Source organism: Lathyrus oleraceus, chromosome 2 (assembly GCF_024323335.1).
Source record: "Lathyrus oleraceus cultivar Zhongwan6 chromosome 2, CAAS_Psat_ZW6_1.0, whole genome shotgun sequence".
In the NCBI taxonomy this organism is placed as follows: domain Eukaryota; kingdom Viridiplantae; phylum Streptophyta; class Magnoliopsida; order Fabales; family Fabaceae; genus Lathyrus; species Lathyrus oleraceus.
In genome coordinates this window covers 435,893,251-435,965,339 of record NC_066580.1, presented here as the reverse complement: position 1 = coordinate 435,965,339, position 72,089 = coordinate 435,893,251, and the positions used below count along the sequence as shown (strand labels likewise).

At 37.4% G+C, this 72,089-nt stretch overlaps 4 long non-coding RNA genes and 3 other non-coding genes across 9 annotated transcripts; 2 read left to right on the top strand and 5 right to left on the bottom strand.

Moving 5' to 3' along the window:
• Positions 1 to 27,665: 27,665 nt before the first annotated feature.
• Positions 27,666 to 28,249, bottom strand: LOC127120049 (uncharacterized). The gene is made up of 3 exons (XR_007803009.1): positions 28,188 to 28,249; positions 28,003 to 28,098; positions 27,666 to 27,902 (listed from the first exon to the last, which is right to left on the bottom strand). It is a non-coding gene; the product is annotated as an uncharacterized LOC127120049 (long non-coding RNA).
• A 346-nt stretch (positions 28,250 to 28,595) lies between these two features.
• On the bottom strand, positions 28,596 to 31,660 carry LOC127120047 (uncharacterized). Its single transcript, XR_007803007.1, has 6 exons — positions 31,570 to 31,660; positions 31,249 to 31,451; positions 29,901 to 31,147; positions 29,194 to 29,786; positions 28,818 to 29,113; positions 28,596 to 28,725 (listed from the first exon to the last, which is right to left on the bottom strand). It is a non-coding gene; the product is annotated as an uncharacterized LOC127120047 (long non-coding RNA).
• A 2,627-nt stretch (positions 31,661 to 34,287) lies between these two features.
• Positions 34,288 to 35,706, bottom strand: LOC127120048 (uncharacterized). Its single transcript, XR_007803008.1, has 3 exons — positions 35,465 to 35,706; positions 34,730 to 34,781; positions 34,288 to 34,592 (listed from the first exon to the last, which is right to left on the bottom strand). It is a non-coding gene; the product is annotated as an uncharacterized LOC127120048 (long non-coding RNA).
• On the bottom strand, positions 34,296 to 34,412 carry LOC127124741 (U5 spliceosomal RNA). Its single transcript, XR_007804205.1, has one exon. It is a non-coding gene; the product is annotated as a U5 spliceosomal RNA (small nuclear RNA).
• On the top strand, positions 35,191 to 35,413 carry LOC127124777 (small nucleolar RNA U3). The gene has a single exon (XR_007804250.1). It is a non-coding gene; the product is annotated as a small nucleolar RNA U3 (small nucleolar RNA).
• A 17,418-nt stretch (positions 35,707 to 53,124) lies between the features above and the next one.
• LOC127120046 (uncharacterized) lies at positions 53,125 to 55,894 on the bottom strand. 3 transcript variants are annotated; one of them, XR_007803005.1, is made up of 5 exons: positions 55,468 to 55,894; positions 54,118 to 54,217; positions 53,600 to 53,720; positions 53,422 to 53,452; positions 53,125 to 53,291 (listed from the first exon to the last, which is right to left on the bottom strand). It is a non-coding gene; the product is annotated as an uncharacterized LOC127120046 (long non-coding RNA). The 3 variants fall into 3 exon arrangements; XR_007803006.1 differs by having other exon boundaries at positions 53,125 to 53,452; XR_007803004.1 differs by having other exon boundaries at positions 53,125 to 53,720.
• A 4,284-nt stretch (positions 55,895 to 60,178) lies between these two features.
• TRNAK-UUU (transfer RNA lysine (anticodon UUU)) lies at positions 60,179 to 60,251 on the top strand. Its single transcript has one exon. It is a non-coding gene; the product is annotated as a tRNA-Lys (tRNA).
• Positions 60,252 to 72,089: the final 11,838 nt, after the last annotated feature.

The following is a 72,089-nucleotide window of genomic DNA, read 5'->3' as shown; positions in this document are numbered from 1 at the left end:
TTCCTGAGGAAGTTCTCTGCTAAATTCTTTTTGAGTAATGGAGTATTATACAAACGTAATCATGACTCAACTTTGCTTCGCTGTGTGGATAAAAAGGAAGCAAAAGAGATTATGGAGGACATGCACGGCGGTATTTTCGGGACTCATTCTAGTGGACATACAATGGCCAAGAAGATTCTGAGATCAGGATATTATTGGTCTACCATGGAAGCTGATTGCCACCGTCACTCCAGAACCTGTCATAAGTGCCAGATCTATGCGGACAAAGTACATGTGCCTCCTGCCCCATTGAACGTGTTGACAGCACCTTGGCCCTTTGCAATGTGGGGCATTGACATGATTGGAGAGATTAAACCTACTGCTTCTAATGGACATCGTTTCATCCTCGTGGCTATTAACTACTTTACAAAGTGGGTAGAGGCAGCCTCATTTGCTTCTGTCACCAAGAATGTGGTGGCACGATTCATCAAGAGTAATCTCATTTGTCGATATGGCATCCCTGAAAGAATTATCACTGACAATGGTACTAATTTGAACAACAAGATGATTACTGAACTCTGCACGCAGTTCAACGTAAAGCACCATAACTCTTCTCCATACCGGCCAAAGATGAACGGTGCCGTGGAGGCTGCTAATAAGAATATCAAGAAGATTATACAAAAGATGACGGTGACATACAAAGACTGGCATGAGATGTTACCGTTTGCTCTTCACGGTTATCGCACTTCAGTACGCACTTCGACAGGAGCAACTCCTTTCTCTTTAGTCTACGGAATGGAAGCCGTTTTACCAGTGGAAGTCCAGATTCCCTCTCTAAGAATCATAAAAGAGGCGGGCTTAGATGAAGATGAATGGATTCAGACTCGACTCGATCAGATAAACTTGATTGATGAGAAGAGACTTGCGGCTGTTTGTCATGGACAGATATATCAGAAGCGCATGACCCAGGCATTTAACAAAAGAGTCAAGAGACAGGTGTATCAAATTGGCGACTTGGTAATAAAGCGTATCGTTCTACCACAAGGTGATCCCAGGGGCAAATGGACTCCCACATACGAAGGGCCATTTGTAGTTAAGAAGGTATTCTCCGGTGGAGCCATGATACTTGCTACGATGGATGGCGAAGACTTCCCGCATCCCGTGAACGCAGACATAGTCAAAAAATACTACGCATAAAAGAGACCTGCTAGGGCGACGTACCTAGGCAAAAGTAAGGGCATCCCGGCGAACCAAAAAGGTTCGGGCAAAAATTAGGGATAAACATAAAAAATGTGCACCCGGCAAGTCGAAAACCTGAAAAGGCGGCTTGGGCAAAAAGGGGTATCCTGGTGGATTGAAAACCTGAAAAGGCGGTCCAGGCAAAAATTAGGGATTAAAGCGTATGACTATGTCCCGTTCTCAGACAGCTTCATCCAAGTTCAAAGGACTGAACAAGCTAATCACTTCCATCCGACAGCAGGAGATGAGATGCTTGAAGACATAATGGCAGTAGTGGAATTAAAGTCAATAGGACGTTTTCGGCATAGCTTTCTCTTTGTTTTCTTGACAATTTCCTCTTACTAGGATTTTTGTCTCCTTGTACACAAATTGCCTGTTTATAGGCCTTCTTTCAAAATCAATACAATTTCATTTCCAAAAAGATGCTTTTGTTTTGCTTTCTCTGTTTTGGTTGCGTAAACGTCCATTGATTTAATTTGAATTGATATATGCATTTGAATATGATCAATGTTTACAAAAATACATGCCTAAAATAGAAATGACAATTACTAAAGGACTTCAGGATCGAGGAGAAGGTCTAACCAGACTTTCCAATGAATCTGTTGCCATTTCTACTCCCCGGCAAAGCCAGTCATTCCCAGAAGAGAGTGGCATTACTAGACAAATGGGTCATCTCTTCCACCCCCAGCCAGGCTTCTGTTGAACATTTCTACCATCAGACAGAAATCAAGCATCCCCGGCTAAGAAAGGATCATCGATACCAGTATCTCCCAACCAGAAGATTGAGATTTATTTTCCCCAGTAGAGTCCCCTGGAAGAACTCTTCCGATGCATAATGCATTCATTACATCATTTCATAACATACGCATGCATACATTGTTCGCATTTAGTTTCAGAAGCATAAAACATCTCATGCATCATGACATGGCATGAAGCTAATTTTATTTTTCAGGTTAATTATTCCCCTGATACAGGCAAAACAAAGGTCCATTCAGACGAACATCCTCATCAATTACGTTCAGGATTCAACTACATCTTTCAGATATACTCCATGTCAACATTCGTTCTGACATCCTCCTAACGATGGCATCTATAAGCCCATCCCAGACATTTATTGCAAATATAACATATACAAATACTATCAGATATAGCCTAGCGTACGGTTCATTCTGATTCATCTCAACATATAACTCCTTCCACTCAGATACGATCTAACGGACGATCCATTCTGATCTTCAACTACTCCAACACGGTCTAATGTACGACCCAGTTGGACCTTCACTTCTCAGGTACTGCCTAGCATACGGTCCATCCTGATTCATCTCAACATATGACTCCTTCAACTCAGATACGATCTAGCGTACGGTCCATTCTGACCTTCAATAGCTCAGTGACAGTCTAATGTACGACCAAGTTAGACCTTCAAGCCTCAGATTCGGCTCAAATGCAGTCTAATGTACGACCAAGTTAGACCGGATGCTGCTCAAATACAGTCTAATGTACGACCAAGTTAGACCTTCAAATGCGGCTCAAATACAGTCTAATGTACGACCAAGTTAGACCTTCATTCCGCTCAGATATAGTCTAATGTACGACCAAGTTAGACCTTCATCTGCTCAGATGCTACCTAGCGTACGGTACATTCCGAAGTATAGTCTGGCGTATGACTACCCCCCTTCATTATCAGGTACAGCCTAACGGGCGGCTCAGTCTACAACTCAGATACGATCTAGCGTACGATCCATTCTGATCCGTTACCCCCAGCAGTGTATGACTCATTCGGATTCTTATCTCATTTTGATTCGGCATAACATATTACTCCTCCAACAAATCCGATACGGTCTAGAATACGACCCATTTGGACGTTCTTTCCTCAGATAACACCTAGCATACGGTACATTCTGAGGTGTAGTCTAGCGTACGACTACTTTTCGTCAGATACAGCCTAATAGACGGCCCATTCTGCAGCTCAGATACGATCTAGCGTATGATCCATTCTGACCTGTTATCTCCAGCGGCGTATGACCCATTCTAACTCCCCAGGGAGGTCGACGGCCTAATGAATGACCCCTTATACGGTCTAGCGTATGACCCAGTGACACCCATGACTTCAGATATCTTCTAACGTACGACGTACTCTGAAGCTCTCATCATCAAACTTCCTAGATGGCATCTTTAAGCCCATCTCCGTCAAGACTAACTAATTGACAAGTGCAAATTTTTGGGGCGTTCTAAGTGTTCAATAATCTTCCACCTCCAGACCACGAATGACGTACATACCATTCTGACTCTCTCGATTCAAGAATATTGAACAGGGGCAGCTGTCATACCCCAAAATTTGCCCATTAATATTTCAAGACCTTTTTTCAGGGCACTCCGACTCATTTTATGACATTGATCTTAAAGGAACGAAGGCCCAGCTCACGAATGACCCAAACTGGCCTGTTCGCTACACGCTCGCCTAGTGATAACATGAAATTATATTATATTTTAGGATTTAATTCAATTAAATTTTATCATTATTTATTTCAGTTCGCTTTATGTTGTTAGATATTACGCGGTATTTTCTTCCTATTTGTCTCAGGTGGCTTATTGGGAAGCACAAGTAAAAATGGAGGAAAAGAGGTGCAAAAAGGAGAGAAAACGAACAAAATAGCAAAGCCCAGCCCAAAGCGCAAGACACAAATGCTGTGCCTGTGACGGACGTCACAAAGGGCGTGACAAGCGTCACGCAAAACAGCCTTGTGACGAACGTCACACATGGTGTGACGAACGTCACACCATCCCCCTACTTTTTGGGCGCAAGTAACGCCTCAGAGACTTGAAGAGACGTTAAGGAGTGTTGGGCCCTATATCCACGCCATGCAATTAGCCACGTTGAAGACCTTTTGGCAGCAGGCAGTTACTTAATGACACCAATATAAATAGCCACTTTGAAAACCTAAAAGGGGGGGAAGCTTTTCCACATTTTTTCCTTTGCCGTTTTCACTTTTGCATATTTTCTTTTCCAGCAGCTTAGGCATTGTTTTTCCTACGAGTTCTACACTATTTCCCTTGCAATTTCCTATTTCCTTTTTAGCATTTAGTTAATTCTTTTCGCACAATAGTTTATTTCCTTCGTTGAAGAATCCAAGAACAAATCCTACCGGCTTGTGGTGGAGTGTTCAGGACTACTGTTTAACTTATTCCGAGTAACCCTAAAGGAAACCCTGAAGGAAAAGCCGGCGGCACCGCTCCATTCGATCCGATTGGCCAATTCAAGGTTGCAATTCAATTGCAAACAGGTTTGCGTTACTATCGCCGCTTTATGTTCCGAATTCACATGTGATACCATAATTGAATGCATAAATATATTTGAGGTTTTGCATGTGGACTTAAGTATGCCTGGATACCTTAAATTGTTGTAATGGATGCCGTTGTTTTTTCGCTCTGTTTTGATCTTTGCCCATCTGACCTGTTTTATCATAACCATGCTCTGTTTACCTGATACTATTGCTGCTTTGGTGCAACTCTTGATTGCATCCTGATTGGTATTCTAACCCGTTTGCTGAATTTTGTAAAGGCTCACATATCCCAGGAAAAGAGTGCTGTTTAGGCCTTCCACTTTATTTGTGGGATACCCTTGTGAAGAGCTGCCCTACATTGCTTAATTAATTTAATTAATCAATTTTAATGTATTAATTTTAATGTATTATTTTAATGTATTGATTTTAATGTGGGGATTCACCCTAATTACTTAATTAACTTTAAAACATGGACTTTAAATATGTGATCTTGGACCTCTCTTTTGCCCTACGGTATTACGGTATAACGGTCATGTCCCGCGAATATGGGGATACACTTAGCAATGGCCCTTCGATTAAATCATCATAAAAAATAAATCATAGTCCCTCGGATGTTGCCTTCGAATATATGATTTCGTCCCTCTATGACCCTTCGGTGTAGCCTACGGTTAAATGATGATCGTCCCTTCGAATGCTAAGGTATCCTTACAACTGCTGCCTTCAATGACCTATCGATGACCCTACGATGACCCTTAAACATCCAAAGAGTAAAATTACTTACTTCTCAATAGTAAGGACAGTTTTACCCTCATAAGGATAGGAAACGTTCATAACGACCTTAGGAAGGTATAACTCTCAATTACTGGATCATAACCTAAAACATTTTCCACCCCTCACACTTTGCAAATCCTAGAAAATCACCACTTGGTATACATTCATACTAGAATCATTACCAAGTTACATTTTTCTAAACCGTTTTCAAAATCAAACGAGATAAATACTTTGTATACATTCATACGAGAATCATTACAAAGTTAAACTCTCTTTTCGAAACATTTTTTAAACAATTCACGAACACTTTTCAGACAAAAATATAAGTGATCCAGCAATTAAGAGCCCATGGATAACCATGGATACAAAGGGTGCTAATACCTTCCCTTTGTATAATGTACCTCCCGAACCTAAGAATCTAAATTAAGGTCTTTCCTGTTCTTTTTCACCTTTCCTTATTGGATAAAAGAAAAGTCGGTGGCGACTCTTGCTATCCGCGACATTGCGATAAAAAGCAAAACACCCAAGTCAGTTCACCGTATGACAGAACTGGCGACTCTGCTGGGGACAATAAAGAGAGGTTACCTTAAAAAACAAGATCACTTATTTGAATTGTTTGATTTACTCTTAAGGGATTGCTTGGGTATCCTATGCTTGAGTGAAAGATCCTACACCCGGATCTAGTGTACCTTAGGTAAGTAGCAATAGATCATCGCGACTATCCGGCGTATACTGGAATGGTTAAAATGATGGCTACGGTTAATGTGACACTTTGGTTGTCCTGATGTTCCTCATGTTACTTGAGGAAAAATTTGGCTTCCGCGTGGTGTCATCAAAGCATTAACCAGACTTTTAGAACCCTAATTGACTCATCCTGGCCATTAGAAAGTAGTGAGATAACTGACTTCGGTTCCGACTGGGGTTGGTTGAGACTCGATACTACACTCTTTGAGATTGGACTTTAGGGAAGCTTCGGTCAACCACTTGGTGTTGCACTGAAGTGGACTTAAGGAAAGGTCGATGATTTGAGATCCTTTTAGAACCCGGTTACTATTCTAGGACAGGTTGAACCAACCAAACTTCAGTGGGGGGGGGGGGGGTACTTACCTATGGAACTCATGCAAGCCTTAAAACCTAGGAATGATGGTTGTGTGACTTGTTTGTGCTTGTTATTTATTTAACCTCATAACATCATAACATCTTAACATCATAACATCATGACATCATAACATTGTACTAACCATGTCAAGGACTTAGGGATTTAACTTTGCTCTGTTTTGTAAGGCTATGGCTCCCAGGAAGACCATCCGGATTAATCTTGTAGCAATCTCTCCTCAACTCAAGGATTTAGTGTCAGAACTTCCCGATCATGCGCAGTTCATCAAGAGACATGGTTCTCTTCTCAATTTAGTTACCACTGGGTTCAAAGAAGATATGATGAGAGTTTTATTCCAGTTCTTCGACCCTAAACATCATTGCTTCACATTCCCAGATTATCAGTTGGTACCCACATTGGAAGAATTCTCCGGACTGCTTGGGATACCTATCCTTGATCAAATATCTTTCAGTGGTTTAGAAAAGGTTCCGAAGTCTGAAGAAGTTGCCGCAGCTTTACACATGACGAAGTCCGACATTGAAACCAATTGGGTAACAAGGAGTGGAATTAAGGGTTTACTTGCCAAATTCCTGACAAATAAGGCCCGAGAATTCTTAAAAGTTATGAATGTCCGTGCTTTCGAAGACATCCTGGCATTGCTAATCTATGGCTTGGTGTTATTCCCTAATCCAGACCAATTCATAGACATGAATGCTATTAAGATATTTCTCACTCATAACCCTGTACCTACCTTGCTGGGAGACATTTTGCATTCCCTCCACACTCGTACCATGAAGAAGCAAGGGACTCTCATGTGCTGCATACCTTTATTGTCTAGGTGGTTTATTTCGCACCTTCCCCAATCAGTCTTGAAGAACGAGCAGAATTTGAGATGGTCTCAAAGGATAATGTCGCTCTCCCACCCAGACATCTGTTGGTGTCCTCAGTTCAAGGAAAATGTTACCATCATTGACCGTTGTGGCGAGTTCCCTAATGTACCACTCCTAGGAATAAGAGGAGGTATTACTTATAATCCTGCTTTAGCTCTGCGACAGTTTGGTTGTGCTCGAAGAGATGGTCCACATGAAATGATCATCGAAGGCATTGTGTTCGACTATGACAACGACTCCCAAGGCCTCCGTCAAAGATTTGTACGAGCTTGGGGCATGGTGAAGAGAGGTACGTTAGGACAGAAAAATTCTATTCCTATGGAACCTTATCTCAGATGGGTACGCGCCAGAGCTCGTGAACTTGTCATGCCATATCTTGCAATCGGACCTCAGATTGTCGAACCTGAAGCTGAAGGAGGTGCTCCTCAGATCATTCCTTATCCAGATATGCCTACCAATATTGAGGAACTAAAGAGATTCTGGATCCAGTTGAGGGAAGAAAGGGATACTTTCGAGACTCAGTTCGTCGCAGAAAGGAAGAAAGTGTTAGAACTTACCAGTCAGCTTAATGAGGAACGAAGACTCAACGCGTATCTTCGCCCAAAAAGAAGTCGCCCCTGGGAGACTTGAGCTTTCATTGTATTTTTATTATTATTCCTTTTGTAATGAACATTGGTCAAAGAAATTAGCAATAAACATCTCTCTTTTGTTGGTGATTTACGCAAAGTTAAATTCCAAAAGTCCTTGAAAACATTTCATGCATTGCATAACATAACATAGCACTGCATAACAGGTATTCTACAAGTTCAATGTTCTCACGGTCTTCATTGCAAACAGAAAAATGGATCTCGAACAAACTGTCAAAGATCTCCAGACTCAGAATGCTCAATTCAAGGAGATGATGCTAAGCTTATCCAAGGGGCAGGAGGAACTGAAGGCTTTTTTACTCGAAAAGAAGAAAGACAAGAAAGCTGTGAGTTTCATTAACCCGGGAAGAAGGCGTAAAGGACAGGCCGCAGGAGTCAAGTTTGGAATCCCGAATGGTCCAGAAGAGGGGGCGGAGAATGATTCAGAGGAAGAGAATGCTGATTTCTCCAACCCTGAGGATGACGATGAAGATTATGAAAATGAACAGTACTCTCCAAGAGATGATAAGTACAAGTTGCTGGAAGAACGTATGCTAGCTATGGAGGGTCAGAAGGCGCCCGGTCTGGATTTCGAAAGTTTGGGTCTGGTCTCCGATGTGACCATTCCTCGCAAATTCAAAATCCCCACTTTCACTAAGTACGATGGTGCGTCTTGTCCTCAGATGCATCTGAGAGCTTATGTGAGAAAGATTCAGCCGCATACCACTGACAGGAAGCTATGGATCCATTTCTTCCAAGAGAGCTTATCTGGCACACAGTTGGAATGGTATTATCCACTGACAGGAAGCTATGGATTCAATTTGAAAGGTTGATAAAAAAGAGAAAAGAGAAGAGAAATAATCGCAAGGTTGTTATTGAAAGTGAATGAAGGTTTATTGAGTTCAACTCCCGTAGTTTCTTTCAATTTTATTTTGACCCTTTTAATTTTAGCCTAATACCCCTTAGGATCTATCTCACCATTACATCGGCCAAGTTACAACCCGAATAAAAGTCTTTTTGATCTTGTGTATGTATTTCAATTATGGATGTTAGAGTTTTTTCAAGCTTATGGTAGTGCTAATTTTCATGATGTACTTTGAGTGTAAACAGACAACCTAAACACTTGAGAGTTGAGAGAATTTTATAATGTGAGGATCTTGATGTTTATGATATGCTCTTTAGTAAACTGTCTTCTTATTTGATTTGAATGTCACGAAAAGTTACTCATTAACACCATATTCTTGAAAATTGGAATTATGATTTTGCTTATCATTTGTCATCCTGAAAACCTTTGAAATTTCATGTTCGGTTTTGTTCTTATTTTTCTGTTCTAAATTTTGGATTTGGAATTTTACTCTGAGTGCAAAAGTTTAAGTTGGGGGAATTTGATCAGTGTATTTTAATACACTATCTTTTACTTTGTGCTAAGACTTTTATATGCCTTCTCAAATTATTTTAATTTCTTTTAATAGATTTTTGGAAGTTAAGTTGAGTTATGCTTATTTTCTGAATAAACCATTATTCACGTCTCCTAGTTGTACAAGTCATAACTTAAGCTACGAAAATCAGATTGGCGCGTTCTAATATGCCTTTGAAATCTGAGAGGGTAAGCTACAAGTTTTATGTTGAAGTCAGAAGTAAATTCAGAGTTAATAAGAGTCGCATAATTAATTTCAGTTCAGACTTATAAAAATACTTAGTTTTTGGATCGATTTTATATTTTTTGGGGTCGGTTGCTATTAGGCCTGAATTCCATTGCTCTATTTGAACAAATTAATAGTTTTAGGATTCATTATTCAGCATTCGCGACATAGAGAATAAGGCATACGAATTCTATGGAGAACGAATTCCCATAAGGCTGGTCTGTTGTATTCGAATTTCAGTTTGAAGTTTTTATAAATTCCAATTTAATTTTGATTTTCTTTTCAATTCTTCCTATAAACTTGTTTCTTTAATTCGATTACTTTCATTTGATTAATTTGATTGTTGCTTATAGGATAGAGTTGATTAAATTCGATTGTTTGTATGATCCTTAATTATAATCACGTTAGCGTAGCTTTTTCGTTATCGTGTTTAATTAAGTTGTGTTTGCTTAATTCGCGACTGCTTAAATCTGTTTACTTAATTAGGAAATTAGGAACACACATCATATAAAACCAATTGTGCTTGTCAGTGGGTATTTGTCATACCCCAAAATTTGCCCGTTAATATTACAAGGCATTTTTTCAGGACACTCCAACTTATCTTTCAAGGCACTGATCCCAAAAGGACAAAGGCCCAACACACAGATGGCCAAATCCAGAAAATGGCCCAAACTGGCCTGCTCGCTAGGCGAGCAAAACCTTCGCCTAGCGAACCCTTCGCTATGCCACTCGCCTAGCGAAGCTTGCGAATACCAGAAAATTCTGGGCTTCATTCTGAGCCCATTAGGTCACGAAAAAGCATTATAAATACTAAGGACTTCATTCAGAAAGGGGGGAACGAAAACAGAAGGAAAACGGAGGCGAAAAGCAAACACACGCGGTTGGAAGCTAACCCTGAGAAATCAGAACAACCCTAAAGGAAACCCTGAAGGAAATTCGGCGGCGTCAAGGTTGCCTCCGCCCAATTCGACCCGATTCGCCAATCCAAAGCTGCAATTCCATTGCAAACAGGTTTACGTTGCTACTATTGCATTATGTTCTTAATTTGCATATGGCATTATGTTTGAATTTATGAAAATGTCTTAAGTTTTGCATATGAATTCAAGTATGGATGAATATCTGGAGTGTTTAACCATGTGATCTATGTAATGGATGCCATAAAGTGTGAAGCTTTCCGACAGTATACCGTTATCAAAATCAGAATCCGCAGCCGCTCGCTAGCACATCGCTAAGCGAGCATGCAGCGAGTATTCGCTGAGCCTTCGCTAGGCGAGGCAGCCGCGAACCTGACAGTAGCCGACTTTTCTGTTCTGATTTTTCACTCATGTTTCATAATAGCCATGCATTGTCTACCTGACCCCATTACTGTTGTGATTTCTTTTGAGGTGTAATTCTCGATTACACCCTGATTTGGTATTCTGACATGTTTGCTGAGTTTTGTAAAGGTTCACATATCCTCGGAAAAGGTAGCTTGATAGGTATTCCACTTTATTTGTGGGATACCCTTGTGGAGATTCACCCTAAATTACTTAATCGATTTTAATGTATTAATTTTAATGTGGAGATTCATCCTAATTATTTAATTAATTATAATGCGGACCTAATTACCTAATTGATTACAATTGCCTAATTGATTGTAAAATATTGCCTTTGAATATGTGATCTTGGACCTCTCTTTGTTACCCTACGATATTATGGTATTACGGTCATGTCCCGCGAATGTAGGGATACACTTAGCAAAGACCCTTCGGTTAAATCATCATGCCCCTATAAAATAAATCATAGTCCCTCGGATGTTGCCTTCGAATATATGATTTTGTCCCTCGATGACCCTTCGGTGTAGCCTACGGTTAAATGATGATAGTCCCTTCGAATGCTAAGGTATCCTTACCACCGTTGCTTTCAATGACCAATCGATGACCCTACGATGACCCTTTTACATCCAAAGGACAAAACTACTTACTTCTCAATAGTAAGGACAGTTTTACCCTCATAAGGATAGGAAACGCCCCTAAAGATCTTGGGTAGGTATAACTCTTAATTGCTTACTCACAACTTGAAATACTTCTCACACCTCACACCTTTCAAAACTAAACGAGATAACCACTTTGTATACATTCATACAAGAATCATTACAAAGTTAAATTCTCCTTTTCAAAACATTTCCTAAACACCTCTCAAACACTTTTTTTTCACACAAAAGAAAAACATAAGTGATTAAGCAATTAAGAGCCCATGGATAACCATGGATATAAAGGGTGCTAACACCTTCCCTTTGTATAATGTACCTCCCGAACCCAAAATCTAATTAAGGTCTTTCCTGTTCTTTTCCACCTTTCCTTATTGGATAAAAGAAAAGTCGGTGGCGACTCTTGCTAACCGCGACATTTGCTTTCCAAAGCAAAACACAAAAAGTCAGTTCACCGTATGACAGAACTGGCGACTCTGCTGAGGAATTAAAGAGAGGTTACCTTAAAAACAAGATCACTTATTTAAATTGTCTGATTTACTTTTAAGGGATTGCTTGGGTATTTTATGCTTGAGTGAAAGATCCTACACCCGGATCTAGTGTACCTTAGGTAAGTAGCAATAGATCATCGCGACTATCCGGCGTATACTGGAATGGTTAAAATGATGGCTACGGTTAATGTGACACTTTGGACGTCCTGATGTTCCTCATGTTTACTTGAGGAAAAATTTGGCTTCCGTGTGGTGTCATCAAAACATTAACCAGACCTTTAGAACCCTAATTGACTCATCCTAGCCATTAGAAAGTAGTGAGATAACTGACTTCGGTTCCGACTGGGGTTGGTTGATACTCGATACTACACTCTTTGACATTGGACTTTAGGGAAGCTTTGGTCAACCACTTGGTGTTGCACTGAAGTGGACTTAAGGAAAGGTCAATGATTTGAGATCCTTCTAGAACCCGGTTACTATTCTAGGACAGGTTGAACCAACCAAACTTCAGTGGGGAGGGTACTTACCTATGGAACTCATGCAAGCCTTAAAACCTAGGAATGATTGTTGTGTACTTAACATCATAACATCATAACATCATAACATCATAACATCATAACATCGTAACATCATAACATCATAACATCATGGCATTGTACTAACCATTTCAAGGACTTAGGGATTTAGCTTTGCTCTGTTAAACAGGTTATGGCTTCCAGGAAGACCATCCGGATCAATCTTGTAGTGATCTCTCCTCAACTCAAGGATTTAGTGTCAGAACTTCCCGATCACGCTCAGTTCATCAAGAGACATGGTTCCCTCCTCAATTTGGTTACTACTGGTTTCAAGGAAGATATGATGAGAGTCCTATTCTAGTTCTTCGATCCTAAACATCATTGCTTCACTTTCCCTGATTATCAGTTGGTACCCACATTAGAAGAGTTTTCCAAGCTGCTTGGGATACCTATTCTTGATCAAATACCTTTCAGTGGTTTAGAAAAGATTCCGAAGTCTGAAGAAGTTGCCGCAACTTTACACATGACAAAGTCAGACATTGAAGCCAACTGGGTAGCAAGAAGTGGAATTAAGGGTTTACTTGCCAAATTTCTGATAAATAAGGCCCGAGAATTCCTAAAAATTATGAATGTCCACGCTTTCGAAGATGTCCTAGCATTACTAATCTATGGTTTGGTGCTATTCCCTAACCCGGATCAATTCATAGACATGAATGCTATTAAGATATTTCTCACTCATAACCCTGTGCCTACCTTGCTTGGAGACATTTTGCATTCCCTTCACACCCGTACTATGAAAAGGCAAGGGACTCTCATGTGCTGCATACCTTTATTATCTAGGTGGTTTATTTCGCACCTTCCTCAATCAGTCTTGAAGAATGAGCATAATTTGAAATGGTCTCAAAGGATAATGTCACTCTCCCATTCAGACATCCGTTGGTGTCCTCATCTCGAAGAAAATGTTATCATCATTGACCATTGTGGAGAATTCTCTAACGTACCACTCCTGGGGATAAGAGGAGGTATTACTTATAACCCAGCTTTAGCCCTACGCCAGTTTGGTTATGCTCGAAGAGATGATCCACATGAGATAATTATTCAAGGCACTGTGTTTGACTATGACAACGATTCCCAAGGTCTCCGTCAAAGATTTGTACGAGCCTGGGGCATGGTGAAAAGAAGTACTTTAGGACAGAAAAACTCTATTCCTATGGAACCTTATCTCAGATGGGTACGCGCCAGAGCTCGTGAACTTGTCATGCCATATCTTGCAATCGGACCTCAGATTGTCGAACCAGAAATTGAAGGAGGTACTCCTCAGATCATTCCTTATCCAGATATGCCTGCCAATGTTGAAGAACTGAAGAGATCCTGGATCCAGTTGAGAGGGGAAAGGGATACTTTTGAGACTCAGTTCGTTGCAGAAAGGAAGAAAGTGTTAGAACTTACCAGTCAGCTTAATGAGGAACGAAGACTCAATGCATATCTTCGCCCAAAAAGAAGTCGCCCCTGGGAGACTTGAGCTTTCATTGTATTTTTATTATTATTCTTTTTTGTAATGAACATTGATTAAAGAAATTAGTAACAAAAATTTCTCTCTTTTTGGTGGTTTACGCAAAGTTAAATTCCAAAAGTCCTTGAAAACATTTCATACATTGCATAGCATAACATAACATTGCGTAACAGGTATTCTAAAAGATCAATGTTCTTACGGTCTTCCCTCTAAACAGAAAGATGGCCCTCGAACAAACCGTCAAAGATCTCCAGGCTCAGAATGCTCAATTCCAGGAGATGATGATGAGCTTATCCAAGGGGCAGGAGGAACTGAAGGCTCTCTTGCTCGAAAAGAAGAAAGACAAGAAAGCTGTGAGTTACATTAACACGGGAAGAAGGCTTAAAAGACAGGCCGCGGGAGTCAAGTTTGGAATTCCGAATGGTCCAGAAGAGGAGACGGAGAATGATTCAGAGGAGGAGAATGTTGATTTCTCCAACCCTGAGGATGACGATGAAGATTATGAAAATGAACAGTGCTCTCCAAGAGATGATAAGTACAAGTTGCTGAAAGAACGTATGCTAGCCATAGAGGGTCAGAAGGCGCCCAGTCTGGATTTTGAAAGCTTGGGTCTGGTTTCCGACGTGGTCATCCCCCGCAGATTCAAGATCCCCACTTTCACTAAGTACGATGGTGCGTCTTGTCCTCAGATGCATCTGAGAGCTTATGTGAGAAAGATTCAGCCGTATACCACTGACAGGAAGCTTTGGATCCACTTCTTCCAAGAGAGTCTGTCTGGCACACAGTTAGAGTGGTACTATCAACTCGAAAGCTCTAACATCCGCACCTGGACTGATTTGGCAACAGCTTTCTACAAGCAGTACCAGTATAATTCTGAACTAGAGCCTACTCGGATACAGTTGCAGAATATGACTATGGGATCCAAAGAAAGCTTCAAAGAATATGCCCAAAAATGGAGAGATTTGGCTGGCAGAGTCAAACCCCCTATGACTGACCGAGAATTAGTGGACATGTTCATGGGCACACTGACTGGCCCATTCTACAGCCATCTACTGGGAAGTTCTTCATCAGGTTTCACTGAACTTATATTGACAGGTGAGCGTGTTGAAAGCGGCATCCGAAGTGGAAAGATACAGGCGGCTACCTCTGCAAGCACCAAAAGGTCCTACCAGGGGAGGAACGAATCAAATGCTGTGTACAGTCAAAAGGGTCGTAACAAGAAAAATCGTGACCATACCATTGGAGCAGTTACGATTGCAGCACCGCCATCTCAAAACTTCCAGCCCAAACAAGACAAGCCAAGAAGGCAGTTTACCAGGATCAATATGACCTTGGCACAGGCACTGCAGGGAATGCTAAAGGCAAATCTGATCACCCTCAGAGATCCTCCTACGAAACCCAACACTACTTCTTCTCGTTATAATCCCAATGCCAGGTGTGCATATCACTCCGATAGCCCCGGGCATGATACAAACGATTGCTGGTCATTGAAGAATAAGGTTCAGGATATGATCGAAGCTGGAGAAATTGAATTTGAGCCTCTAAAGACTCCTAACGTCATCACTGCACCTATGCCTAATCATGACAAAACTGTTAATGCTGTGGATGACTATTCTCACATTTCTAATGTAGCTGACTTAGCATCTCCTCTCCTGATCATCAAGAAGAATTTAGTACAAGCTGGTTTATTTCCAGGCTGTGCTGAAAATTGCGATCTCTGTATATCCCGACCCAGTGATTGTTTGAAGTTGAGAAATGGTATTCAACGGCTGATGGACGATCATACAATCCTCTTCGAAAAGGTTCCTAAGGTGGAAAACCCTATTGAAGAAATATATGTGATTGCTAGGTCCAAAGTTCCAGTGAAGATTACCGCTACCAGAGTACCTGTGAAGATTACTGCTGAGCCCAAGGTAGCTCCCCTAATCATTACTGCACCTGGCCCGGTACCATATTCCTCAAGCAAAGCCATCCCGTGGAATTATGGAGGCGATGTTTACATCCATGGCGTAAAGCAAGATGATAATTCTGCTAATTCTAATGACGTCGACATTGTTGGGACTAGTAGAATTACTCGAAGCGGAAGGATCTTTTCTCCGGAGATCTCACCTCCAGTCCCCGAAAATCGAGGAAAGGAACCGGTCAACCCCTCTCGGTCAAAGACACCGGTCGAAGTTGCTACTGAAGATGTTGCCAAACAAGAAATGGAAGAAGTGTTGAAAATTATCCGCAAGAGTGATTTTGATGTGGTAGAACAGCTGGGGCATACTTCGTCTAAAATTTCGATGTTATCCTTGTTGTTATCCTCTGAATCTCATGCCAATGCATTGATCAAATTCTTGAAGACCGCTCATGTACCTCAGGAGACATCTGTCGATCAGTTCGAAAACTATGTTGCTAACCTGACTGTTGACAATGGCCTAGGCTTTTCTGATGCTGACCTGACACCAGCAGGAAAGAATCACAATAAAGCTCTGCATATCTCCATTGAGTGTAAAGGGATCACTTTGTCTCATGTGTTGATCGATAATGGCTCTTCTTTGAATGTACTACCGAAAGCCGTGCTCGATAAACTTGACTATAAAAGCATTGAACTGAAGCCTAGTGACATTGTGGTGCGTGCTTACGATGGTGCGAAGAGTGTTGTTTGTGGCGAAGTAGTGCTCCCTATCAAAATAGGACCTCAGGTCTTTAACACTACCTTTCACGTAATAAACATTCGTCCTGCCTATTCCTGCTTGCTGGGACGCCCTTGGATTCATGGGGCAAGTGCTGTAGCTTCGTCCCTCCATCAAAAGCTGAGGTATCCAATAGAAGGCAAGATTGTCACCGTGTGTGGAGAAGAAGAATACATTGTCAGTAGTGTGCATGCCTTCAGATACGTCGAGATGGATGGCGAATTCTTTGAGACTCCTTCTCAATCATTTGAAGTAGTTCCTCCGACTAGTCCTGTCCTTAAGCCAACTTCCTGTGTGCCCAAGGTTATTCGTGCTCCTCCTGCTATGATTTCTCTGAAGGACGCTCAAGCCGTGGTTGAAGATGGTGGTCGTACTGGCTGGGGTCAACTGATCAATGTACCGTATAAGTCTGATAGATTTGGTTTAGGATTTAACTCTGAAAGGATGGTCAAAGATCAGATTAATGTTGTAGAAGACGCTGACAGCGATTGCGACCTGGATAGCTGGATTTTCCCAACAATTGGTGACGGACTCAATAATTGGACGACTGAAGACACTATCCCGATTTCCTTTAGTCAGGAGTAATTGTTATTGTCTATTTTAGTGTTGCAAATTTTTTAATTTTAATGTTTACAATTGAACTTCTTAAAGCATTGTGTCTAGGCCCGGGGCACAATAGCTAATTTGTTAAGGGTTTTGTCATTTTCATAAGCATATTCATATTCAATAAATCAATGGACTTTTTGCATTCAAATATTGTGCTATTTATCTTTCCTGTCATCTTCCAAAAAAGCTATGTTTTCTTACATACACTCACGTAACGAATTGCAGATCCATACCCACTCTGGATCTTGTTGATAATAGTTCTACTACTGTTCATTATGACTTTGAAAATCCGATCTACCAAGCCGAGGATGGAAGTGAGGAAGAGTGTGAAGTCCCTGGTGAACTTGCCAGACTGTTCCTGCAAGAGGAAAAGACCATACAGCCGCATGAGGAATCGATCGAAATTGTAAATCTGGGTACTGAAGTAGACAAGAAAGAAGTCAAAATAGGAGCAGGCTTGGAAAACAGTATCAAAGAAAGATTGATTCAGATGTTACATGACTATGTAGAGATTTTTGCTTGGTCTTATGAAGATATGCCAGGATTGGATACTGATATAGTAATGCATCGTCTGCCAATGAAGGAAGACTGTCGTCCTGTTAAGCAGAAGGTTCGCCGCATGCGTCCTGAAATGTCTGAGAAAATCAAAGCCGAGGTTATGAAACAATTTAATGCAGGTTTTCTAGCTGTTACTTCTTATCCTCAATGGGTTGCTAATGTGGTACCGGTGCCAAAGAAGGATGGTAAGGTGCGAATGTGTGTAGATTACAGAGATTTGAATAAAGCGAGTCCCAAAGATGACTTTCCACTTCCGCACATTGATGTTCTGGTAGACAACACCGCTCAACACAAGGTATTCTCCTTCATGGATGGATTCTCGGGTTATAACCAGATTAAGATGGCACCTGAAGACATGGAGAAAACTACGTTTGTGACGCAATGGGGCACTTTCTGTTACAAAGTAATGTCATTCGGTTTAAAGAACGTCGGGGCAACGTACCAGCGTGCTATGGTGGTTTTGTTCCATGATATGATTCATCATGAAATAGAAGTATATGTGGATGACATGATAGCCAGATCTCATACTGAAGAAGAACACCTCGATCATTTGTATAAATTGTTTGAGAGGTTGAAGAAATACAAGCTGAGATTGAATCCGAACAAATGCACCTTTGGAGTAAGATCCGATAAACTCTTGGGATTTATTGTCAGTGGTAAAGGAATTGAGGTTGACCCGGCTAAGGTGAGAGCTATTCAAGAAATGCCAGTTCCCCGTACAGATAAAGAAGTCAGAGGTTTCTTGGGACGCTTGAATTACATTGCCCGATTTATCTCCCACTTGACTGCTACCTGCAAACCCATTTTCAAACTACTGAAGAAAAATCAAGAGATGGTATGGAATGATGAATGTCAAGAAGCTTTTGATAAAGTCAAGAAGTATCTCCAGGAACCTCCCATTCTGATACCACCAGTTGAAGGAAGACCTCTAATCATGTATTTGACCGTGTTAGAAACTTCAATGGGGTGCGTGTTGGGGCAACATGACGAGTCTGGTCGAAAAGAGCATGCCATATACTACCTTAGCAAAAAGTTTACCGACTGTGAAACAAGATACTCGCTGCCCGAGAAAACTTGCTGTGCTTTGGCCTGGGCTGCTCGCCGACTAAGACAGTATATGTTGAATCATACCACTTTGTTGATTTCTAAGATGGATCCTATCAAATACATATTTGAGAAACCTGCCCTCTCCGGAAGAATAGCAAGATGGCAGATGATTTTAACAGAGTATGATATCCAGTATACTACCCAGAAAGCAATCAAAGGAAGCGTGCTGGCCGATCATTTGGCTCAGCAAGCAGTGGATGATTACCAATCTATGATTTTTGAGTTCCCAGATGAGGATGTCATGCTTGTTACTGATTACGAAGAACCTGGACCGGATGAAGGACCCGAACCGGGATCCCGATGGACTATGGTTTTTGATGGATCTTCTAATGCATTGGGCAATGGTGTTGGTGTTGTAATCGTTTCCCCCAAGGGTTGTCATATGCCTTTCACTGCTAGACTATGTTTCGATTGTACCAATAATATGGCTGAGTATGAAGCATGTATTTTGGGACTCAGAGCTGCTATAGACCTGAGAATCAAGTTTTTGAGTGTGTACGGAGACTCAGCTTTGGTAATCAGTCAGATCAAAGGAGAATGGGACACTAAACATCCGAATCTCGTCCCTTATCGAGAGCGGGTGTTGACATTAATCCCATACTTTGAAGAGATTACATTCGAACACATTCCACGAGAAGAGAATCAGTTGGCAGACGCATTGGCTACCATGTCGTCTATGTTCAGAGTCAGATGGGATAATGAAGCTCCCAGGATCACCATTGAACGATTAGATGAACCGACATATTGTTATGAACTTAATACTGAGGGAGTAGAAGAAAAACCTTGGTTCCACGAAGTAAAAAGATATTTAGAAACTCAGGAATACCCTGAAGGGGCATCCCTCAATGACAGAAAATTCCTGAGGAAGTTCTCCGCTAAATTCTTTTTGAGTAATGGAGTCTTATACAAACGTAATCATGATTCGACCTTGCTTCGTTGTGTGGATAAAAAGGAAGCAGAAAAGATTATGGAAGACATGCATGACGGTATTTTTGGGACTCACTCTAGTGGACATACAATGGCCAAGAAGATTCTGAGATCAGGGTATTATTGGTCTACCATGGAAGCTGATTGCCACCATCACTCCAGAACTTGTCACAAGTGTCAGATCTATGCGGACAAAGTACATGTGCCTCCTGCCCCTTTAAATGTGTTGACAGCCCCTTGGCCTTTTGCAATGTGGGGCATTGATATGATTGGAGAGATTAAACCTACTGCTTCCAACAGACATCGTTTCATCCTTGTTGCTATTGATTACTTCACAAAGTGGATAGAGGCAGCCTCGTTTGTTTCTGTCACCAAGAATGTGGTGGCACGGTTCATCAAAAATAATCTCATTTGTCGATATGGCATCCCTGAAAGAGTTATCACTGATAATGGCACTAATTTGAACAACAAGATGATTACAGAACTCTGCCCGCAATTCAAGATAAAACACCATAACTCTTCTCCGTACCGGCCCAAGATGAATGGCGCTGTGGAGGCTGCTAATAAGAATATCAAGAAGATCATACAAAAGATGACAGTAACGTACAAAGACTGGCATGAGATGTTGCCATTTGCTCTTCATGGTTATCGTACTTCAGTACGCACTTCGACAGGGGCAACTCCTTTCTCTTTAGTCTACGGAATGGAAGCCGTCCTACCGGTAGAGGTTCAGATTCCCTCTCTAAGAATCATGAAAGAGACAGGTTTAGACGAGGATGAATGGATTCAGACTCGACTCGATCAGATAAATTTGATTGATGAAAAGAGACTGTCGGCTGTTTGTCATGGGCAGATATATCAAAAGCGCATGACCCAGGCATTCAACAGAAAGGTCAAGAGACGGGTGTATCAAATCGGCGACTTAGTTATAAAGCGTATCATTCTACCACAAGGTGATCCCAGGGGCAAATGGACTCCCACATACGAAGGGCCATTTGTAGTTAAGAAGGTATTCTCTGGTGGAGCCATGATACTTGCTACGATGGACGGCGAAGACTTCCCACATCCCGTGAACGCAGACATAGTCAAAAAATACTACGCATAAAAGAGACCCGCTAGGTCGACATACCTAGGCAAAAGTAAGGGCATCCCGGCGAACCAAAAGGGTTCGGGCAAAAATTAGGGATAAACATATAAAAATGTACACCCGGCAAGTCGAAAACCTGAAAAGGCGGCTTGGGCAAAAAAGGGTATCCTGGTGGACTGAAAACCTGAAAAGGCGGTCCAAGCAAAAATTAGGGATTAAAAGCGTATGACTATGTCCCGTTCTCAGTCAGCTTCACCCAAGTCAAAGGGACTGAACAAGCCAATCACTTCTATCCGACAGCAGGAGATGAGATGCTTGAAGACATAATGACAGTAGCAGAATTAAAGTCGATAGGACTTTTCCTTCATAGCTTTTTCTTTATGTTCTCGACAATTTCCTCTTACTAGGATTTCTGTCTCTTTGTACACAAATTGCCTGTTTATAGGCCCTCTTTCAAAATCAATACAATTTTATTTCCCAAAAGATGATCTTGTTTTTACTTTTTCTGTTTTGTTTGCGTAAACGTCCATTGATTTAATTTGAATTAATATATGCATTTGAATATGATTGATGTTTACCAAAAATACATGCATAAAATAGCAATAGCAATTACTAAAAGACTTCAGGATTAAGGAGAAGGTCTAATCATGCTTTCCCACAAGTCCGATTGCTAATTCTATTCCTCAACAAAACCAGTTATTTCCCCAGTAGAGTCCTCGGGAAGAACTTTTCAGATGCATAATTCATTCATTACATCATTTCACAGCATACGCATGCATACATTGTTCGCATTTATTGTCGAAAGTATAAAACATCTCATGCATCATGACATGGCATGAAGCTAACTTTATTTTTCAGGTTAATTATCCTCCTAAGGATGGTATCTTTAAGCCCATCCCGGCCATTTATTGCAAATACAACATCTACAAATACGATCAGATACAGTCTAACGTACGGTTCATTCTGATTCAGCTCAACATATGACTCCTTCCACTCAGATACGATCTAACGGACGATCCATTCTGACCTTCAACTACTCCAATACGGTCTAATTTACGACCCAGTTGGACCTTTCATTTCTCAGAGACTACCTAGCGTACGGTACATTCTGACGTGTAGCCTAGCATACGACTACCCCTCTCAGATACTGCCTGATGGACAACTCATTCCCGCAACTCCAATACGGCCTAACGTACGACCCCTTTGGGTCTTCAACTCGGATACGATCTAGCGAACGATCTATTCTAATTCTACCTTCCTCAGATACAGCCTAATGGACGACTCATTCTGCAACTCAGATACGATCTGGCGTACGATCCATTCTGATCTTTCGTCCCCAGTGGAGTCACCCGCGAAATCACCCGCCTAACGAATAACTCCTTCTACGATTCAGATACGGTCTGGAACTGGCCCATTCTGATCCCTTGTCCCCAGCAACATATAACACTCTGACTCCCCGGCGAAGTCGACTGCCTAATGGATGACTCACCGTACGGTCTAGCGTATGACCCGGTATGACACCCATGTCTTCAGATATCGTCTAATGTACGACGCACTCTGAAGTCCTCATCATCAAATTTCCTGGATGGTATCTTTAAGCCCATCTTCGTCAAGACTAACGGTTGATTAACAAGTGGAAATTTTGGGGCATTCTAAGTGTTCAATAATCTTTCACCTCCAGACCACGAATGGCGTACATACCATTCTAATTCTCTCGATTCAAGAAAATTGAACAGGGGCAGCTGTCATACCCCAAAATTTGCCCGTTAATATTACAAGGCATTTTTTCAGGACACTCCAACTTATCTTTCAAGGCACTGATCCCAAAAGGACAAAGGCCCAGCACACAGATGGCCAAATCCAGAAAATGGCCCAAACTGGCCTGCTCGCTAGGCGAGCAAAACCTTCGCCTAGCGAACCCTTCGCTATGCCACTCGCCTAGCGAAGCTTGCGAATACCAGAAAATTCTGGGCTTTATTTTGAGCCCATTAGGTCACGAAAAAGCATTATAAATACTAAGGACTTCATTCAGAAAGGGGGGAACGAAAACAGAAGGAAAACGGAGGCGAAAAGCAAACACACGCGGTTGGAAGCTAACCCTGAGAATTCAGAACAACCCTAAAGGAAACCCTGAAGGAAATTCGACGGCGTCAAGGTTGCCTCCGCCCAATTCGACCCGATTCGCCAATCCAAAGCTGCAATTCCATTGCAAACAGGTTTACGTTGCTACTATTGCATTATGTTCTTAATTTGCATATGGCATTATGTTTGAATTTATGAAAATGTCTTAAGTTTTGCATATGAATTCAAGTATGGATGAATATCTGGAGTGTTTAACCATGTGATCTATGTAATGGATGCCATAAAGTGTGAAGCTTTCCGACAGTATACCGTTATCAAAATCAGAATCCGCAGCCCCTCGCTAGCACATCGCTAAGCGAGCATGCAGCGAGTATTCGCTGAGCCTTCGCTAGGCGAGGCAGCCGCGAACCTGACAGTAGCCGACTTTTCTGTTCTGATTTTTCACTCATGTTTCATAATAGCCATGCGTTGTCTACCTGACCCCATTATTGTTGTGATTTCTTTTGAGGTGTAATTCTCGATTACACCCTGATTTGGTATTCTGACATGTTTGCTGAGTTTTGTAAAGGTTCACATATCCCCGGAAAAGGTAGCTTGATAGGTATTCCACTTTATTTGTGGGATACCCTTGTGGAGATTCACCCTAAATTACTTAATCGATTTTAATGTATTAATTTTAATGTGGAGATTCATCCTAATTATTTAATTAATTATAATGCGGACCTAATTACCTAATTGATTACAATTGCCTAATTGATTGTAAAATATTGCCTTTGAATATGTGATCTTGGACCTCTCTTTGTTACCCTACGATATTATGGTATTACGGTCATGTCCCGCGAATGTAGGGATACACTTAGCAAAGACCCTTCGGTTAAATCATCATGCCCCTATAAAATAAATCATAGTCCCTCGGATGTTGCCTTCGAATATATGATTTTGTCCCTCGATGACCCTTCGGTGTAGCCTACGGTTAAATGATGATAGTCCCTTCGAATGCTAAGGTATCCTTACCACCGTTGCTTTCAATGACCAATCGATGACCCTACGATGACCCTTTTACATCCAAAGGACAAAACTACTTACTTCTCAATAGTAAGGACAGTTTTACCCTCATAAGGATAGGAAACGCCCCTAAAGATCTTGGGTAGGTATAACTCTTAATTGCTTACTCACAACTTGAAATACTTCTCACACCTCACACCTTTCAAAACTAAACGAGATAACCACTTTGTATACATTCATACAAGAATCATTACAAAGTTAAATTCTCCTTTTCAAAACATTTCCTAAACACCTCTCAAACACTTTTTTTTCACACAAAAGAAAAACATAAGTGATTAAGCAATTAAGAGCCCATGGATAACCATGGATACAAAGGGTGCTAACACCTTCCCTTTGTATAATGTATCTCCCGAACCCAAAATCTAATTAAGGTCTTTCCTGTTCTTTTCCACCTTTCCTTATTGGATAAAAGAAAAGTCGGTGGCGACTCTTGCTAACCGCGACATTTGCTTTCCAAAGCAAAACACAAAAAGTCAGTTCACCGTATGACAGTATTGTAATCGAATAGGATTGAATCCGCTTAGGGAATTTAAATCATAAGAATCGATGATAAAGTCGGATATTGAAACAGTAGATTAGCTTATTTATCAATTTTGTTTTTACCTGAATCATCTTCTATTTAAGTTATGAACTTAAAAAATATCTCATTGTTACAATCGTTTGGTTAAAACTTTCAAGAGTCCCTGTGATACGACTCGGATGTTGCTTCCATTTTATTACATTTTTAAACTCGTTTTTGACCTGTGTGCAACAGAGGATCAACCATCAATAACACTAAAAAAGGTTCATACTAGACCAAATAGAAATAATATGATGAGAAATCGTGTTAAGGGGAATAAGGCATGGTCATCATCTCTGCTAAGTAGGAGCGTCAGCGTAAGATCTAGGCAGATAAATTTGAACCATATAATCCAAAACCTCAACTTTAAAAGCATGGTGTGCAGATGCTTGAGGTTCAAACAACTATGACATATCCTGAAGGTCCACATGACACGTCAATATTGGCACTTTATGAAGAAAATGTGGCCATACATATTCCGGATGGCCGTATTATATGTCATTCCATTTAGAAAATTTTACAATTTATTTTTCTTTTCTTGTATTATGTTTTTTCTAATTTATTCTCTTTTTCTAGTCTAGTGAAGTCCCACTTAAATTGTTGAGAAAACTTTAACAATAATAGTGAACCTGTTAATAGATTCAAATATATCAAGCTCTCGTTGAATTTAACTTTGATATTAAATTCGCTAAGATTAAATATGTATGAACAAAGAAGAATGGTAACAAAAAAAAAATGGTCTCAAGCAACCAAAATAACTTATAATTAGTGATAGAAAATTCGCAACAAGCAAGAGGAAAGAAATTTACTTATTTAGTTCGATAAAAGTGATCTTCTATAGGGGAGAGAGCGATTATCCAATTCACTATACTTCCTAGAATTATTACAAGAGATTATAAAAGAGTTATAAAGAATGATAAAGATACTTATTTATAATTTCATAAATTTGATAGATCCATAACGGGCCTAAAACACGTCTCATTAAACAAAAGAATCCATGAATTGATGACTATGAACCACCCGAACTAGACTTGCTATCCTAAAAATTCCGATCGGCGGACCAAACTACTGCCTCCTATCGCAGGTCGGCCACTGAAGCTTTGCCCCTTTATTGGTCGTCACTGTCGCACTATGAACCATTGGTTCTGCCATTGCAGCTCCATCACCGGCCATGGTTTTTTCCGCCGCCACCGTGGTATGGCGCCTCCCTTTACCACCGCGAACTCAACACGACTACCACTGTCTTGTCGAACCGCCACTCCGTGAATCCTACGTCATTCGTTGGTCTTAATGGTGCTTTTCGCCTTTCTTCAACTTTGGTTTCTACAACTTTTACAATTATTCACTTTGACTTTTAACTTTAAACTGTGGTGATGTCAATTAACTTATAAACTACCTTGTTGCTCTCTATCATATTAAAAGCATTATTCAACAACCTTGATAAAGTTCACGCCACACTTAACGTTGATCTTTCCACTTGGATCCACTTACTTTCAACTACTTTTTCCTGCTCATGTAGTATAATAAACACGCACATATGATTCTTTAACCATATTTGACTCGATTGCTTTCAAATGCATCCATGATGATCTCTATATTTGAGTGTTGCAACTTTCAACCACATTTAAAGCATATCTATCAAAGACAACATAACCGTATCTTTGAGATGGTATAATTTGTTTCTTCTATTTATCACGATCAAATGATAATATGAGACATATGTAATTGTTCTCTCACTACTATTAGTATCCATAATAGGAACCTCCACTTCAAACTAAGTTTTCCCTGCTATAGTTTCTAAAATTTTCATTTGTAGGTCTTTATTCTTCCTCTCATTCTTCGACTCGCTGAAAGTAATACATATGTGAACGGTAAACTTTGGTCCTCTAGATTCTACTTCCCACAACTCATAACCTCTTTCATCTCTTGGATATTCATTTAAGACATAATTCACAAAATAAATAAATAAAAAATGTTAAAAAGGTCGCTAATTTGATTGCTCTAGAATAAATGTGGTTCTCTGATGCTATTTGATATAGACGATTGGCTAATCTTACCACCACAAATTTCAACATAATTGAGCATGAGGAGACAAGAAGTTCTAGGTCTAGAAACCCTAGAACCCCATAATAAAAGGTCAATAAACACTACGCCAAAAAAGACCTATGAGAGCGCTTTTTTTGGCCTTTAAAAGCGCTTAAAAGCGCTGCCGTAGGTGGCGCTGCTATAGGTTTTAGCAGCGCTTTTTGTTTACTAAAAAGCGCTGCTAAAGGTTGTCAATAGAGAGCGCTTTTTAGTAAAAAGCGCTGCTAAAGGTGGTATATAGACAACCTTTAAGAGCGCTTTTTACTAAAAAGCGCTCTCTATTGACAACCTTTAGCAGCGCTTGTGAGTAAAAAGCGCTCTTAAAGGTTGTCTATATACCACCTATAGCAGCGCTTTTTACTAAAAAGCGCTCTCTATTGACAACCTATAGCAGCGCTTTTTAGTAAAAAGCGCTCTCTATTGACAACCTATAGCAGCGCTTTTTACTAAAAAGCGCTCTCTATTGACAACCTTTAGCAGCGCTTTTTAGTAAAAAGCGCTCTCTATTGACAACCTTTAGCAGCGCTTTTTACTAAAAAGCGCTGTCTTTTCCTCTAGTAAAATAACAAAACGCTGCCTTCAGTTTAAGCCTACCATTTCAACCTGTAATATTTTTTGGGAATAATCCCATAAACCTGTAAATCAAGCCTCTCTAATTCAAGCATTTGGAGTCATAATTCAAGCATTTGTAATTTTTTAAACCAACACAAGCAAACCAACACAAGAATGAACACATTTGGAGTCATAATTCAAGCAAACCAACACAAGGATAGATAGGCACTGAACACATTTGGAGTCATAATTCAAGCATTTGTAATTTTTTAAAGCAAACCAACACAAGAATGAACACATTAATCTATCCATGAAATTAAAGATATCACTAAAATTATAAAGAACTATACACAAGTCAAAACTAATATGTTATACGGCCTATTTGGAGTCATAACTAATCTGTTAAAAATATAAAGAACTATACACTTGCCAACCAGAAACCATTCTTCATCAAAGTATTCATGTTATTTTGAAACCATTATATAATTAATCTTTTCTCAATAAAATATTGACACAATTCCTCCTTGATTTGTTCCAACTGCAGTCTCGTGTAATGAGCACACTTGTATTCATCAAAGTACTACATAACAAAACATAATATGCATGATTTAGTTAAAAGTAATAAATAATATGAAATATTCGATAAATATTAAAACAAATCCTAAGTTATAAATCCATACCGTGATTGGAATCTCTATTTGATTCATATTAATGATTTCCCTCATAAACCTCATTACAAAGTATCCGCAATCGATACCGTTGCGCTGTAGAGGACACTACATAGAAAAATAAATAAGAATGTATAGTTATCTTTTCTTATCAAGTAGCATCACTATTATAAGCAAAATTGTGAAAATTAAAGTACCTGCACTTTTATCCACGTAATGTTGCTGGATTTAGTACGTGGTACTCGAGCTTGTCTTTGAGATCGGAACACTTTTATTGATCTAACAAAATAAAAACATATATTTAGAACAATCTCACATAAATATACACGAATATTTAGAACAGTCTCACTTACGTATCAACTAATTGCTTCATATCCGGATAATTTGTCCATTCACCATCTATCGAATTCAGAAAATATACCACTTCTTTTAAAGGATCAATAGCAAGCAACAACCAGTGACACCTATAAATTAAAACAAAAGTTTATATGGAAATTTTTTACGTAAAAGAAACAATTAAAGATTAGAATAAACTTAGAATTAAAATCTAACCCTGAATTATACGGCCAAAGATACAAGTTGTTTGTACTGCTGGCCATGAATCTCTTGACTAAGTACTCTCTACATGAATCCGGTTCCCTACAAATTAATGCTTTGTTGACCAGGGAGGAAGACACGAAACGGAATCTGTTTGACAATTGATCATTCCCGCGCATGAAATTGTCATACAAGAACCTTCAATAAAAACATAATAAACATTAGACTATTTTTATTGAAATGTGTAAATAAATTGTTCAAGTAATTAAATAATATATAGATCGGATTACCGGATGTATGTGTGTATAACACCGACGCCTAATTCTTGATGCCGAAAAATATGTTCCAGATCTTCTTTTCCGATTGTTTCAGTGCATGAATAACCAAAGATATCTTCCTCCATATCCAGTAAGCGAATAGCACCAGCTGTTGCCATATCTGATGAGTCAACAAGTGTTTCAAGAGATATCTGGTATCGAGGCACAAAAGCACCTTTTTTTGGCAAAGAAGTCACTGGAAGATCCCTTTTGTTTTTCTGTCGACTACCAATTTTCTGGCTCAGTTGTTGTGACCCTTGAGCAAATACCTATAAATCATATAACATAGGTAAATTATAAAATCATGCATTTTTTGATTCGGATCATATAATTAACACTTTCAATATACCTCTTTTTGTGATGCAACAGACTCGTTGTGCCGCGAAATCCCTTTATCCTTAGATGCGGGTTTTGTAGGCGTTAAGTTAATTTTTTTTACATGGTAATTTTTTTTGTAGGCGTTAAGTTAATCTTGTGAATTTTGTACAACCATTATACAACGGTTTCTCTGCATCGCTTACCAACCTCTCGAACATTTTGGGACAGTCCTTAAGATCTTCTTCAAGCGCTTCTGCAATCTCTTCGACTCGATCATAATCATATGTATCTGTGCAATCGTCGTTTGAAGCATAGGTCGTATTATACCCCGATTCAACATTCTCGTTACTTTTCTCACCATGCAAATTCCAACATGTATAACTTCTATCAATTCCATACCGTAGTAAATGCGATGCCAACTGAACCGCGTCAACCTGACTCCCATAACAGCAACTCAAGCAAGGACATGTCATTCGATTGGGGTCTTTGGCGTGCGCAATAGCAAACTTAACAAATTTCGATACCCCATTCTCGTACTCTTTCGACAATCGATTGGAATACATCCATGTCTTATCCATGGTTTTAACGCAAAGTAATTAGGGTACAAAACGGTATAACGCGTTTCTGTCAAAACCCAAAGTATACACGGAATGAATACGGAGCAAGAAAACACAACATATTCACGCAATTTCAGACAAATTCATCATAGTGTACCAGTAATTTGAGGAAGAAATTTACCTCGGATTTACCGAACAGCAACGTCGAGAAGGTCAAACTCACGGAAACACAGGGAATGAGCGTTGTACATATAAAACAACATCAAGGATAAGTCATAACGTATAAAACAATTCAAGAAACTTATATGATGCACATGAACAATTCAAGAACCAAGTAATCGATCATTCAAGAAATTCAATTCACAAGTAAGAACCAAAATATGACTGTAGCAGACAAAGTTATGCCAAAATATGAATGTACATTTTGAAGTTTAACTGTTCATTCAAACCAACATGTAATAGGATTGCCAAAATATGAGACATTGCTCTAAGTTCTTGACTTCGATAAATCCAACCCTAACTTTATGCAAATTTCATTCTCCATCTTTTCAGAAATGTCACACATTGCTTTTCAGAAAAAGTGCAGAAAAATCAACAACTAAGCCACAGTGCAAGGATATAAGCAAGATTTATAATGAGTGGTACAATCAACTTGCAAAATAAGAACAAAATATATTGCAGCTTACCATGATTCATGAGAGTTAAGCTCAGCTTGGATAAACAGTTCAATATAGCGCTTATAGCATAAGTGTTTATCATATAGTGGTTTTAGTATAAACTATTTCCATAATAAAAGATAAAATAAAGTTATACTATACTCTTATAAGCTATAAGTTGTTTTCATAACCTATCATGGAGAGCTTATAGATATAAGTTGAAAACATTTTATAGCCATGTCATAAGCTGTTTCCATAAGTTCTTTCAAACATACTCACAAGTGCTTATGTCAGGAGATAAATTTAAATAAGTCAATCCAAACATACTCCTAATCCATTCCTCACCATGCAATCATAACATATAATTGGGATTAAATTTAAACTCAGTTCCTCTCATCTCTTACAATCTAACATAATGCTCCACTAAATATAAATATAAGGAATATTCTAAAGAGTGTCATTAGGGAACTTGTTAAGGAAACTAATATAGGAGTAAGGCATTTCCACGTTGTTATATGATTCTTTTTTTTTTCTCTTTTGCTCCATTGATGAATGTTCTGTACCGAGACATAATCTCATCAAGAAAGATGCTCCTAAGTTATTCCTATCATAGATTTTGCATCAATTTCCACACACTTGAAAGAACTGAATTGAATTTGAATGTTCGAATACTCACATGTGGCTTTTTGTCTTCGGGCCACTGGAGTGATTCCAACCTTAAAGCAGTATATAAACCACCGAATCCACCACCTAAAATACACACTCTAGGCTTCTGCAAAACGTGAATCAGAGAATAAACATACAATTACAAACAAACTAGCAAACTCTATACAACTTCAGTATCCAAAATTAACAAAAATAACCATACGAAACCTTGTTATCAGGCCAAACGAAATCCGTGTGCGCCTTTACTGTTTCAGATATCTCATCCACAACACCTCCATTGACGCCATTTTTTCCAGAAGCAAAAAACCGCAACGGTAACCGTTTTCTGGTGGAATTTGGAAATGAGGATGGATTGATTCCCCTGCTTCTCCAGCTACTCGGAAACAGCGTGCTCCATTGTTTCGCTCCACCTTATAGAAAGAAGAAGAAAAAGTGAATCCGATAGTGTTGAAATTTACAGTAATTGTTAAAATAGGAAAACGAAAACAGCGATAATTTGATGATTGATAGAAGAGAAATAGAGCATACGGTGAAAAGCGACTACGGTGGGTGATGCAGTTAAAGCAATGTGTGACATTTCTGAAAAGATGGAGAATGAAATTTGCATAAAGTTAGGGCAAAACAGAAAGACACGAAAACCTAACCTTAAAACGCAATGAGATTTCCAGGTATTGAATCCTTCTCTTTCGAATGCAGTCTCTTTCAAATTTGCAGTGTTTATCGTTGAGATTTCCAGGTACTCTGTGGAATTTTTTCCAGGGCAGCGAGAGCTTCGAACGAGAGAGAGTGAAAGAGGGATTTCTGAAAGTCAGGGATTTTGTAATATTAGATTTATTATAATTTTTATAAATGACCTATGAGAGCGCTTTTACCATGAGACCTATAAGAGCGCTTTTACCTTAAAAGCGCTTTCATAAGTGTGTGAGACTGAGACCTATAAGAGCGCTTTTACCTTAAAAGCGCTTTCATAAGTGTGAAACCCATGAGACCTATAAGAGCGCTTTTACCTTAAAAGCGTTTTCATAAGTGTGAAACTCATTGATGTGAGACTGAGACCTATAAGAGCGCTTTTACCTTAAAAGCGCTTTCATAAGTGTGAAACCCATGAGACCTATAAGAGCGCTTTTACCTTAAAAGCGCTTTCATAAGTGTGAAACTCATAGATGTGAGACTGAGACCTATAAGAGCGCTTTTACCTTAAAAGCGCTTTCATAAGTGGAGACCTATAAGAGCGCTTTTACCTTAAAAGCGCTTTCTTTACATAGGCGAATTTTTTTTCAAGCTATTACAGCGCTTTTTTTAAAAAGCGCTTTCTTTTTGGTGCTGCCAAAAGCACTTTTTGGCGTAGTGAAAGGCATCACATTAAGTAAGGTACACAATTTCTAACTCAAAAATACCCACACACCTTTACCTTCGACTCTTATTAACTTGGGCATCAGAGTGTTTGCAACTATCACCCCTATACTGAGCTAGAGCAACCAGACAATATTGGCATGACGGAATTCACCATCAGATCCAAATCCACTACTCCATCTGTGAATTACGAAGGATTCGTTGAGATTCTGACATAATGTACATAAGGAATTGTTTTGTAGTTCAATTGTAAAGTATTTCGCTGGAAAAAAATACAAATTAGTTCAATGGATATATCTAGTAATGAATTGTTGTATCAAGTAGCAAATGACTTGTATGAAGCAATGCAATTTGCTATGTCATTAATAAAAGAGCACTGTGTGAAAGATGATTTGCAATCGTTCCGCTAGTTATATTTAATTGTTGCAACATTGAAGGATATTATCAATAACCTAATTCAATTCTATGAAGGCATAAGGTTATGTTGCTACTTCAAATTCAACATCCATCTTCTTCAATGGTATGATCAACTTAGTCTTCTTTGACACTAACTATATATAATAGCAAGAAATTTACCCTTCATTCAAAAATAATAATGCAGCACATACAGCTAGTCTCTCTTAATCAATGTAAGCATGTGGTAGCAACATGAATTTTCCTTAAAATTTTGTAAGCTTGTCACACTTGTTCCAAACATGGTGCTTTGTTATACATGCCATGATAATAATAATAAAATGGGAATGAGGTGTATAACTGAAATGTCCACCGAGTGTTGGTATAGTAAACCTCAATAGTCACTTTGTTTCTTAATAACAAATTCACAATGTTGGGTTGACATGTGACAAGCTTACCATATTCAAAGGAAAATCATGCATGCACCATATGCTTTATACCATGATTAACAAGGGTTACCTATTTTATTTCTTTATTATATGAAATTAATAATTATCAACCAATTTCCGGAGTAATGGAGACACACTTATGTTTTATACCTCGTGTTTCGTACTATTCACTCTGACAATTCTGATGTGGGACTTAGATAACATTGTATCGGTTCATTCTAAAGACAACGGTAACGTATCCAGCTACTTGACCGAAGAGTTATAGCCCTTCTCAGTTGGAAACTAGAATAAGTAGAATTCTAAATGCCAATCATGGGGAACCCTTTTATATCTTGAAGTCTAAAACCAAAATACATAGCATAATGATAAGCAAAATATATTTGGGAATTCAAAATGAAAGCCTAATACATAGCATAATGATAAGCAAAATATATCTAGGAATTCAAAACGAAAGCCAAAACAGATGAACGAATCTGAAATTAATAACTAAAGCATCCCAATCTAGCGACAATTGAATTTCAACGCAAATATAGCACATGAATAAGAACTCACCTCACAATAGAAGAGGAGCACGCATATATAGCACATGAATAAGAACTCACCTCGCAACAGAGAGACTTTACCTTATTGTACAAACGCAGGTCAGCAGATTATGCAAGCATTATAAACAAAAATACCAAATTCCAATGAAAGATAAAACAAACTGTACTCTTTATTGAACAACAAGGTGATCCATTTAACCTTTTCAAAGAAAAATACATACACCCTGCAAGAATGGTTAAGCACATAGGAGTATACAAACTGAGCGACTGCTGAACATTTCAAGATTTCAAACGTTTTATCCAATCACAGGAAATGATTTTCAAAGGCCATCATAAAGGCGGATAGATAGCCAAATTTCCACAGCGGCGCCTCAGTTCGATATCTACCATTGCAGCAAGCCCAAAAACCAACATGTGCTTCTTCTAATGCAACAAGGGAAACAGAAAGATTATAATTCAGCTGTCAAAGAATCAGTATTCATTTCAATAAAGAGAGAAAATTGAACTAAAATTGCAGAGCCCTCAATATAGAGGACTCTTCCAAAAACTAGCGTATGCCGCTAATTGTGACACTGACACGGTATTCTTTAGTAAAAGGCGAAAGAATAGTTCGCTATGTCATCATCACACGGCTCCGTGAATGCAATAGCTAGATGTCATTTCATTTTATATATGAAATCCTAATTTCTTTTATCCATTAGATGATGTGGGATTTTAATATTAGATACCCACTCACTTGACCATACCTTTTCAAAATCTGAAGCCTTTCGCCGAACAAATCTTTGGGATTCTAAGCTTATAACTGTATAGTATCCTACAACATTCGTTCAAACATTGATTTGAAAAGATATTTTATGCTAATGACAACAAACAGCCCAAAGACAATGACTTCACACTAATCTAGCGATAATTGAATTTCAACACAAATATAGCTTGTGAATAAGTACTCACCTTGCAACAGAGAAGCTGTATTGAACACAAGTTTCAGCAGCATGCTTTTGTCCTGGAAGTTGTTAACATGGCAAATGAATAGAGCAAATAGCAATCATCTATAAATCAAACCAACAATGGTCTATAAAGTTATGCAATCATCACAAGACTAACATATTTGCATAAACATACAATATTTACACCTAATTTTATAATAAGAAGAATGCTGCTCAGAAATGATCTACAAAACCCCAAATGAATAATAAAATTGAAATTCCAAGATACACCAGAGAAACTTCAATATAATTACACAAACATAAACAATATACAATAAACATCAAATCATCATTATGCACCACTCTTGTGACATTTTTAACATAAATAAAACTAGAGGTACAGCAAAAACTATTATATTCCTCCCACATCGGTGAAACCCAGAAAATCTTAAACTTTTATATATCTCAGTCTAACTGCTGATGAACACGACCTTACTTGAACAGGATCTGTTCTATAGGCTCGTACTACTGTGTCCTTGATTTCTAAGGAGACAGGAACTTAAGTCTGATGGATGAAACATGACCGTGTGATCAGAGCGTGATTAACGGCCCAGATGATCTGCATGTTGTGGTCATCATCCAAGCTGTAGATGATCGTTCTCAGTTGGTGCCTACCAACTGGGGTGGTCACACGGTGTTCTGACAGACTCAAATCCTTTGATTTTTTTGCAAAACATCATTTGAAAAAAAATGATTTTACCATAAGGAAGATGGAAGCTTCTCGTTGTATTTTCCTTATGGTGTTGTTGGTGAAGTCCTTATCTCGTTGTATTTGGCTTATGGTGTTGTTGCTGCAACTGGAAATGGTAACAGTAAATTAGAGAGCTAGGGCTCTTTCCTCTCCCCAAAGATAACTTGCTTGGAGACTCGTGCATCAAGAAGAAAGTACTCTGTTGGCGGAGTTGCCACATAATGTTTAATTATAATGATGAATATTAACATTGTGATAATGAATGAATATCATTTATTTTAAACAAAAACAATTCATTAATTTTTGAAAAATTTCTTTTTAAAGTAATAAATTATATCATACTCAATAACCATTGGCAGTATATCTAATAATTTTAATATCTAAAAGTTGAAGGTATCACAAATATTAATTTATTATTTTCGGTTGAAAATTTTGAAATTAATTTTGTTAAGTGACTTATGACTATCTTTTGATGGGTTATAAATTTTATAATTAATTTTGAAAAATACAATACACTATCAAATGATGTTTAAACTCAAGGTTAACCTCAATATTATCATTTGAATAAATTAATTACGATAATTAATGTTAAATATTAATTTAATATATTTTATTAAATAATTTTATAGTATATAGATTCACAATTCGTTTATCACTCTATCATATAAAAATAGTATTCACTGGATGTCCTTTTAAAATACAATCTAAGGGGGAAAGACATATATTTTTCTTTCAAGTTGAAAAGGCATATATGATACACAAATCATAAATAATATGCATTATATCCCAACATCTATCAATATGATTGAAAGAAATATTCTTTCGACGTGTTTGAAAGAAACATTTCTTCAACATGTAGGATCACTTGAACATTGAAACTACAAAATGAAGAAAATCTTGATCACTTACATAGATATGATGAAAAATATATAAAAAATCTCAAAACGTCATTTTCATTCCAAACAATCAGCAATGAAAAACTGCATTGTTAATGTTAGCACCATAACAGGACAGACAAAATGGATCAATGGACTATCTCTTTTTCTTGAGGTTGGAGAGGAAAGGTGGAGGTGGTTTCTTATTTTGTTCTCCATTTTGAAGAAGTATTTATTAGTAGTACCCAGGTAAGGATGAAGCAACGCGAAATATACCTGAACGTATCGCACGCTCGAAGATACAACAGAGTTGCCATCAAACTTTATTTATTCCCGAAGGAAATGAAAAACATTGAAAAAACTCAAGGGAAGAGAAAAAAGGTAAGGAAGTCGGTAATGCAAGGGGAAATATTAGCATCTCTCACATCTGTTGTATTCAACGGGAACCATTATGATTGTTCTTTGCAAGAATGGTGCTACTATCTAAAGATTAATCGCGAAGGGATAAAGAGAAAAAAAAATACTCGCCAAGGATTTGAACTCTTGTGCCTACGTATCCTCATTTATGCAATAAGGAAATCAGAGTTCCGCAGTTTGTGGAACTAAGACGGATGTGTTAGTTGTTTTTAATGAACAGTGTTAACGTTCGCGCTACAATCAACTTTCTTGTATGCTCAAGCATGAGTGACTTAAGCGTTTGTTTGTTTGCAATAGATTGGATGCGCATGGATCACACTCTAGCAGTTAAACATTACTTTTATGCTCACGCATGGAGGCTTAAGCTTCGTTCACGGTAGAATGGAAGTAATGCGTCCTTTTTGAAAAAGGTTTTAAATAGAAAATGATGCCCAAAGGCAAAAACTGAGTTTGATGAGGTGAGTTTATTTTTATTCTGAAAAGAAAGTCATGATTTGAATCATATTAAAGTCTATGAATGAAGGTGAATACGATGAGTAACTGGGTCATTCGTCTCATACCCAAAGATATTCAGAGTGAGGATAGGAATGTTTCATTCTCACCCCTTATCCATTGCTTAAGACTTGTGGCATACAATTCTAATCGTATTTGTTAACTGGTTTTGAGTTTATTCACGAAATGATTTTAGTCTAACTCCTCGACACTTCAACAATAGGGTGTTTCGACAAGAACATGCTTCGACACCGTGAATTATAATTTAACAAAAAAGACATTATCTTCATTATGGAAAAAGTGATAATCCCAGACTTGATAATATTTCTAAATTATTGTTTGTTCAAATATGGATAAAGCTACATATACAAATCGATTAATCAACTCATACCAGACACCAAAAACATTAATTTAAAGGTTTAATAGGTACTATCACTCTACCATCATCTATCCTAAAGGAAAGCTTACAATAAAATAAACCATGCCGTTCTTAAACCAGAAATCAAAATTAAAGTAAAGTATTGTAGTTTAATAATTTTACTTCACATGATATTATTCTCTTATACATCAATTTTGCAAAGAAGGATAAAAGGGAATTATTGGAAGTTAGATATGTTTTTTCACGACGACTTACCTAAGCACTCTAATCAAAGCAGCGAGTTCATAATTTTCATTCAATAATGGAGATACTTCAAATTTTCCATCCATCTTCTTCAATGGTATGATCAACACTAACTATATATAATAGCAACAAATGTCCACTTCATTCAAAAAAATAATAGCATGTGGTAGCAACATGAATTTTTTCCATTAAATTTTGTAAACTTGTCACACTTGTTCGAAACATTGTGCATTATTATACATGCCATTATGATAATATGAAATGGAAATGAGGTGTATAATTAACAATATCTTCCGAGTGTTGGTAATAGAAAATCTCATTAGTCCTTATTTCTAATGATATATATATATATATATATATTATATATATATATATATATAATATATATATATATATAATATATATAATATATATATATATATATATAATATATATATATATATATATATATATATATATATATAAAGAGCGTTGATTTTGGTTCATTGGCAACAATTGGCCGGCATGTTCCATTGTTGAGGAGCTAAATGGTTTAAACAATGGATTTTAGAAAGATGAGATCCATTGTTGAGGAGCTAAATGGTTTAAACAATGGATTCTAAAAAAAAAATTGAACGTTGGCACCTGTAGAGTCTATGTTGACAAGATGTGTCTGTGTCAGACATTCCGAGTTGAATATCTCCACGCAAGTGTTGCAAGGTGAATACCTCCATGCAATACAACACATGTTGAAACGCAGTCATACTGCTTTAACTTAAGTGTCGTGAGATGAAAAACATCCATTATAAAGATATATATAAAAGATATACAAATTTAATAATCTCGACCCGACGAAAATGTATATTTTAGTAAAAAAATAAATGAAATAATTAAATAATTATCAACCCGTGCGTGGGCACGGATCACGCAATATCTTTATAAATAGTAAATAAATATAGTATAGTGATGGTTAACAAATATATATAAATGATATATAAATTAAATTGTTTCGGTCCGTCGAAAAGGTATATTTTAATAAATATAATTAAGTGGTCATTTACCCGCAACATCGCTATAAAAAGTAAATAAATAAATATAATATAATAATGATTAAGAAATGCATATAAAAGATACACAAATTGAATAGAATGTAAAAAAAATGCTTGAGAAGATTAAAGAGATATGTAAATTTATAAAAGACTAAATTACATTTTTAGCCCTCTATTATACTCGATTCACGAAATCAGTCCCTCCATTTCAGTTTTAACCGTTTTGGTCCCCCTTTCTCTTTTCTAATAAAATATTTGATGATGTGTACATTTTTTTTAATATGTGACATATTTTAAGTGGCATTGATCTTGCTAGTTTATACTCCTATTTGACATGTCATTTATTTTCTTATATTAATTAATGAAAACAATTTTTTTTATAAAAAGTATTAAAAACATATTATTCCTACAACAAAAATAATTAATTTATAAAAATAGAACACTAAACTAAATTTAGAAAATAAATCATTTATAAAATTAGAATAAATTATCTTATTCATGATCTTGATTTGTAAAGAATAAAACCATGAAAATTCAAATAAATTCAAATCAATTAAAAACAAAATAAACAAAATCATTCACATATATTTCTCCAATAATTAATATTATAAAACTCACTCAAACAGCCAACGAAGTCTAAACAGTGCATAATCTCTCTAAAGAAGAATGAAAAAAAAATTAGAATAAAACAAACAAAATCATCTATTTCTTTTAGGGTGTGTTTGGTTTGGGATAGATGGAGGGGAGGGGTGGGAAATTTTTTAATAAAATATGTTTGATTTAAATTTTAGGAGGGGAGGGGAATAAAATCCTCAAAAATATAATTTTTGCATCCCTCCGAATTGGAAGGTTTGGAGGGGAGATGAGAGAATATGAATTTTGATATTTAAAAAATTATTATATTTACTAAAATATCATCAGTTTATATTTACTAAAATATTCCTCCGTATGTGATTTTTCTCGATTGCTTCTATTATTATAATCATTCTCGACCTTCAAATTATTTTCAAATTTTTGTATTTAATATAAATCATAATCATTGCACTTTTTTTTTGTTTTTTTAATAATTCTTTTTCTATTTATTTATATTCATTTTTTTCTTCTAATATTATTATGTATCCTATCATATTTTTTTTATATCAAATTTTAAATCATTCATTTTATTTAGTTTTATTTACTTATTTTATTAAACATTTTGAACCATTAATATTTAATAATAAGTTATTTTATGTATTTGTTTTGTTAGATAATTTATCACGATTTAAACGTTGTTATTAATATATAATTTAATTTGTGTTGGAGAATTATAATTTGAATTAAGTGTACTTAATTTTTTAACGTTATGTGGTAAATTAATACTTTTTTAATCATTCAATATTAGAAATTTTATTAACAAAAAAATATGAATGAATTTTTTAAATGTAAATATCATATCACTTATATAAGATCATAAAAAACCCAAGTCACTTTTAATTAAAATCTCTTTCCTCCCCTTTCTTCCCCTTCTTGAAAACTTTAAACAGAAAAAAGCATCATTTGTTTGGTATGGAAAGCTTCAAAGATCATAGAAAATAGAGTAAGAAATGAACATGAAAATCCAGATATGGGAAACAACGAAAAGATGGAAGTCAGATCTAAATCATTATCGTCTACCTTTGGATTGCGAATATTTTGTGATGGCGGTGCCAACGAGTCTACGACGATTGAAGGAGGATTTTACATAGTTAAGATCTTGCTGATGTTGATCTCTTAACACCATGGGGACAAGTCTGTCCTTAATGTTATCACTCTTTGACTTTTCTTTGCTGCTACGCTGATGAATGTGAATGGAATGGAAGAACTATTCTACCAGGTATAATGCTCAAAGGAGAATCTTCAATTTCAGTTTCTATATTTTTCCAATTTATTTGTTTTTTTTTTCTTTTCAATTTCTTCTTTTTAATTTAACCATTAAGGTTAAATATTCGAGTTCTATGATAAAGCTAGTTTTTTAAATTTTTGTACCAATAATTTTTTAATTATCCACATATCCTCTGTGATTAAATTATGTGCAGCCTATTTAAAAAGTTACACATCAACATATTTTTAATAAAAAAAGAAAAGAGAAACTAAAATTGTTTAAAAATAAAATAGAGGAACTAATTTAAATAACATTGTTTTATATTATCGAATTTGTCAATATTGCTAATATGAAGTAACTATATTGTAAACTATAGTATAGTATAAATATAAAGAATCATAAAATAAAAAGAAAGTGTAAAAATTATTAAATAATTGTATCAACAATAGAATTTTTTTTTTTATAAAAATATTTGTAATTCATTCCCGTTTATAAAAATATTTGTATCAACCGTAGGTAGGCTTTTTTCGTTAATAAAAATATTTGTAATTTATTGCCATTTATAAAAATAATTGTATCATTAATAGAATTTTTATCATTTATAAAAATATTTGTATCAACAATATACTTTTTCAAAATTTTTTAAAACAACCACTTTTTTTCAATTTAAATACTAAAATAACCTATTTTTCAAATTAATTACCGAAATAACCACCTTTCATTGTCGATGCGCCAGTTGAACTGTCGCATCTAATTAGCATTCAAAGGAGACGCTCAAGTCATTGGCGCATGCAGCCAAGCATGTGAAGGCATCACAAGCATTGGCGCATGCATGTAGGTATGTGAGTGTACGCCACATGCATTGGCGTATGCATGTGCCATGTGTGTGGCGTTTAAGGCAATGACACATGCATGTGTGTTGATCTATAAATACAATGCGTATCTCCCATAATTTTTCACACAACTTTTTACCCTCCTTCAATCTCCTTCAATTTTCTTTTCTTTAAAATATTTGAATATTCATATATTCACAAAAGAAATGTCGATTTAATATTTTCAGCAGTGCAGTCTCCGATAAAGATCCAACTTTGGAATATAGAAACATTCAAACGTCTTAATAGGACGTTGAACCGTTGGTTAGATTGAGAAATAGCAGAGGGTGAAAGGATCAGAAGAATTCAATGGCTTGAGTCCACGTTCAACCAAAATGTAGAAGTTCGTGTATGGGTGGATATTAAGACTGAAAGAGACGTTCACAGGATGATGTATACTAATAGGGAAAATGGCAAGTGTAATATTTTGCCTGTTATAGTAATAAAGGGGAAATTCCTCGAATGTCGATCTCAAAATGTCGATCTCAAGGACTGCAAGTTAATATTAAGTTCAATTTGTATCGTTCAATTAAACAAAAATTATGATTGGGGTTTTTAAATTCAAAATTACAAAAACAAAGGCAAATGAAAATAATAAAAAAAAATAAGGGTTTGCAAGGTATGAGGAACAATGTCATGGAGGGTGTATGATTTATCCCTGTAACAACTCTGAGTCACTATTGCATCAACAAATATCAATTACTACCAGTTCTCAAGGGTATTTTCTCTTAAGTCCTTGGTGAGAAAACTTTTAATCATTCTACCCTAATTTCTATGTCCATAGGCAATTGGGGTGAAGTGAAGCTTTATTATATCAAGAATGCTTTAATTCACACAGAGTATCCCTAGTCTTAGGTGATATCTATTGCAGAGTAACCTTATGAAAACCTTATCAATGGTGGTCAAACCTAATTGATAACCATAAAACAATCCACACATTACAAGTAATTGGATGACTTGGATCTTGAATCGCTTCCGCTCATGAAAATATCCCGCTCTCCAAATTCCTTGATCGTCTGACAATCCTGTGTTCGCCTCGTTCCAAGATCCCCTTTTCTCTTTTAGAAAATATCCTAATATAGTGAAAATCCCTTGGCAGAAGGTGGAAATCTCCAAAACGTCTCTGCAGCTTAAGCCCGGTGAAAAAGCCTGAAAACTAGAAAATTAGCATTTTAGGCTGACACTGGCCGTGTCAGGCTGACATTGGCAGTGTCAGGCTGACACGGGCAGTGTAAGCTGACACGGGCGACCGTGTCAGACCACTGTTTTGTGCATTACTTGTTCTTTCTTGGACTTCCTCCTGACATGGCCCGTGTCAGGTGACCCGGGTGGCCGTGTCAGGCCTCCTGAACTAGGAAATCTTCTTTTTTTGTATGTCAGAACTTTCCACTTTCTCACATTGAACCCATTGGATCTTCTTCGTGGGCCTAGAGGGCATAAACACAACAACCAAAGTATACAATCACGAAAACACAAAATAAAACTGACAATTGATAAAATTGCTTAAATAACTTACGAGAATGAAAATTAACTTTAAAGGTACCATAATGCGTACACAGTGTCTTAATATCCTTGGTTTCTTGTCGGATAAGCAACAAAAACATAGTGAAAATGGTGACCGATCACAACCCCAAACTTAGCTCATTGTTTGTCCTCAATTAATGTCCTATACGACAAAGTGTCACTTCCCAAAATTTGTATACTTACCATGATACTGCTGAGATCTTTCGTCAACGTCTTCACTCTCCCTTGTATAGTTTCTGCTTTTCCTAATGAGTTTTTTGTCGCACTTCCTCATCGAGGTACCGCTTCACCTTTCAGCTTACATCACACTCTCACCAAGTCTCTCGGGGTTTAAGTGTTTTCACTCTCAATTAAGAATATTCAATATCAACCCATAAGTTTGAATATTTTCTCCTTTCGTATCAACTACACACAACACACGTTTTTTGAGGTCTTTCGGGTTGTAACGGGGCTTGGGTTATGGTGTGGTAAATACAAACAAAAAGGAAAACAAATGGTTTGGGGTTCAGAGTCAATGTTAATATTCTTTTCACTATGTTTTATTCTTTTCTTTTTCAATTACTCGATTTTTCTTTGATATTCTCTCTTTTTTGTTTCAACTGAGTGCTCTTCCTTCGGTGAGTGCTTCTTTCGAACCATCGACTACATTTCATTTTCTCAATTTTTTTATGGTCGTTTTTCTTCTTCTTCTTTTTTTCGTACTCACCTTGGTTTTTGATAATTATGGGGTTTACCCCAAACTTAGAATTTAACACATCTTAATGACATCACATTGACTCCGAACAGGGTAAGGAAGTGTTTTGGGTCGCGGGTTACATTTATGTGGTTAGACAAACAAAGGGTACATGCTCAAATGGGGTTAACAAGGGATAACATTAACGGGATGACTATAAAGGCTCAGGGCTATAATCAAACAACGTGCCTCAGTGTATGCATATATCCAGTGTAATTCCCAGAGAACCTACGCAAAGTCAGCGTGATAAAGACATACCTGAATATCGCTCATGATGACAAATGTGTTTGGCTTTTTATGCACTCACCATGTTAGGTAAAGCTTGACAGCATCCACAGTACTTCTAGTATGGTGCAACTTCTTACTCAACTCAGAATGCACAGGGAACCTACGTTAGTTGAGCTTTAGAAGTTGTTTCCGATCTTTTCTTCAGCAGTATCGACTTTCTGGGAAAATCCTTCACAACAAGCAACCGTAAATGGAGTGATCCTTTCATCCACTATCACTCATAGTCATCACCTAATCCAACAGTACACCAAGACCCTAAAATACATGTAGCACATGATACCTGATAGTAAAAATAAACCAAATGTGAACCGGTAAAAGTTAAAAATTAGGAAATAATAAACAAAAATAAAAGCAAAAAGCATAGTAAAACCTCCCCCACACTTGAACTAAACATTGGCCTCAATGTTTTCGAACAAGATAGAAGGAGGGTGACTCACAGTGCCCTACTGAGGGGGCTGGGGCGGGAAATGCGACATGCCCACATGAAATTCAAATTTACCAAACAAATTTTAAATCTGCAAGCCTGACACGGGCCATGTCAGGTTGTTGTTCTGCTTATTTTTCCAACTTTTTCCATGTGAGTACCTTCACCCTTTTATGCAAGGCACTGTGTAAACCTACAATAATAAACAAACACAACCAATAATTAGAAATAAAAACGCATGGGTTGCCTCCCAAGAAGCGCTTCGTTTAACGCTGCATGGCTCGACTGTTCATTTTCCCTTGTTATGTAGGGATTTCAGCCATAGTTTCTTTCTCTGAATCTGAGTGATCAGAGGGAACTTCTTCCTTAGAATCCAATATAGCGTTTCTGCGTCTCCGGTGAACGGTTCTCTCGATTTCTGCGTCAAAAAGAAATTTTGGTGAGGGCTCTCCTCGCGTACACATATTATTGAATGAAAATATATAAATGACAGAAAAATAACTTTATTGCAGAGCAATAAAATTTTAATTGAACTTAAAATTAAACTCGATATTTTGGCAGTCCCCGGCAACGGCACCAAAAACTTGATCGGAAAAATAACAAGTGTATTATTTTTCCTATTATAGTAATAAAGGGGAAATTCCCCGAATGTCGATCTCAAGGACTGCAAGTTGATATTGAGTTCAATTTTTATCGTTCAATTAAACAAAAATTATAATTGGGGTTATCAAATTCAAAATTATAAAAATAAAGGCAAATGAAAATAATAATAAAAAATAAAGGTTTGCAAGGTATGAGGAACAATGCCAGGGAAGGTGTATGATTTATCCCTGTAATAACTCTGAGTCATTATTGCATCAACAAATATCAATTACTACCAGTTCTCAAGGGTATTTTCTCTCAAGTCCTTGGTGAGAAAACCTTTAATCATTCTACCCTAATTTCTATGACCATGGGCAATTGGGGTGAAGTTAAGATTTATTATATCAAGAATGCTCTGATTCACACAGGGTATCCCTAGTCCTAGGTGATATCTACTGCAGAGTAACCTTATGAAAACCTTACCAATGACGGTCCAGCCTAATTGATAACCATAAAACAATCTCGATTGGTCTGAAAGAGAAAGCATTAAACACATCAAAAGGTTACCGTAAGAATAATATTATAAATGCAATCGTAAACTCAAAGTCATTACAATTCTAAATCAGGGACCCCCCTAGCATTGGGGGGTTTAGCTACTCATATTGTTCAAAAAAATTCAAGAATAAAAATACACATTACAAGTAATTGGATGACTTGGATCTTCAATCGCTTCCGCTCATGAAAATCTTCCGCTCTCCAAATTCCTTGATCTCTGTAATCTTTGATCGTCTGACAATCATGCGTTCGCCTCGTTCCAAGATCTCCCATTTTCTATTGTAGAAACTATACTAATATAGTGAAAATCCCTTGGCAGAATGGGGAAATCTCCAAAATGTCCCTGCAGCTTAAGCTTGGTGAAAAAGTCCAAAAACTGGAAAGCGTTTTAGGCTGACACTGGCCGTGTCAGGCTGACATGGGCAGTGTCAAGCTGACACGGGTAGTGTCAGGCTGACACAGGGCAGTGCCAGGCTGACACGGGCAGTGTCAGGCTGACACAAGGCAGTGCCAGGCTGACACGGGCAGTGTCAGCTGACACGGGCGGTCGTGTCAGGCCACTGTGTTGGGCATTACTTATTCTTTCTTGGACTTCCTCCTGACACGGCCCATGGCAGGTGACACAGGTGGTTGTGTCAGGCCTCTTGAACTAGGAAATCTTCTTTTTTCGCATGCCAGAACTTTCCATTTTTTCACATTGAACCCATTGGATCTTCTCCGTGGACCTGGAGGGCATAAACACAACAACCAAAGCATAAAATCACGAAAACACAAAATAAAAGTGACAATTAATAAAGTTGCTTAAATAACTTACGAGAATGAAAATTAACTTTAAAGGTACCATAATGCGTACGCAATGTCTCAATATCCTTGGTTTCTTGTCGGATAAGCAACGAAAACATAGTGAAAATGGTGACCGATCATATACTATGTTCAAAATTGTTTTTATGGTCGTAATCACATAGTTATGTTGTTGTAATGACATAGTTATGTTGTTTATGTGTTGTATTTGTTAGTGATGGTATTTTATTTGTTGTAGTTTGTTATGTTGTTGTTTAAGTGTTTCTTATGTGTTGTATGTGTTGTATTTGTTTGTGATGATATTTCCTCACAAAGTTATCATATGAAATGAATGTTGTTTTTAATATAAAGTAAAAGAGTTACAATTAAAATTATCTTGTTGTGTTTGTTCCAACACTGGGATAATTAGTACGATTATGACCGGGCTGACGACATGAACTACATAATCTAACAGTTTTGTTCGCCGTATCCATTTCGGTTTGAATACTGGTGTTGTTTGGGAAACCCTTTTTATTTCTTTGCATTATTTAATTATGCCAAAGAATGTCCCCTTGATATGCAGACCAATAATCCTCTTTTTCTACCACTAAAAAACTAATTTTGTAAACATTGCAAAGACTTATGACTTTGTAAACATCGGATAGTAAGTAGGATGAATCTCGTCGAACCTTTAAACATGCCGTTATGACATGGGAGTAGGGCATACGAAAGGCTTGGAACTTTTCGCAATCATACCAACCTTTATCTAGTTCCACTCTATAGTGTCCCCTCGGCATGCCTTCATTGTGATCCATGGGCTCAGCAACACTGTACCAACCTTTAGTATGGTCAAACAGTGTGGCCACATGTGTGTTAGTTTTGGCAGTTTCCCCTCTAATGAATTTCATTGAAGCATCAATGAATAACTACCCAGGTTGTAACACTTAACTCCATTTGGAACGTCTGGTCTCAAACAGCGCCCTAGCCTGAAATAGGTTGCTTGCACTAAAGCGGTTATAGGTAAGTTTCGGATTCTTTTGAAGATAAAGTTCATTGATTCCATAAGATTTGTTGTCATGTGGACCCAATGTTGACCGTTGTCGTATGCCCTCGTTCACTTCTCCAATGGAATATTTTCAGTCAACCTTAATGCATATGTGTTTAACAATCTGATATCTTCACGGTATTGTTTGAAAGAAGGTTCTGTTAATGCATACCTTGCGTTGATAACCTTTTTCTGCAACGTTTTATCTTTGATCTCCCGCATGAAATTTTGAGAGATATGTCTAATGCAGTAGACATGCGTTGACGAAGGATCCTGCCAGCCATTATCAATGTTTTTGTATGCACTCACTATTGAAGGGTGTCAGGGTCTGAGATCAAACATAACTTAGGTTGAGGAGCAACGTGCAATCAAAGATTTTTTAGGAAAAAACTTCATCCCTCAGCAGTCAACCCTTCAACTAGGGCAAAGACGATTGGAAAAATATTGTTATTGCCATCTTGTGCCACTGGCATCAGTAGCGTTCCTTTATATTTCCCGTACAACTATGTAACATCAATTTGTATAATAGGTTTACAGAAAGCAAAATCTTTGATGCATGGTTGATACGCCTAAAAGATTCGGTGGAATATTCCATTACCAATAGCACAAGTCCCGTATGAGGTATACACCGACAATGTTTCCAAATTGACAATAGTCCTTGGAGCATAATTTATATGAGCCACCAACTATTTAGGAAGTTGTTTGTAAAACTCCTCCCAATTTCCAAACACTTTTTCAACCGTCTTAGTCCTAACTATCCAAACCTTCCTATATGATGAAGTATAGTTGTATTGTATTACAATATGCGAGATTATTGTACTCACCTTTAACAATGGATTGTCGCTAATGGAAGACAAAATTTCATCGCATATTAACTGAGAGATGAGTTTGAGATGGTTTTGCATTGGGTTCATGATTAAACATGTGTGAACTGGACCTATATAACCAATCTCCCAAGAATCACTCCTCTTCCGGTAAGATGCTGACAATCGGAACAGGCAGAACTCATTTCGACAATAAATCTTATACCTCGTTGCATTAGTTCGATCAACCCTGTAATCAGCTAATAATTCCATGTGATACTTTTTAATGGCTCTGGCACAGTCTTCTTTTGTGCGAAATGTGTCTCCTTCTTTCAAAGATCCTTGATTTTGCACATAAGGATTGTAAAATATATCTGATGAAGGTTCATCTGCACCCAAATTCAAGCTTGTCATGTGTTGAGGTGGACAATATACATAACTAGCTGGTAATGGCTCTTCTTCTTCATCATTCACCATTGAATCAACCAATAACTCGGCTTCTTCTTCTTCCTCGTCAACAACATTGACTTCAACTCGTTTGTCGTTATCAGTTTCACAAAACATTTGTGACAGATCAACAAACTGAGACACTTAATGTTGTTGTGTGAATATATATATAACTCTATATCATTCTACCCAGATTGTTCATGACTCATAAACATATGTTGAACATCGTCATCATCTCAAATCTACAACTGATAAAACTTTTCTTGGTTGTCTGCAAAGAACACCATATTTTTGTAGATGATTTGTCCCATCTGACTACACTTCAATTTATTTTGTATTCTTTGTTTCAAATTTGAAAATTTTGACCGTTGATTTATTGTAAACCAAGTTACTTATGTGTTGCAAAAACAAAAATCGAATAAGTGACACTCAAATATTTCACCATCGGTATGAGAACTGATCATGTAAAATGATGATGAAGACATTTTTTTAAAATGTAAGTTTAGTGTTTGATGGTTAATGCATTAATCACATATTAGCATGTAGTTAAATAAGGTAGATGGTGAAGGCAAATGTATTGATCACGTAAAGAATCTACAGGATTCCATGCAGAGACAAGACAAGGCAAACACCCTTACCAATGGCGCCTGCAAGATTCTTCTGCCCTAATAAGCCAAGGCATGCGCCTACATGATTCTCTGCAAAGATGATTTTTGCCTAATAATACAAGGCAAACGCCCTTATCAATGGCGCATAAACCAACCCATACGCACTATTCATTGGCGCGTACTCCCATGCATGCTTAAACACAAGGCATGTTCCCTTGCCTTTGGCGCCTACTCCCATGCATGCAAAAGTCCAATGACGCCTACACTTATACATCACATGTTGCAACTTTCCAACCTATCTCATCTATAAATATTGCAACAACTCACAACACTCAACATCTGCAACACTCAATACCTGTAACACTCAATACATGCAACATTCAACCTCAGTGTAATACTCAATACCTAAAACACTCAACCTCTGCGTAACACTCAATACATGCAACACTCAACCTCTGCAACACTCAACCTCACTGCAATACTTATGGTCAAGCTACGGATCAAGGTATTAATTTAAAATATCTTAAACAATATTATAAAAGTATAACATTAAACGAAGAATCTACCGATTATGAAAATATAATTAAAGCTCGGTGTTATATTATGATTCTATTTGGTATTTTTTTATTTCCTGAAAGTACTGGTAATACGGTAAATATTATGTATTTGTCGTTCTTACAAAACATAAATAAGGTAAGCACATATAGTTAGGGGTTTAGCTGTTTTGTCCCATCTATATAGTTGGTTGTGTAAAAATGCCAAAAAAAAAATACTTGTACGTTTTATTATCGCGCCTATTTGCTACAAGCATGGGGTTGGTCAAGACTGTCGTCACTTTCCCCAGTCAACGAGAATCCATTCATATTCCCCTTTGCAACAAAGTAAGTTTAAAATTGTACCATCTAATTTATTAGACTTTATACTACAACTAATTGTAAATAATATTTTTCCAATCTTTTCGATATAGGTGGTCAGTTAAAGGGATGAACCACAACAGGTTTCTAAAACACGTTGTAGTAGTCTATCGCAATCTTTTAGACCACGCTGGACCAGACGATGTAATACTACTACGCAACTCTACATTTGATTTTAAAAAAATTATCCTATTACATATCATATAATCATGTCATATTCTTGTACAGTTTATCTGGAGGCCATATTTGGGTCTTGATCATTAGGTTAACCATGATGATGATGCAATTTGGACAGCAAAAACACCAATTATTCGGTTCACTACTGTGGAGATGCACCAGAGTGACCGTGTAAAACTGCAGTTCGGCATGCAACAACAAACTCTAGAACCTCCGACGTGTTTGGGAGATTGACATCAACAAAGAGTCGATGACCAATGGAATTATTCTAACTAGAGAGACTTCACAAAAGAAATGTGTCGTCATTGGAGGAATCGACGAAAACACATCTTAAATGAACCAGTCATACGTGGTGTTAGACTAACTCAACATTATATGGCATGATTTAGGTCGGTTACAACGCCACAGTTTGTGTCTGAGCCAAGGTATTTGATTGATCCAAGCCAACGAGCTTCGTCATCAAACACCCAACAACAATCCCCGCTCAAGAACAATGTCAACCCACCCAAACCCAAAGACCAACCTCACAACATCACCTTACCATATACACCCAACCACTAAACACCCAACCTCGCAATCAATTCATGTCACACACCGAAACTCAAAACCAGGAATCAAACCCTAACCACCAACAATCATACGCGGCCATCATAACAGTCTATAGCCTAGATGATTCATACGATTCAGCGTCATACCATCGTAGCCCCCCACAAATGAACACATAAACATCTCATCGCCACAACATCCAACCATTGTTTGACTTTATTACAGCACATAAACCATTGCTTCATTTCCAAAATGATTCAATGTCTCAATTCGGGCAACCATATCGTCCACAATCCACCCAACCATAACGACCCAACCACGACAACATGGACACCGAACTCAATTACGGAAGCGCCGTTGGCGACAACCCCCCATCTATTGCTGACAAATGATGACAAATCTATGAAATACCGCTGAACCTTCCACCAGACCTTCACACCAGCCATCATTGCATCATGTCAGCACTCAAAGACCCCAAACACCTCACGGAAATCGTGGGAGACCTCGAAGACAAGCTACCTGGATGTTGAACATGGGGGCGTTTCAATCGGGCGGGTAATTGATTTTCTTGTCAATTTTATGTATTTTTACTTTATAATATAATATAAATTTTAATTTAATTAATTATAAATTATAAATTTTAATTTTAAAAAAATAAATGGAAAGTGCATGCGCCACATGCATTGGCGCATACACTACATGCGCTAATGTATGTGGCTTCAAGGTAAGCATGCGCCTAGGCCATTGACACCTATGCTCATTTGCAATGCATGCATGCGCTAATGACTTGGGCGCCTCCTTTGTATGCGAATTAGATGCGTCAATTCAATTGACACATCAGTAATGAAAGGTGGTTGTTTCGATAATTAATTTAAAAAATAAATTATTTTATTATTTAATTTGAAAAAGATGGTTATTTTAAAAAAAAAATTCTACTTTTTCCGTTTATAAAAATATTTGTATCAAAAAATACATTCTTTTCAATTTATAACATTACATTTTTTTATATCTAAAATTAAAGTCCATTATAAAAGTATTTGAATTTTTCCCGTATATAAAGTTTTTTCCATATATAAATATATTTGTCTCATATATGGTTTATTATATTATTAATGACAAATAAATATTATTATGACAATTTAAGATAAATTTCTAAAAATAATGAATTTTCTTCGTTAAAAGTAATCCTTTTATTCTTTAATACTTTCAAAATAAATCATTTTCCCAAATATTCTAATAGATATGTTAAATTGAAAATAATAAAATAGATATGTTATATGTTATTTTAATAAATCATAATATTTATAAAAGTAATGTTTTTTTTTATTATGTAAAAATTAATATACGTGAAATAATTAAGAAAATAATATATTTATATTAGTTAAGAAAAAAAAAAAGGTGATTATTACCAATTTATTTGAATGACACACTCTTAATTATATTATTTAATCTATCAAACAACTTTCATTCAAATTTTAAATAAAATAAATAATTTATAGTTTTATATATACACAAACGACTTGTTGGAATTTTTATTATTAAGACTCAATTTTAGTAGGAATATACACCACAAAAATTAAAAACAGAACCAATGTATTTTTCAAACTTTAATCTTTTTAAGTTTTTTCTTATCAAAGTCCCTATGTTTTATTTTGACACAAGATCTCAAATTTTTGTATGCACAACAAAATGGCTATTCTATTTGTACATGTGTTAATTTGTCTTCTCTGAGTTTGAAATGTCTCTCAGACGATTTGATTGCAGTCTTTCTATCTATTTAAATATTCTTCCCCCTTAGCAGAAACAATTTCCTTATTCAAAATAGCAGAATTGTTCTTGAACTTGAGTAGTTTTGATGTATGACTTCAAAAAGGATAAACATTGTTAAATGCACCATTGATGACTTTCTTTTCATCTAATACATCAATGGGTTTCAGTGAGGTGGATAAATCACCAAGTGGTTTTCTTCCTCCAAAGTCAACATCATAAAAATAATTAATTATATAAAGACAATCACATAAAATCACAAAAATTTACCAATTAAACTAATACAAACATGATTTCCCAACATATTAAAGTCCAAAAACACGAAATATAGAAAATCAAATATTCACACATATTATATTGAAGTTAAATTGATGTTATTCATCTGAATGATCATCAAGAAGGTAAAAAGTCAAAGACTCAAGTAAAGAGTGTTTGCTTATACTAAATATAGTTGTAAAGTCCTCTAGTATTTTTCTCCATTCTTCATCAGGAACAGTCTAGTGGCGATTGTACAAATAATACAGATTTATAGAATTTAAGGAAAGAAATATTCATAAAATAATAACCATCATCGACAAAAACATCCAAAGTTCCAAAATGCAAAAAGTAAGGGTGGTAAAAGGATACAATTGTTTGTTTTGCAATCACAACATCATAGCTTCCATGCAAAAAGAGTAAGTCAGTAACATTTTGATTCAACACAAACAATGAAATTAAGCTGAATCTATAAAAAAAAACTAATTACTCTAACATCTAAAAATAGTAGAAACAATTGAATTTGAAAATTGAAGTAAGTAATATTAACCTAGGCAAAGCAGTTCATTTTCGATCAGGTTGTCCTTCATCAACCGAGCTCATATCTAAACTTTGCTTCTCCCTCGTCACATCAACGTACCTCCCATGCATTATGCTAATTCTTTGTTTGGCTGCTCAGAAAAAAAATCATGTGTTCTTCATTTGAAAGGTTAATATCTCATATTCAATATTTATCATGGGTATGAAAGCAAGAGCAACTTAAATATTGTTCATTCAGTTATTTTGTCAAACATGTAGCAAATGCCTTGTTTATAACTTATATAGATCTCAAGCTTACCATATTCAAAGAAAAACCATGCATGCACCATATGCTTTATACCATGATTAACAAGGGTTACCTATTTTATTTCTTTATTATATGAAATTAATAATTACCAACCAATTTCATGGGTAATAGAGACACACTTATGTTTTATACCTCGTGTTTCGTACTATTCACTCTGACGATTCTGATGTGGGACTTAGATAACATTGTATCGATTCATTCTAAAGACAACGGTAACTTACCCAGCTACTTGACCGAAGAGTTATAGCCCTTCTCAGTTGAAAACTAGAATAAGTAGAATTCTAAATGCCAATCATGGGGAATCCTTTTATATCTTGAAGTCTACAACCAAAATACATAGCATAATGATAAGCAAAATATATTTGGGAATTCAAAATGAAAGCCTAATATATAGCATAATGATAAGCAAAATATATCTAGGAATTCAAAACGAAAGCCAAAACAGATGAACGAATCTGAAATTAATAACTAAAGCATCCCAATCTAGCGACAATTGAATTTCAATGCAAATATAGCACATGAATAAGAACTCACCTCACAATAGAAGAGGAGCACGTATATATAGCACATGAATAAGAACTCACCTCGCAACAGAGAGACTTTACCTTATTATACAGACGCAGGCCAGCAGATTATGCAAGCATTATAAACAAAAATACCAAATTCCAATGAAAGATAAAACAAACTGTACTCTTTATTGAACAACAAGGTGATCCATTTAACCTTTTCAAACAAAAATACATACACCCTGCAAGAATGTTTAAGCACATAGGAGTATACAAACTGAGCGACTGTTGAATGTGTAACCGGTTACACAATATTTGGTAACCAGTTACACCTGCACCAGAAGCAGAAAATCAATTAATTTCCAGCAACATTGCAGAACCACTTCAAATTATACCAGTTCCAATTCACATAACACATAACAACAATGACATTATGCATCAACTAATAGCAGCATTTACACTTTGAATCAAACATTCATAACATACTAACACTCATCAAAACATGAACTAACATTCATTCATTCCAATTCTAACATCAAGCCAAGCTAAAATTCCATAACAATCTCTACATTTAACACTCAAATGACAGTTTCAACTAACAATTTAACAAATCATTAACACCATAAACTTCATAACAAACTTGTTCATGAGAACACTTAACACTAACTGTTGCCCTAACTTCTAACCACCATTTCCCAGAAAGTGCCCGAAATGGTTGGAAGATTCACCTATATAAACTCACCACTCTCTTCAATTTATAAGGTTCAATCATCAACCAAAGTTAATCATTTTCTGCAGAAAGTCACTCATTGCAAATTCAGTTTTCATTCTCTAAATTCATCTTCTCCAATTCCTCTCCCCATAATAAAGGTCTATCACCATTGGAACAAGCTTCACCTTGAAGTTTATCACTAATTAAGATAAACCTCTTACATTCTACACTACTCTCACACTATCATAATCAACATCAACAACAACAATTCAGTTCAGAATTTTTCAGAGCTAATTCTTGAAGAGAAGAAGTTCATATCAAAAGTAGAAGATTAAAGTTTCAAAGTAGCATACATCTGTTTTTATTCATCTTCATCACCTTCAAATTTCGGAAAATTCCAAGACAATCCTTCACCTTGTAGGTCGTTAAATTTTTATTCCTTCTTGTTTGCTTAATTTTTGATACCATAATGTAACTCTAGCATTGGAGAATCAAAGCCCTAAGGTTTTGTGGCTTGGTTCTTCTCCACCTCCATATAATTTCAATTTTCATGGTTAGGGTTCATAGCTTTCTTACTTCAATTTAAAGAATTGGTTAATCTTTGAAAAAAGTTGATGAGAGATTATGATATAGGAGGTTGAGAGGAATATATCAGTGGTGTTATTGCTTAATTTCGGCCAACTAATCTGCCTCTGACACGGTGGAGAAAGAGCTCTGGTGGTGGTGCTTTTGACATTAACAGAACATGATGTGTAGAGATGAAGTTTAGTGTTGTTGGAGTTTTCCCCTTCCATTGCCAAATTTGGTTGGGCTTAGAGTCATTCAGCCCACTGTTTTGTTTTTCACACTCCTATTTTTCTTAGGCTACCCTTTGTTGAACCCAACAACAACACCCTATGTTTGGGCCTTATCTGTTAGGCCTAAAGCCTCTGTTTCTAAGCTACACACCCTCTGGTTTATGTAGCCCTATAGATTTAATTGCTTTTCTTTTATTTCTTATTTTTTATCATTCTTTTGTCAATTTTTGATATGCTTTTAATTCATGAACATGCATATTTTAATTCGTGTAAATTCGTGTATCATGGTTAATTAGAACATTTCCTCTTTTGGAATTTATTTGAATTTAATGGTAGGAGTTTCTTTAATTCTTCATAAAATCCATTAGAAGTTAGGTTCCAACATACTTAATTTCATTTTAATGCAATGTTAATTCATAAAAAATACACATTAAAAATGGTTAGCTTAATTAGGATATAGATTTATGTGAGGTCAAAGATTCTTAGTCCTTGTTTTAATGATGTCAAACGTTTTTAGTTGCTCATAATGTGAGCTTTGGACGGTGTCATCATATCATAGAATGCATTCATTCTCCAACATACTCAAAGTATAAGTTTAATGTGTCCATGCATATAAGTGCATCTCATAGATGTGAGTAATATACTTGATCCTCGTTGGTACCTTAGGTTCATAAAAGAATGGTTTGAATTGACCAAAATACATCTCAAAAACCAAAGATTGTCAGTTTAAGAAATTTGAGTCGACTCACGCCTTAGAGCGGTCGACTCATTCATACATATTCCATTCAGTGTAACTCTCAGGTCTGAACAGGTTGAGTCATAGGTCGACTCAATCCTGGGAAAACTAAATGAGTCGACTCATCCGCATGTTGCATTGACTCATTGCCTGTTTCATTTGAACCATGTTGCCATGGGTCTGAACAGATCGAGTCATAGGTCGACTCAACTCTGGAAAAACCTGTTTGAGTCGACTCATCCCCTGTTTGAGTCGACTCATCGCCTGCTTCACTTGAGTAGTTTTGCTGCGGGTCTGAACAGGTTGAGTGACCTATGTGAATAGGTCGAGTGGTCGTTGTTAGTAGTCAATTTGCTGTTGTGTATTTTTGCAAAAATATTTTGTTATGTCTGTTACTTGGTTCATGCATTATATATATATATATATATATATATATATATATATATATATATATATATATATATATATATATATATATATATATTCTAAAGTCTCTTTTTCAACTGAAAAAATACAAGAAAAGTGAAAGATATACACTAAAGTTCCTCTTCATCTTCATTCTTCATTGCATTTTTCAACAACTACACATAACAATTTTTGTTGATCATAGTGCATTGTTGTGGTGATAACCTCCAAATAGGACTGTGTAATCTTAGTTTAGGTAGAGGCTTTAAGTGAGTTTTTCTTGAATAAAACCGTTGGGGGTTTCTCCTCCAAGAATTGGGTGTTTTTGCATAAATCTTTGCTTCATAGATTCAACCGAGTGAAAGGTTTGAAGAACGGTGGGTTCGTTCAAACAAGTAATTGTAACCGGAGGATTGTGAAGAAAGATTTGGGTTCAAGCGTCTTGCGATTGAAGTCAGCCGAGCTAGTTTTTTGCAAAACGCGAAGTTCTTGCAATAAGGTAGCTACAATCGAAGGTTTCACGCATATCTGATAGAAATCAGTCGAGCTAGAGTTTTGGAGAACGTGGAGTTCTTGCAGTAAGGTAGCTATAACCCGAGATTTGTTCAGAATGCTTGAAGGACTTGGTTCAACTCGAATTAAGGGGAGAAAAGTGGATAGGATTTGCAACAACACTTGGGGTTGGTTGGTGGTGATAGTTTCTTCTCTTGTATAAATTTTGAAACTTGATAATAAATATCTCAATTCTAGTTTTAGAATTGGGGGCAGACGTACCCTAAGCGAGGACGAAAGGGGAACTGCCTAAACAAATCTAATGTTGTTCTCTCTTTCTTTAAACTTTTTTAATTATGCATAAATTGAGTCTTGTGTGAAATTAATTGTAAACTTAATCTCGCTTAATTGTTGTACATTGAAGTTGTTCGATAAATTGGTGCAATCATTTTGATTGCAACTAAGGAAAATTATGCACAGTCAATTTGAGTGAAATTTAGACTTGGTGTGGAGTGCACTCCAAGTGTTTGATAAAATTAACCTCACACAAGTGTATCAATATTTTACTTGTTCTCTTATTGTGTTAACTCATCATTAGCGGTAACTATAGCAAGGATTGGTGTAATTAATCGATTGATTAAGATAGTTGTTGATTATCTTTATCTTAGTCATTCCATTTGGTTTCACGCATATCCGATCTTTCCATTAACGGATCGTTTAGACGATTGTGGTCCAGGTAGCTTTCGCAACCTTTAAAAATAATTTTAAAAAGCGCTAAATTTTAAATACTGATCTATTCAACCCCTCTTCTAGATCGGTATTATCGTGTAACAATTTCTACTTTAGAATTTAATTGTATTTAGTTTAGAGTTTAACTCTTTAATTTTCAATTAGAACTCATTAGAAATTAAATCCTTTACTCTTACTTGCATGCATGAATTATGGTTCTGATTTTGCCACTATGGATGATTCTCATTTGCTCATTGGTTTAATTTTACATGGTGTATGATTATCCCCCATTTGGGGAAAATGTACCCTACTCCCATGAACATGTAACAATTTTATTGCTTTCCTTTTTATCGTTTTTCTTACTCGTCCATTAACTTAGAAACATTCAAAAGTTAATTTGATCCAACGTCAAATGTTTTTCCAAATCAAACTTAATTGAGTGCAACACGAGTACTTGATCCAACGTTAAGTACCTTTTTCATTTAATTTACACAATTTTTATATTCAATCTCAAACAATTGATCCAATATCAAGTCATTTTCAAAATATTTTTACAATAAACCAGATGAAAAAGGATGGAGTGTACGTACTTGTACACATCATTTCTCAAGTACTTGGGTTGTCGTCCATGCTTAGCTTGTGTCTCGATACTTGTCTTCCATTCAAAAACACTTAACAATAAACAAGTTTAATTTGGTCCTCTTAGGTTGAAAAAGAGAGGTCAAGGTACAATTGTCCTTTCAGCTTCTGAGTATTCTGACTGCTGACCATACTTAGCTTGTGGTTAGATGCTTGTCTCCCTCTAAGTACCAATGATTAAACTCGCCTCAGAAATTTCATAAACAAAACATGTTCGATGAAAAAGAGAGGTAAGGATACAATTATCCTTTCAACTCCTAAGTATTCGGATTGTCGACCGTACTTAGCTTGGGGTCTGATACTTGTCTCTGACTCTAAAATCAATCACAATCCATCAAATCCAATTTTCTGCCTTACGGAATTCAAACTTTCCACAAAGGACATGTTATTTCCAGTCTACCGCAAACAAACAACGCTTAAGTGTCCCATGCGCAAGCATACAAACAACTTTTAACTACTAGAACATCAATGTTAACATCGTCCACTAAAAACAACCAACAAATCCGTATTTTCTACCACGAACTACAAAGTTCTCATTTTCTCATTGCACTATGGGAATACGTAGGCACGAGGGTCCGAATCCTTAACGAACACACTAATTAATAAACTTATTTTTTCTCTTTCGCAAGTAACCTTCAAATAAAAATACCAATCCATGCAAAGAATATTCAAAACGGTTTCCGTTGAGTATAACAGATGTGAAGGATGCTAATATGTTCCCCTTGCATAATTGACTCCCGAATTCGCTCTTGGTTGCGACGACCATCCTCTTTTCTTAGGGGTTTTATCGATATTTTCCCTTTTCTTTGGAATAAATAAAGTTCGGTGACAACTTTGTAGTTTTTACGGTGCGACAAGAGTGAGGTGAAACGCTTTTATGTGGATAGCCATTACATTTGATATAAAGGTGGTAGACGCGCCTGGAGGAAAAAATTGTCTATTTTTGAATGAATGAGGGTTTATATGCTCTATGCGCTTTATCGCTTAATGGTGCTCTTGAGCCTTTTGTTTTGCGCCTTGTGAACAACATATACTATATTTAATACTAAAAAGATATAAAGTTTTTTTTTCTTATAACTAAGGCAATAGGATAAAAAATCATGTCAATAATGAGAATATGATTATTTCATGGTATATGAAATTTTAAAATTATATTTTTAAGTTTTTTTAGATGAAAAACATTTATTAAATCATCCTAATCCATTTTCTTAATTGAGAAAAATAAAATATTATTTATTTATAACTTTAAATATTTTTATACAAGTGGCTGTCTTAGCTCAGCTGGTAGAGCGTGTGGCTTTTAACCATGTGGTCGTGGGTTCAATTCCCACAGACGACGAAGTGGAGGATAATGTTTTAGATAAATTATATACATATTCATAATTTTATATGTATAAAATAATAATAAAATAATTTTTTTAATGTGACCCGACCCGAATCCAAATCCACTTTAAAAATTAGGATTTTGTTTAAAAACCCAAAAGAAGGTGCGTCCACTTCTTCTTCTTCCCCACCCCACTACTTCATCTTCTTCCCCCACCCACATCTTCATCTTCTTTCCCACCCAACGACTTCATCTTCTTCCATTCTCATATGTATTTTCTGTAGATAAAATAGAGGAAAAAAATAAAAGTGGATAAACCACTCCGCCCAGGGTGCGCGACGCAAATCGCGACCCGCGCTCTCGACGAAATCGGTCGCGATTTCAGACGGCGAATCGCTCCTGACTTCTCGCGCAGTGGGGAATCGTTCCGGCCGGACCGTCCGGGATCGCGCCGTGAGCGGCCACAATCGATAACTCTGATTGAGACCATATCCTTTTCAATGTGGGACTCCGTAAAAGTATTGCATTAAATTAAGAGTATTTCATGAAACTTATGTAGGTGACACTTTTATCTGTTGCCTAAGTGAATTCAAACGCAAGCGAGTTTTATGGTTGGTTTTAAGAATGTGAAGAAAGCTACAAGAAAATAAATATAGAAAAGTAAATGAATAATAGATCAAAGAAGAACACGCTATATTTTATCTTGGTTAGACCCAGAACCACGAGGCCTGCGTCCATTCCCCATATATTGACCCTTTCCACTATCACATATCTTTTACAATATGATTATCCCACAACCTTCTTACATCAAACTTTTATCTCAGGTTCAAATTGCAATCTTTTTATCAAAATATATAAGTCAAGATAATAATCCCTCTTGATTATAGGTGTAGATTAATAATGATTTACATAAGATAACTTTACTTTAAGTGTTTGATCTCTCATTACACAGAACCTCTATAAGTCTATGGTGCATCTTTCTCTTAACTTATTTTTTTTACATTTCAGTTACTTATTTATGATGCATTTCATTCTCTCTAGTTTTGTCAGATATTTTTATTTGGTAACCGTTCTTCAAAAATCCACAAAAGTCATCATCTCTTGTGTTTAGAGTGGAGGATAATTTTTTAAATAAATTATATACATATTCATAATTTTATATGTATAAAATAATAATATAATATAAAATTTGGCACATTGATAATTAAGGAGAGTTTTAATTGGTTATAGGAATAATTTTCTTTTAAGAATATCATGGATATTTGAATAGTTTTTTCTTGAAAAGATAAAGAGGTGAGGCATCTCTCCAAATTATGATTAAAAAATATTTAAAATAATTTTTTTAATGTGACCCGACCCGAATCCAAATCCACTTTAAAAATTAGGATTTTCTTTAAAAACCCAAAAGAAGGTGTGTCCACTTCTTCTTCTTCCCCACCCCACTACTTCATCTTCTTCCCCCACCCACGTCTTCATCTTCTTTCCCACCCAACGACTTCATCCACGTCTCCATCTACTTCTGCACCTCACGACTTCATCTTCTTCCATTCTCATATGTATTTTCTGTAGATAAAATAGAGGAAAAAAATAAAAGTGGATAAACCATTCCGCCCAGGGTGCGCAACGTAAACCGCGACCCGCGCTCTCGACGAAATCAGTCGCGATTTCAGACGGCGAATCGCTCCTGACTTCTCCCGCGGTGGGGGATCGCTTCGGCCGGACCGCCCGGGATCGCGCCGTGAGCGGCCACAATCGATAACTCTGATTGAGACCATATCCTTTTCAATGTGGGACTCCGTAAAAGTATTGCATTAAATTAAGAGTATTTCATGAAACTTATGTAGGTGACACTTTTATCTGTTGCCTAAGTGACTTCAAACGCAAGCGAGTTTTATGGTTGGTTTTAAGAATGTGAAGAAGGCTACAAGAAAATAAATATAGAAAAGTAAATGAATAATAGATCAAAGAAGAACACACTATATTTTATCTTGGTTAGACCCAAAACCACGAGGCCTATGTTCATTCCCCATATATTGACCCTGTCATACGGTGAACTGACTTTGTGTGTTTTGCTTTGGAAAGCAAATGTCGCGGATAGCAAGAGTCGCCACCGACTTTTCTTTCATCCAATAAGGAAAGGCGGAAAAGAACAGGAAAGACCTTAATTAGATTTTAGGTTCGGGAGGTACATTATACAAAGGGAAGGTGTTAGCACCCTTTGTATCCATGGTTATCCATGGGCTCTTAATTGCTTGATCACTTATGTTTGTCTGGAAAAAGTGGTTGTGAATTGTTTAGAAAATGTTTTGAAAAGAGAATTTAACTTTGTAATGATTCTTGCATGAATGTATACAAAGTGGTTACCTCATTTAGTTTTAAAAGTTGTTTAGAAAAATATAACTCGGTAATGATTCTAGTATGAATGTATACCAAGTGGTGATTTTCTAAAAGATGTTTTGAAAGGTGTGGGGTGTGAAAAATATTTTAGGTTGTGATTCAGCAATTAAGAGTTATACCCACCCAAGGTCTTTATGGGCATTTCCTATCCTTATGAGAGTAAAACTGTCTTTACTATTGAGAAGTAGGTAGTTTTATCCTTTGGATGTAAAAGGGTCATCGTAGGGTCATCGATTGGTCATTGAAGGCAACCTTTGTAAGGATACCTTAGCATTCGAAGGGACGATCATCATTTAACCGTAGGCTACACCGAAGGGTCATCGAGGGACAAAATCATATATTCGAAGGCAACATCCGAGGGACTATGATTTATTTTAGAGGGACATGATGATTTAACCGAAGGGTCTTGGCTAAGGGTATCCCCACATTCGCGGGACATGACCGTAATACCGTAAGGCAACAAAGAGAGGTCCAAGATCACATATTCAAAGGCAATATTTTGCAATTAAGTATTTAAGATGAATTTCCACATTATGATCAATTAGGATGAATCTCCACATTAAAATTAATTAAGTAATTAGGATGAATCTCCACATTAAAATTAATTAAGCAATTAGGATGAATCTCCACATTAAAATTAAGTAATTCAGAATCCATCTCCATAAGGGTATCCCACAAATAAAGTGGAATACCTAGCCGGCCGTTTCTTCAGGAATATGTAAGCCTTTACACAATTCAGCACACGGGTTAGAACATCGAGATAAAGTACAATTGAAAATTGCACCACAAAATAAACACAACAGTCATAAGGTCAGGCCAAATAATGCAGAATTATAATAGGTCTTGATTAGATAAACATAAAGCAGAACAGAAAAGAAACAAAACAGCCACTGTCCCGTTCGCTCCTGCTTCGCCTAGCGAAGGCTTAGCGAGTGCTCGCTACAGGCTCGCTTAGTGATGTGCTAGCGAGCGGCTACGGGTTTTGAGTTTGATAGCAGCATGATCTCCGGAACCCTGAACTTTATGGCATTTAATTACAGGAATAACATGGACAAACATTCAGGATATTCAGGCATACTTAAATTCACATGTGAAATCAAATTACATATCCGAAAATTTAATCATGATGCCTTATGTATGTAGAGATTACCGATTAAAAGCATAAAACAGTAGTGATGCGCAAACCTGTTTGCAACTGAGCTGCGATGTTGAAGGGACTGACCATTCTTGGTATCGGATGGAGTTGGGCGGAGGTAACTTCGGTGCGGATGAGCGGCCTTCAGGGTTTCTTTACTCGGAATTCTCTGAGTTAGTCTCTAGGGTTTCTATGCCAGGGTTTCTGTCCGTCTTCGTCTTCATTCTCGTGACTGAAGTGTCGGTATTTATAGTGATCGTGGTGACCTAATGGGCTCAGAATGAAGCCCGAAAATTCTGATATATCGCACGCTTCGCTAGGCGAAGGAGTTGCTCGCCTAGCGAGCAAGCTAGTTTGGGCCTTTTTCTGGATTGGGTCTGTTGTGAGCTGGGCTTTTGTTCCTTTAAGGTCAGTGCCTTGCGGAATAAGTTGGAGTGCTTCGAGAAATGTTTTGCAAGATTAATGGGCAAATTTTGGGGTATGACAGCTGCCCCTGTTTAATATTCTTGAACCGAGAGAGTTAGGATGGCAAGTATGCCATTCGTGGTCTGGAGGTGGAAGATTATTGAACACTAGAATGCCCCAAAAATTTGCACTTGTCAATTAGTCTTGATGGAGACGGGCTTAAAGATGCCATCCAGGAAGTTTGATGATGAGAGCTTCAGATTGTGTCGTACGTTAGACGATATCTGAAGACATGGGTGTCATACCGGGTCGTACGTTAGACCGTATAGTGAGTCGCCCATTAGGCTGTCGACTTCGCTGGGGAGTCGGAGTGTGTTATATACTGCTGGGGATAAAGGATCAGGGTGGATCATACGCTAGACCGCATCTGAATAGTAGAATGAGTTGTCCATTAGGCGGGTGACTTCACTGGGGATGAGAGATCAGAATGGATCGTACGCTAGACCATATTTGAGTTACAGCATGAGTCGTCCGTTAGGCTGTATCTGACGAAAGGTAGTCGTATGCTAGATTACACCTCGGAATGTGCCGTACGCTAGGTAGTGTCTGAGGAATGAAGATCCGAATGGGTTGTACGCTAGACCGTATTGGACTTGCTGGAGGAATCATATGCTGTGCCGAATCAGGATGAGATAAGGATCCGAATGAGTCATACACTGCTGGGGATAAAGGATCAGAATGGATCATATGCTAGATCGTATCTGAATAGCAGAATGAGTTGCCCCTTGGGCGGTATCTGGAGAAGTAAAGATCAGAATGGATCGTACGCTAGATCGTATCTGAGTAACAGAATGAGTCGTCCATTAAGCGGGTGACTTCATTGGGGATGGAAGATCAGACCGGATCCTACGCTAGATCGTATCTGAGTAGCAGAAGGAGTTGTCTATTAGGCGGGCGATTTCGCTGGGGAGGAAAGATCAGAATGGATCGTACGCTAGATCGTATCTGAGTTGCAAGATGAGCCGTCCATTAGGCTGTATCTGAGGATGAAAGGGGAGTCGTACGCTAGACCATGCTTCAGAATGTACCGTACGCTAGGCAGCATATGAGGGGATGAACGTCCAAATGGGTCGTACGCTAGACCGTCTCTGAGCAGCAGAACGAGCCGTCCGTTAGGCTGTTTCTGATGATGAAGGGGGTAGTCATACGCCAGACTACACTTCAGAATGTACCGTATGCTAGGTAGCATCTGAGGGGATGAACGTCCAAATGGGTCGTACGCTAGACCGTCTCTGAGCAGCAGAACGAGTCGTCCGTTAGGCTGTTTCTGATGATGAAGGGGGTAGTCATACGCCAGACTACACTTCAGAATGTACCGTATGCTAGGTAGCATCTGAGGGAATGAACATCCAAACGGGTCGTACATTAGACCGTATTTGAGCAGAATGAGCCGTCCGTTAGGCTGAACCTGATGATGAAAGGGGTAGTCGTACGCTAGACTACACTTCAGAAATGTACCGTACACTAGGTAGCATCTGAGGAGATGAACATTTGAATGGGTCGTACGCTAGACCGTCTTGAAATAGTTGAAGGAATCATATGTTGGGCTGAATTAGAATGAACCGTAAGCTAGGTTATATCCGATGATATTTGTTGTGTTTGCAGTAAATGTCTGGGATGAGTTTAAAGATGTCCTCGTTAGGAGGATGTCAGAGCTAGCCAGAATGAATATTCACATGGATTATATCTGAAAGATGTATCTGAATCTCGAATGTAATCGATGAAGATATCCGTCTGAATGGATCTTTACTTTGACTGTATCAGGAGGATAATTAACCTGAAAAATAAAGTTAGCTTTATGCCATGTCATGATGCATGAGATGTTTTATGCTTATGAAACTAAATGCGAACAATGTATGCATGCGTATGCTGTGAAATGATGTAATGAATGAATTATGCGTCTGAAATAAATGCGAACATTATATGCATGTATATGATGCGAAATGATGCATGAATGGATTATGTGTCTGAAACTTTTGCTAGGGGAAAATAAATCCCAATATTCTGGTTGGAGATATTTGTATTGATGGCCCTTTCTTAGCTGGGGATACTTGATTTCTGTCTGATGGTGGAAACACTCAACAGAGCCTGGCTGGGGATAGAAGAGATGACTAGTCTGTCTGGTGATGTCGACCTCTTCTGGGAAATAACTGGTTTTCATTGGGGAAAGGATTTGTAATCGGATTCATCGGAAAGCATGGTTCGACCTTATCCACGATCCTAAAGTCTTTTAGTAACTGTGGTTGCTATTTTATGCCTGTATTTTCGGTAAACATCAATCATGTTCAAATGCATATATTAATTCAAACTAAATCAATGGACATTTACGCAAACAAAACAGAGGAAGTAAAACAAAAGCATTTCTTTGGAAGTAAAATTGTATCGATTTTGAAAGAGGGCCTATAAACAGGCAATTCGTGTACAAGGAGACAGAAATCCTAGTAAGAGGAAATTGTCAAGGAAACAAAGAGAAAGCTATGCAGAAAAAAGTCCCATCGATTTTAATTCCACTACTGTCATTATGTCTTCAAGCCTCTCATCTCCTGCTGTCGGATAAAAGTGATTGGCTTGTTCAGTCCCTTGAACTTGGGTGAAGCTGACCGAGAACGGGACATAGTCATACGCTTTAATCCCTAATTTTTGTCTGGACCGCCTTTTCAGGTTTTCAGTCCACCAGGATACCCTTTTTTGCCCAAGCCGCCTTTTCAGGTTTTCGACTTGCCGGGTGTACATGCGTAGTATTTTTTAACTATGTCCGTGTTCACGGGATGCGGGGACTCTTCGTCATCCACTGTAGCAAGCATCATGGTTCCACCGGAGAATACCTTCTTAACTACAAATGGCCCTTCGTATGTGGGAGTCCATTTGCCTCTAGAATCACCTTGTGGTAGAATGATACGCTTTATTACCAAGTTGCCACTTCGGAATTATGGTGTTTTATTTTGAACTGCGTGCAAAGTTCAGTAATCATCTTGTTGTTCAAATTGGAGAGAGCAGGTTTTCCAAATGTATATTTGATGAGATCCATCTTAGAAATCAATAAAGTGGTATGATTCAACATATACTGTCTTAGTCGGCGAGCAGCCTAAGCCAAAGCATAACAAGCTTTCTCGAGCTGTGAGTATCTTGTTTCACAGCCGGTACCTTTTGCTAAGGTAGTATATGGCATGCTCTTTTCGACCAGACTCGTCATGTTGCCCCATCACACCCTATTGGATTTTCTAACACGGTCGAATACATGATTAGAGGTCTTCCTTCAACAGGTGATAGGAGATACTTCTTGATTTTGTCAAAAAGCTTCCTGACATTCATCATCTCTTGACTGTTCTCAGTAATTTGAAGATGGGTTTGCAAGTAGCAGTCACATGGGAGATAAATCGGGCGACGTGGTCCAGATTCACAATTTCGATCGATGCCTCATGCGGCTGAATAGTCCTTTCTTCTTGCAGTAGTCTGGCAAGTTCTCAGGTACTTCACAATCTTCCTCACTTCCATCCCCGGCTTGGTAGATCGGATTTTCAAAGTCATAATGAACAGTAGCAGAGTTATTACCAACAGGATCCAGAGTGGATATGGATCGGCAAATTGTTACGTGAGTGTGTGCAAGAAAACATAGCTTTGTTTAAAAGATGACAGGAAAGATAAAGAGCGCAATATTTGAATGCAAAAAGTCCATTGATTTATTGAATGTGAATATGCTTATGAAAATGACATAACCCTTGAAAAATTAGCTATCGTGCCCCGGGCATAGACACAATGCTTTAAAATGCTAAAATAGCCATAACAATTACTCCTGACTAAAGGAAATCGGGATAGTGTCTTCAGCTTTCCAATTATTGAGTCTGTCACCAATTGTTGGGAAAATCCAGTTATCCAAGTCGCAATCGCTATCAACATCTTCTACAGCATTAACAGTCTCGTCATGATTAGGCAGAGGAGCAGGGATGACATTAGGAGTCTCCGGAGGATCAGAGGTAGCTGCCTGTATCTTTCCACTTCGAATGCCGCGTTCAACATGCTCACCTGTTAATATAAGTTCAGTGAAACCCAATGAGGAACTCCTCAATAGATGACTGTAGAATGGGCCAGTCAGTGTGCTCATGAACATGTCTACTAATTCTCGATCAGTCATAGGGGGTTTGACTCGGCCAACCAAGTCTCTCCATTTTTGAGCATATTCTTTGAAGCTTTCTTTAGATCCCATAGTCATATTTTGCAACTGTAGCCGAGTAGGCGCTAGTTCAGAATTATACTGGTAGTGCTTGTAGAAAGCTGTCGCTAAATCAGTCCAGGTGCGGATGTTAGAGCTCTCGAGCTGATAATACCATTCCAACTGTGTGCCAGACAGACTCTCTTGGAAGAAATGGATCCATAGTTTCCTATCAGTGGTATAAGGCTGAATCTTTCTCACATAAGCTCTCAGATGCATTTGAGAACAAGATGCCCCATCATACTTAGTGAAAGCGGGGACCTTGAATTTGCGGGGAATGATCACATCAGAGACCAGACCCAAGCTTTCGAAATCCAGACTGGGCGCCTTCTGACCCTCCATAGCTAGCATACGTTCTTCCAGCAACTTATACTTATCATCTTTTGGAGAGTACTGCTCATTTTCATAATCTTCATCGTCGTCCTCATGGTTGAAGAAATCAACATTCTTCTCCTCCGAATCATTCTCTGTCTCCTCTTCTTGATCCTTCGGAATTCTAATCTTGACTCCTGCAGTCTGTCCTTTGAGCCTTCTTCCCGGGTTGATGTAACTCACAGGTTTCTTGTCTTTCTTTTTCTCGAGCAAGAGAGCCTTCAGTTCCTCCTGCCCCTTGGATAAGTTCAAGATCATCTCCTGGAATTGAGCATTCTGAGCCTGGAGATCTTTGACAGCTTGTTCGAGGTCCATTTTTCTGTTTGGAGGAAAACCGTGAGAACATTGATCCCTTTAGAGTACCTGTTATGCAATGTTATGCTATGCAATGTATGAAATGTTTTCAATGTTTAAAGTCCTTGAAATGGTTAGTACAATGCCACGATGTCATGATGTTATGATGTTATGATGTTATGATGTTAAGTAAATAACAAGCACAAGCAAGTCACACAACCATCATTCCTAAGTTTAAAGGCTTGCATGAGTTCCATAGGTAAGTACCCTCCCCACTGAAGTTTGGTTGGTTCAACCTGTCCTAGAATAGTAACCGGGTTCTAGAAGGATCTCAAATCATTGACCTTTCCTTAAGTCCACTTCAGTGCAACACCAAGTGGTTGACCGAAGCTTCCCTAAAGTCCAATCTCAAAGAGTGTAGTATCGAGTCTCAACCAACCCCAGTCGGAACCGAAGTCAGTTATCTCACTACTTTCTAATGGCTAGGATGAGTCAATTAGGGTTCTAAAGGTCTGGTTAATGCTTTGATGACACCACGCGGAAGCCAAATTTTTCCTCAAGTAAACATGAGGAACATCAAGACATCCAAAGTGTCACATTAACCGTAGCCATCATTTTGACAATTCCAGTATACGCCGGATAGTCGCGATGATCTATTGCTACTTACCTAAGGTACACTAGATCCGGGTGTAGGATCTTTCACTCAAGCATAAAATACCCAAGCAATCCCTTAAAAGTAAATTAGACAGTTTGAATAAGTGATCTTGTTTTTTAAGGTAACCTCTCTCTTTAAGTGTCCCCAGCAGAGTCGTCAGTTCTGTCATACGGTGAACTGACTTTGTGTGTTTTGCTTTGGAAAGCAAATGTCGCGGATAGCAAGAGTCGCCACCGACTTTTCTTTCATCCAATAAGGAAAGGCGGAAAAGAACAGGAAAGACCTTAATTAGATTTTAGGTTCGGGAGGTACATTATACAAAGGGAAGGTGTTAGCACCCTTTGTATCCATGGTTATCCATGGGCTCTTAATTGCTTGATCACTTATGTTTGTCTGGAAAAAGTGGTTGTGAATTGTTTAGAAAATGTTTTGAAAAGAGAATTTAACTTTGTAATGATTCTTGCATGAATGTATACAAAATGGTTACCTCATTTAGTTTTAAAAGTTGTTTAGAAAAATATAACTTGGTAATGATTCTAGTATGAATGTATACCAAGTGGTGATTTTCTAAAAGATGTTTTGAAAGGTGCGGGGTGTGAAAAATATTTTAGGTTGTGATTCAGCAATTAAGAGTTATACCCACCCAAGGTCTTTATGGGCATTTCCTATCCTTATGAGGGTAAAACTGTCTTTACTATTGAGAAGTAGGTAGTTTTATCCTTTGGATGTAAAAGGGTCATCGTAGGATCATCGATTGGTCATTGAAGGCAACCTTTGTAAGGATACCTTAGCATTCGAAGGGACGATCATCATTTAACCGTAGGCTACACCGAAGGGTCATCGAGGGACAAAATCATATATTCGAAGGCAACATCCGAGGGACTATGATTTATTTTAGAGGGACATGATGATTTAACCGAAGGGTCTTGGCTAAGGGTATCCCCACATTCGCGGGACATGACCGTAATACCGTAAGGCAACAAAGAGAGGTCCAAGATCACATATTCAAAGGCAATATTTTGCAATTAAGTATTTAAGATGAATTTCCACATTATGATCAATTAGGATGAATCTCCACATTAAAATTAATTAAGTAATTAGGATGAATCTCCACATTAAAATTAATTAAGCAATTAGGATGAATCTCCACATTAAAATTAAGTAATTCAGAATCCATCTCCATAAGGGTATCCCACAAATAAAGTGGAATACCTAGCCGACCGTTTCTTCGGGAATATGTAAGCCTTTACACAATTCAGCACACGGGTTAGAACATCGAGATAAAGTACAATTGAAAATTGCACCACAAAATAAACACAACAGTCATAAGGTCAGACCAAATAATGCAGAATTATAATAGGTCTTGATTAAATAAACATAAAGCAGAACAGAAAAGAAACAAAACAGCCACTGTCCCGTTCGCTCCTGCTTCGCCTAGCGAAGGCTTAGCGAGTGCTCGCTACAGGCTCGCTTAGCGATGTGCTAGCGAGCGGCTACAGGTTTTGAGTTTGATAGCAGCATGATCTCCGGAACCCTGAACTTTATGGCATTTAATTACAGGAATAACATGGACAAACATTCAGGATATTCAGGCATACTTAAATTCACATGTGAAATCAAATTACATATCCGAAAATTTAATCATGATGCCTTATGTATGTAGAGATTACCGATTAAAAGCATAAAACAGTAGTGATGCGCAAACCTGTTTGCAACTGAGCTGCGATGTTGAAGGGACTGACCACTCTTGGTATCGGATGGAGTTGGGCGGAGGTAACTTCGGTGCGGATGAGCGGCCTTCAGGGTTTCTTTACTCGGAATTCTCTGAGTTAGTCTCCAGGGTTTCTATGCCAGGGTTTCTGTCCGTCTTCGTCTTCATTCTCGTGACTGAAGTGTCGGTATTTATAGTGATCGTGGTGACCTAATGGGCTCAGAATGAAGCCCGAAAATTCTGATATATCGCACGCTTCGCTAGGCGAAGGAGTTGCTCGCCTAGCGAGCAAGCTAGTTTGGGCCTTTTTCTGGATTGGGTCTGTTGTGAGCTGGGCTTTTGTTCCTTTAAGGTCAGTGCCTTGCGGAATAAGTTGGAGTGCTTCGAGAAATGTTTTGCAAGATTAATGGGCAAATTTTGGGGTATGACAGACCCTTTCCACTATCACATATCTTTTACAATATGATTATCCCACAACCTTCTTACATCAAACTTTTATCTCAGGTTCAAATTGCAATCTTTTTATCAAAATATCTAAGTCAAGATAATAATCCCTCTTGATTATAGGTGTAGATTAATAATGATTTACATAAGATAACTTTACTTTAAGTGCT